The following is a 71,430-nucleotide window of genomic DNA, read 5'->3' on the forward strand; positions in this document are numbered from 1 at the left end:
AAGAGTCTAAGACCTTAACCATTAGGCAAGAGTAAGAGTTAATACCTTAAACAGTAGGCCAGAGTAAGAGTCTCAGACCTTAACCATTAGACCAGAGTAAGAGTCTAAGACCTTAACCATTAGGCTAGAGTAAGAGTCTAAGACCTTAACCATTAGACAAGAGTAAGAGTTAAGACCTTACCCATTAGGCCAGAGTAAGGGTCTAGATCTTACCATTAGGCCAGAGTAAGAGTTAATACCTTAACCATTAGGCCAGAGTAAAAGTCTAAGACCTTAACCATTAGGTCAGAGTAAGAGTTAAGACCTTAACCATTAGGCCAGAGTAAGATTCTAAGACCTTGACCATTAGGCTAGAGTAAGAGTCTAAGACATTAACCATTAGGCCAGAGTAAGAGTCAATACCTTAACCAATTGGCCAGAGTAAGAGCAAATACCTTAACTATTAGGCCAGAGTAAGATTTAAGACCTTAACCAGTAGGCCAGAGTAAGAGTTAAGACCTTAACCAGTAGCCCAGAGTAAGAGTCTAATACCTTAACCATTAGGCCAGAGTAAGAGTCTAAGACCTTAACCATTAGGCCCGAGTAAGAGTCAAGACCTTAACCATTAGGTCAGAGTAAGAGTCTAAGACCTTAACCAGTAGGCCAGAGTAAGAGTTAAGACCTTAACCAATTGGCCAGAGTAAGAGCAAAGACCTTAACCATTAGGCCAGAGTAAGATTTAAGACCTTAACCAGTAGGCCAGAGTAAGAGTTAAGACCTTAACCAGTAGCCCAGAGTAAGAGTCTAAGACCTTAACCATTAGGCCAGAGTAAGAGTCAAGACCTTAACCATTAGGTCAGAGTAAGAGTCTAAGACCTTAACCGTTAGGCCAGTGTAAGAATTAAGACCTTAACCATTAGGCCAGAGTAAGAGTCTAAGACAGTAACCATTAGGCCAGAGTAAGAGTCAATACCTTAACCATTAGGCCAGAGTAAGAGTCTAGACCTTAACCATTAGGCCAGAGTAAGAATCTAATACCTTAACCATTAGGCTAGAGTAAGAGTCTTAGACCTTAACCATTAGGCCAGTGTAAGAATTAAGACCTTAACCATTAGGCCAGAGTAAGAGTCTAAGACATTAACCATTAGGCCAGAGTAAGAGTCAATACCTTAACCATTAGGCCAAAGTAAGAGTCTAGACCTTAACCATTAGGCCAGAGTTAGAGTCTTAGACCTTAGCCATTAGGCCAGAGTTAGAGTCTAAGACCTTAACCATTAGGCTAGAGTAAGAGTCTAAGACCTTAACCATTAGGCAAGAGTAAGAGTTAAGACCCTAACCATTAGGCCAGAGTAAGAGTCTAAGACCTTAAGCATTAGGCTAGAGTAAGAGTCTAAGACCTTAACCATTAGGCCAGAGTAAGAGTCTAGACCTTAACCATTAGGCCAGAGTTAGAGTCTAAGACCTTAAGCATTAGGCCAGAGTAAGAGTTAAGACCTTAACCATTAGGCCAGAGTAAGAGTTAAAACCTTAACCATTAGGCCAGTGTAAGAGTAAAGACCTTAATCAGTAGGCCATAGTAAGAGTTAAGACCTTAACCATTAGGCCAGAGTAAGAGTCTAAGACCTTAACCATTAGGTCAGAGTAAGAGTTAAGACCTTAACCATTAGGCCAGAATAAGAGTCTAAGACCTTAACCATTAGGCAAGAGTAAGAGTTAATACCTTAAACAGTAGGCCAGAGTAAGAGTCTCAGACCTTAACCATTAGACCAGAGTAAGAGTCTAAGACCTTAACCATTAGGCTAGAGTAAGAGTCTAAGACCTTAACCATTAGACAAGAGTAAGAGTTAAGACCTTACCCATTAGGCCAGAGTAAGGGTCTAGATCTTACCATTAGGCCAGAGTAAGAGTTAATACCTTAACCATTAGGCCAGAGTAAAAGTCTAAGACCTTAACCATTAGGTCAGAGTAAGAGTTAAGACCTTAACCATTAGGCCAGAGTAAGATTCTAAGACCTTGACCATTAGGCTAGAGTAAGAGTCTAAGACATTAACCATTAGGCCAGAGTAAGAGTCAATACCTTAACCAATTGGCCAGAGTAAGAGCAAATACCTTAACTATTAGGCCAGAGTAAGATTTAAGACCTTAACCAGTAGGCCAGAGTAAGAGTTAAGACCTTAACCAGTAGCCCAGAGTAAGAGTCTAATACCTTAACCATTAGGCCAGAGTAAGAGTCTAAGACCTTAACCATTAGGCCCGAGTAAGAGTCAAGACCTTAACCATTAGGTCAGAGTAAGAGTCTAAGACCTTAACCGTTAGGCCAGTGTAAGAATTAAGACCTTAACCATTAGGCCAGAGTAAGAGTCTAAGACAGTAACCATTAGGCCAGAGTAAGAGTCAATACCTTAACCATTAGGCCAGAGTAAGAGTCTAGACCTTAACCATTAGGCCAGAGCAAGAATCTAAGACCTTAACCATTAGGCTAGAGTAAGAGTCTTAGACCTTAACCATTAGGCAAGAGTAAGAGTTAAGACCTTAACCCTTAGGCCAGAGTAAGAGTCTAAGACCTTAACCATTAGGGCAGAGTAAGAGTCAATACCTTAACCATTAGGCCAGAGTAAGAGTCAATACCTTAACCATTAGGCCAAAGTAAGAGTCTAGACCTTAACCATTAGGCCAGAGTTAGAGTCTTAGACCTTAGCCATTAGGCCAGAGTTAGAGTCTAAGACCTTAACTATTAGGCTAGAGTAAGAGTCTAAGACCTTAACCATTAGGCAAGAGTAAGAGTTAAGACCTTAACCATTAGGCCAGAGTAAGAGTCTAAGACCTTAAGTATTAGGCTAGAGTAAGAGTCTAAGACCTTAACCATTAGGCCAGAGTAAGAGTCTAGACCTTAACCATTAGGCCAGAGTTAGAGTTTAAGACCTTAAGCATTAGGCCAGAGTAAGAGTTAAGACCTTAACCATTAGGCCAGCGTAAGAGTCTAGACCTTAACCATTAGGCCAGAGTTAGAGTCTAAGACCTTAACCATTAGGCTAGAGTAAGAGTCTAAGACCTTAACCATTAGGCTAGAGTAAGAGTCTAGACCTTAACCATTAGGCCAGAGTAAGAGTCTAACACCTTAACCATTATTCCAGAGTAAAAGTCAAGACCTTAACCATTAGGCCAGAGTAAGAATCTAAGACTTCAATGATTAGGCAAGAGTAAGAGTCTAAGACCTTAACCATTAGGCCAGAGTAAGAGTTAAGACCTTCACCATTAGGCCAGAGTAAGAGTTAAGACCTTAATCATCAGGCCAGAGTAAGAGTCTAAGACCTTAACCAAGAGGCAAGAGTAAGAGTCTAAGACCTTAACCAGTAGGCCAGAGTAAGAGTTAAGCCCTTCACCATTAGGCCAGAGTAAGAGTTAATACCTTAATCATTAGGCAAGAGTAAGAGTCTAAGACCTTAACCATTAGGCTTGAGTAAGAGTCTAAGACCTTAACCATTAGGCTAGAGTAAGAGTTAAGACCTTAACCATTAGGCCAGAGTAAGAGTCTAGACCTTACCATTAGGCCAGACTTAGAGTATAAGACCTTAACCATTAGGCTAGAGTAAGAGTCTAAGCTTAACCATTAGGCCAGAGTAAGAGTCAAGACCTTAACCATTAGGCCAGAGTAAGAGTCTAAGACCTTAACCATTAGGCCTGAGTAAGATCTAAGACCTTAACCAGTAGGCCAGAGTAAGATTTAAGACCTTAACCAGTAGGCCAGAGTAAGAGTTAAGACCTTAACCAGTAGCCCAGAGTAAGAGTCTAATACCTTAACCATTAGGCCAGAGTAAGAGTCTAAGAACTTAATCATTAGGTCAGAGTAAGAGTCTAAGACCTTAACCGTTAGGCTAGTGTAAGAATTAAGACCTTAACCATTAGGCCAGAGTAAGAGTCTAAGACATTAACCATTAGGCCAGAGTAAGAGTCAATACCTTAACCATTAGGCCAGAGTAAGAGTCTAGACCTTAACCATTAGGCCAGAGTAAGAATCTAAGACTTTAACGATTAGGCCAGAGTAAGAGTTAATACCTTAACCATTAGGCCAGAGTAAGAGTCAAGACCTTAACCATTAGGCCAGAGTAAGAGATAAGACCTTAACCTTTAGGCCAGAGTAAGAGTTAAGACCTTAACCACTGGGCCAGAGTAAGAGTTAAGACCTTAACCATTGTGCCAGAGTAAGAGTCTAAGAACTTAACCATTAGGCCAGAGTAAGAGTTAAGACCTTAACCTTTAGGCCAGAGTAAGAGTCTAAGACATTAACCATTAGGCCAGAGTAAGAGTCAAGACCTTAACCATTAGGCCAGAGTAAGAGTCTAAGAACTTAACCATTAGGTCAGAGTAAGAGTCTAAGACCCTAACCATTAGGTCAAAGTAAGACTTAAGACCTTATCCAGTAGGCCAGAGTAAGAGTTTGAGACCTTAACCATTAGGCCAGAGTAAGAGTCTAAGACCTTAACCATTAGGCCAGAGTAAGAGTCTAAGACCTTAACCATTAGGCTAGAGTAGGAGTCTAAGACTTTAACGATTAGGCCAGAGTAAGAGTTAATACCTTAACCATTAGGCCAGAGTAAGAGTCAAGACCTTAACCATTAGGCCAGAGTAAGAGATAAGACCTTAACCTTTAGGCCAGAGTAAGAGTTAAGACCTTAACCACTGGGCCAGAGTAAGAGTTAAGACCTTAACCATTGTGCCAGAGTAAGAGTCTAAGAACTTAACCATTAGGCCAGAGTAAGAGTTAAGACCTTAACCTTTAGGCCAGAGTAAGAGTCTAAGACATTAACCATTAGGCCAGAGTAAGAGTCAAGACCTTAACCATTAGGCCAGAGTAAGAGTCTAAGACCTTAACCATTAGGCCTGAGTAAGATCTAAGACCTTAACCAGTAGGCCAGAGTAAGATTTAAGACCTTAACCAGTAGGCCAGAGTAAGAGTTAAGACCTTAACCAGTAGCCCAGAGTAAGAGTCTAATACCTTAACCATTAGGCCAGAGTAAGAGTCTAAGAACTTAATCATTAGGTCAGAGTAAGAGTCTAAGACCTTAACCGTTAGGCTAGTGTAAGAATTAAGACCTTAACCATTAGGCCAGAGTAAGAGTCTAAGACATTAACCATTAGGCCAGAGTAAGAGTCAATACCTTAACCATTAGGCCAGAGTAAGAGTCTAGACCTTAACCATTAGGCCAGAGTAAGAATCTAAGACTTTAACGATTAGGCCAGAGTAAGAGTTAATACCTTAACCATTAGGCCAGAGTAAGAGTCAAGACCTTAACCATTAGGCCAGAGTAAGAGATAAGACCTTAACCTTTAGGCCAGAGTAAGAGTTAAGACCTTAACCACTGGGCCAGAGTAAGAGTTAAGACCTTAACCATTGTGCCAGAGTAAGAGTCTAAGAACTTAACCATTAGGCCAGAGTAAGAGTTAAGACCTTAACCTTTAGGCCAGAGTAAGAGTCTAAGACATTAACCATTAGGCCAGAGTAAGAGTCAAGACCTTAACCATTAGGCCAGAGTAAGAGTCTAAGAACTTAACCATTAGGTCAGAGTAAGAGTCTAAGACCCTAACCATTAGGTCAAAGTAAGACTTAAGACCTTATCCAGTAGGCCAGAGTAAGAGTTTGAGACCTTAACCATTAGGCCAGAGTAAGAGTCTAAGACCTTAACCATTAGGCCAGAGTAAGAGTCTAAGACCTTAACCATTAGGCTAGAGTAGGAGTCTAAGACCTTAACCAGTAGGCCAGAGTAAGAGTCTAAGACCTTAACCATTAGGCCAGAGTAAGAGTTAAGACCTTAGCCATTAGGCTAGAGTAAGAGTCTAAAACCTTAACCATTAGGCCAGAGTAAGCGTTAAGACCTTAACCTTTAGGCAAGAGTAAGAGTTTAAGACCTTAACCATTAGGCCAAAATAAGAGTTAAGACCTCAACCATTGGGCCAGAGCAAGAGTCTAAAACCTTAACCATTAGGCCACAGTAAGAGTCAAACACCTTAACCAATAGGCCAGAGTAAGAACAAAGACCTTAACCAGTAGGCCAGAGTAAGTGTCTAAGACCTTAAAATTAGGCCACAGTAAGAGCCTAAGACCTTAACCATTAGGCCAGAGTAAGAGTCAATACCTTAACCAGTAGGCCAGAGTAAGAGTCTAAGACCTTAACCATTAGGTCAGAGTAAGAGTTAAGACCCAGAGTTAAGACCTTAACCATTAGGCCAGAGTAAGAGTCTCAGACCTTAAGCATTAGGCCAGAGTAAGAGTTACGACCTTAAACATTAGGCCGGAGTAAGAGTCTAGACCTTACCATTAGGCCAGAGTAAGAGTTAAGACCTTAACCATTAGGCCAGTGTAAGAGTAAAGACCTTAATTAGTAGGCCAGAGTAAGAGTTAAGACCTTAACCATTAGGACAGAGTAAGAGTCTAAGATCTTAACCATTAGGCCAGAGTACGAGTTAAGACCTTAACCATTAGGCCAGAGTAAAACTCTAAGACCTTAACCAGTAGGCCAGAGTAAGAGCTAAGACCTTAACCAGTAGACCAGAGTAAGTGTCTAAGACCTTAACTATTAGGCCAGAGTAAGAGTTAAGACATTAACCATTAGGCCAGAGTAAGAGTTAAGACCTTAACTATTAGGCAAGAGTAAGTGTCTAAGACCTTAACCATTAGGCAAGAGTAAGAGTTAAGACCTTAACCATTAGGCCAGAGTAAGAGTCTAAGACCTTAACCATTAGGCCAGAGTAAGAGTCAATACCTTAACCACTAGGCCAGTGTAAGAGTCTAGACCTTAACCATTACGCCAGAGTTAGAGTCTAAGACCTTAGCCATTAGGCCAGAGTAAGAGTCAATACCTTAACCATTAGGCAAGAGTAAGAGTTAAGACCTTAACAGATTAGGCCAGAGTAAGAGTCTAAGACCTTAGCCGTTAGGCCAGAGTAAGAGTTAAGACCTTAACCATTAGGCCAGAGTAAGAGTCAAGACCTTAACCATTAAGCAAGAGTAAGAGTCTAAGACCTTAACCATTAGGCTAGATTAAGAGTCTAAGACCTTAACCATTCACCTTAACCATTAGGCCAGAGTAAGAGTCTAAGACCTTAACCATTAGGCCAGAGTAAGAGTCAATACCTTAACCATTAGGCAAGAGTAAGAGTTAAGACCTTAACAGATTAGGCCAGAGTAAGAGTCTAAGACCTTAGCCGTTAGGCCAGAGTAAGAGTTAAGACCTTAACCATTAGGCCAGAGTAAGAGTCAAGACCTTAACCATTATGCAAGAGTAAGAGTCTAAGACCTTAACCATTAGGCTAGAGTAAGAGTCTAAGACCTTAACCATTAGGCTAGAGTAAGAGTCTAGACCTTAACCATTAGGCCAGAGTAAGAGTCTAAGACCTTAACCATTAGGCCAAAGTAAAAGTCAAGACCTTAACCATTAGGCCAGAGTAAGAGTTAAGACCTTAACCATTTGGCCAGAGTACGAGTTAGGACCTTAACCATTAGGCCAGAGTAAGAGTCTAAGACCTTAACCAGTAGGCCAGAGTAAGAGCTAAGACCTTAACCATTAGGCCAGAGTAAGAGTCTAAGACCTTAACCATTAGGCCAGAGTAAGAGTTAAGACCTTAACCATTAGGCCAGAGAAAGAGTCTAAGACCTTAAGCATTAGGCCAGAGTAAGAGTTAAAACCTTAACCATTGGGGCCAGTGTAAGAGTAAAGACCTTAATCACTAGGCGATAGTAAGAGTTAAGACCTTAACCATTAGGCCAGAGTAAGAGTCTAAGACCTTAACCATTAGGTCAGAGTAAGAGTTAAGACCTTAACCAATCGGCCAGAATAAGAGTCTAAGACCTTAACCATTAGGCAAGAGTAAGAGTTAATACCTTAAACAGTAGGCCAGAGTAAGAGTCTAAGACCTTAACCATTAGACCAGAGTAAGAGTCTAAGACCTTAACCATTAGGCCAGAGTAAGAGTCTAAGACCTTACCCATTAGGCCAGAGTCAGAGTCTAAGACCTTAACCATTAGGTCAGAGTAAGAGTTAAGACCTTACCCATTAGGCAAGAGTAAGAGTTAAGAACTTAACAGATTAGGCCAGAGTAAGAGTCTAAGACCTTAACCATTAGGCCAGAGTAAGAGTCAAGTCCTTAACCATTAGGCGAGAGTAAGAGTCTAAGACCTTAACCATTAGGCCAGAGTAAGAGTCAAGACCTTAACCATTAGGCCAGAGTAAGAGTTAAGACCTTAACCATTAGGCCGGAGTAAGGGTCTAGATCTTACCATTAGGCCAGAGTAAGAATTAAGACCTTAACCATTAGGCCAGAGTAAGAGTCTAAGACCTTAACCAGTAGGCCAGAGTAAGAGCTAAGACCTTAACCATTAGGCCAGAGTAAGAGTCTAAGACCTTAACCATTAGGCCAGAGTAAGAGTTAAGACCTTAACCATTAGGCCAGAGAAAGAGTCTAAGACCTTAAGCATTAGGCCAGAGTAAGAGTTAAAACCTTAACCATTGGGGCCAGTGTAAGAGTAAAGACCTTAATCACTAGGCGATAGTAAGAGTTAAGACCTTAACCATTAGGCCAGAGTAAGAGTCTAAGACCTTAACCATTAGGTCAGAGTAAGAGTTAAGACCTTAACCAATCGGCCAGAATAAGAGTCTAAGACCTTAACCATTAGGCAAGAGTAAGAGTTAATACCTTAAACAGTAGGCCAGAGTAAGAGTCTAAGACCTTAACCATTAGACCAGAGTAAGAGTCTAAGACCTTAACCATTAGGCCAGAGTAAGAGTCTAAGACCTTACCCATTAGGCCAGAGTCAGAGTCTAAGACCTTAACCATTAGGTCAGAGTAAGAGTTAAGACCTTACCCATTAGGCAAGAGTAAGAGTTAAGACCTTAACAGATTAGGCCAGAGTAAGAGTCTAAGACCTTAACCATTAGGCCAGAGTAAGAGTCAAGTCCTTAACCATTAGGCGAGAGTAAGAGTCTAAGACCTTAACCATTAGGCCAGAGTAAGAGTCAAGACCTTAACCATTAGGCCAGAGTAAGAGTTAAGACCTTAACCATTAGGCCGGAGTAAGGGTCTAGATCTTACCATTAGGCCAGAGTAAGAATTAAGACCTTAACCATTAGGCCAGAGTAAGAGTCTAAGACCTTAACCATTAGGTCAGTGTAAGAGTTAAGACCTTAACCATTAGGCCAGAGTAAGAGTCTAAGACCTTAACCATTAGACCAGAAGAAGAGTCTAAGACATTAACCATTAGGCCAGAGTAAGAGTCAATACCTTAACCATTAGGCCAGAGTAAGAGTCTAGACCTTAACCATTAGGCCAGAGTAAGAATCTAAGACCTTAACCATTAGGCTAGAGTAAGAGTCTAAGACCTTAACCATTAGGCAAGAGTAAGAGTTAAGATCTTAACCATTAGGCCAGAGTAAGAGTCTAAGACATTAACCATTAGGCCAGAGTAAGAGTCAAGACCTTAACCATAAGGCCAGAGTAAGAGTTAAGACCTTAACCATTAGGCCGGAGTAAGGGTCTAGATCTTACCATTAGGCCAGAGTAAGAGTTAAGACCTTAACCATTAGGCCAGAGTAAGAGTCTAAGACCTTAACCATTAGGTCAGAGTAAGAGTTAAGACCTTAACCATTAGGCCAGAGTAAGATTCTAAGACCTTAACCATTAGGCCAGAGTAAGAGTCTAAGACATTAACCATTAGGCCAGAGTAAGAGTCTAGACCTTAACCATTAGGCCAGAGTAAGAATCTAAGACCTTAACCATTAGGCTAGAGTAAGAGTCTAAGACCTTAACCATTAGGCAAGAGTAAGAGTTAAGACCTTAACTATTAGGCCAGAGTAAGAGTCTAGACCTTAACCATTAGGCCAGAGTTAGAGTCTAAGACCTTATCCATTAGGCCAGAGTTAGAGTCTAAGACCTTAACCATTAGGCTAGAGTAAGAGTCTAAGACCTTAACCATTAGGCTAGAGTAAGAGTCTAGACCTTAACCATTAGGCCAGAGGAAGAGTCTAACATCTTAACCATTATTCCAGAGTAAAAGTCAAGACTTTAACCATTAGGCCAGAGTAAGAATCTAAGACTTTAATGATTAAGGCAAGAGGAAGAGTCTAAGACCTTAACCATTAGGCCAGAGTAAGAGTTAAGCCCTTCACCATTAGGCCAGAGTAAGAGTTAAGACCTTAATCATTAGGCCAGAGTAAGAGTCTAAGACCTTAACCAATAGGCAAGAGTAAGAGTCTAAGACCTTAACCAGTAGGCCAGAGTAAGTGTTAAGCCCTTCACCATTAGGCCAGGGTAAGAGTTAAGACCTTAATCATTAGGCCAGAGTAAGAGTATAAGACCTTAACCATTAGGCTAGAGTAAGAGTCTAAGACCTTAACCATTAGGCCAGAGTAAGAGTCTAGACCTTAACCATTAGGCCAGAGATAGAGTCTAAGACCTTAAGCATTAGGCCAGAGTAAGAGTTAAGACCTTAACCATTATTCCAGAGAAAGAGTCTAAGACCTTAAGCATTAGGCCAGAGTAAGAGTTAAAACCTTAACCATTAGGCCAGTGTAAGAGTCTAGACCTTAACCATTAGGCCAGTGTAAGAGTTAAGACCTTAACCAGTAGGCCAGAGTAGGAGTTAAGACCTTAACCAGTAGCCCAGAGTAAGAGTCTAAGACCTTAACCATTAGGCCAGAGTAAGAGTCAAGACCTTAACCATTAGGTCAGAGTAAGAGTCTAAGACCTTAACCGTTAGGCCAGTGTAAGAATTAAGACCTTAACCATTAGGCCAGAGTAAGAGTCTAAGACAGTAACCATTAGGCCAGAGTAAGAGTCAATACCTTAACCATTAGGCCAGAGTAAGAGTCTAGACCTTAACCATTAGGCCAGAGTAAGAATCTAATACCTTAACCATTAGGCTAGAGTAAGAGTCTTAGACCTTAACCATTAGGCCAGTGTAAGAATTAAGACCTTAACCATTAGGCCAGAGTAAGAGTCTAAGACATTAACCATTAGGCCAGAGTAAGAGTCAATACCTTAACCATTAGGCCAAAGTAAGAGTCTAGACCTTAACCATTAGGCCAGAGTTAGAGTCTTAGACCTTAGCCATTAGGCCAGAGTTAGAGTCTAAGACCTTAACCATTAGGCTAGAGTAAGAGTCTAAGACCTTAACCATTAGGCAAGAGTAAGAGTTAAGACCCTAACCATTAGGCCAGAGTAAGAGTCTAAGACCTTAAGCATTAGGCTAGAGTAAGAGTCTAAGACCTTAACCATTAGGCCAGAGTAAGAGTCTAGACCTTAACCATTAGGCCAGAGTTAGAGTCTAAGACCTTAAGCATTAGGCCAGAGTAAGAGTTAAGACCTTAACCATTAGGCCAGAGAAAGAGTCTAAGACCTTAAGCATTAGGCCAGAGTAAGTGTTAAAACCTTAACCATTAGGCCAGTGTAAGAGTAAAGACCTTAATCAGTAGGCCATAGTAAGAGTTAAGACCTTAACCATTAGGCCAGAGTAAGAGTCTAAGACCTTAACCATTAGGTCAGAGTAAGAGCTAAGACCTTAACCATTAGGCCAGAATAAGAGTCTAAGACCTTAACCATTAGGCAAGAGTAAGAGTTAATACCTTAAACAGTAGGCCAGAGTAAGAGTCTCAGACCTTAACCATTAGACCAGAGTAAGAGTCTAAGACCTTAACCATTAGGCTAGAGTAAGAGTCTAAGACCTTAACCATTAGACAAGAGTAAGAGTTAAGACCTTAACCATTAGGCCAGAGTAAGGGTCTAGATCTTACCATTTGGCCAGAGTAAGAGTTAATACCTTAACCATTAGGCCAGAGTAAAAGTCTAAGACCTTAACCATTAGGTCAGAGTAAGAGTTAAGACCTTAACCATTAGGCCAGAGTAAGATTCTAAGACCTTGACCATTAGGCTAGAGTAAGAGTCTAAGACATTAACCATTAGGCCAGAGTAAGAGTCAATACCTTAACCAATTGGCCAGAGTAAGAGCAAATACCTTAACTATTAGGCCAGAGTAAGATTTAAGACCTTAACCAGTAGGCCAGAGTAAGAGTTAAGACCTTAACCAGTAGCCCAGAGTAAGAGTCTAATACCTTAACCATTAGGCCAGAGTAAGAGTCTAAGACCTTAACCATTAGGCCCGAGTAAGAGTCAAGACCTTAACCATTAGGTCAGAGTAAGAGTCTAAGACCTTAACCGTTAGGCCAGTGTTAGAATTAAGACCTTAACCATTAGGCCAGAGTAAGAGTCTAAGACAGTAACCATTAGGCCAGAGTAAGAGTCAATACCTTAACCATTAGGCCAGAGTAAGAGTCTAGACCTTAACCATTAGGCCAGAGTAATAATCTAAGACCTTAACCATTAGGCTAGAGTAAGAGTCTTAGACCTTAACCATTAGGCAAGAGTAAGAGTTAAGACCTTAACCCTTAGGCCAGAGTAAGAGTCTAGACCTTAACCATTAGGCCAGAGTAAGAATCTAATACCTTAACCATTAGGCTAGAGTAAGAGTCTTAGACCTTAACCATTAGGTCAGTGTAAGAATTAAGACCTTAACCATTAGGCCAGAGTAAGAGTCTAAGACATTAACCATTAGGCCAGAGTAAGAGTCAATACCTTAACCATTAGGCCAAAGTAAGAGTCTAGACCTTAACCATTAGGCCAGAGTTAGAGTCTTAGACCTTAGCCATTAGGCCAGAGTTAGAGTCTAAGACCTTAACCATTAGGCTAGAGTAAGAGTCTAAGACCTTAACCATTAGGCAAGAGTAAGAGTTAAGACCCTAACCATTAGGCCAGAGTAAGAGTCTAAGACCTTAAGCATTAGGCTAGAGTAAGAGTCTAAGACCTTAACCATTAGGCCAGAGTAAGAGTCTAGACCTTAACCATTAGGCCAGAGTTAGAGTCTAAGACCTTAAGCATTAGGCCAGAGTAAGAGTTAAGACCTTAACCATTAGGCTAGAGTAAGAGTCTAAGACCTTAACCATTAGGCCAGAGTAAGAGTCTAAGACCTTAACCATTAGGCTAGAGTAAGAGTCTAAGACCTTAACCATTAGGCTAGAGTAAGAGTTAAGACCTTAACCATTAGGCCAGAGTAAGAGTCTAGACCTTACCATTAGGCCAGACTTAGAGTATAAGACCTTAACCATTAGGCCAGAGTAAGAGTTAAGACCTTAACCATTAGGCCAGAGTAAGAGTTAAGACCTTAACCATTAGGCCAGAGTAAGAGTCTAAGACCTTAACCATTAGGCCAGAGTAAGAGTCTAAGACCTTAACCATTAGGCCAGAGTAAGAGTCAAGACCTTAACCATTAGGACAGAGTAAGAGTCTAAGACCTTAACCATTAGGACAGTGTAAAGATCTAAGACCTTAACCAGTAGGCCAGAGTAAGATTTAAGACCTTAACCAGTAGCCCAGAGTAAGAGTCTAAGAACTTAACCATTAGGCCAGAGTAAGAGTCTAAGAACTTAACCATTAGGTCAGAGTAAGAGTCTAAGACCTTAACCGTTAGGCTAGTGTAAGAATCAAGACCTTAACCATTAGGCCAGAGTAAGAGTCTAAGACATTAACCATTAGGCCAGAGTAAGAGTAAGAGTCAATACCTTAACCATTAGGCCAGAGTAAGAGTCTAGACCTTAACCATCAGGCCAGAGAAAGAATCTAAGACTTTAACGATTAGGCCAGAGTAAGAGTTAATACCTTAACCATTAGGCCAGAGTAAGAGTCAAGACCTTAACCATTAGGCCAGAGTAAGAGATAAGACCTTAACCTTTAGGCCAGAGTAAGAGTTAAGACCTTAACCATTGGGCCAGAGTAAGAGTTAAGACCTTAACCATTGGGCCAGAGTAAGAGTCTAAGACCTTAGCCATTAGGCCAGAGTAAAAGTCAAGACCTTAACCATTAGGCCAGAGTACGAGTCTAAGACTTTAACGATTAGGCCAGAGTAAGAGTCTTAACCATTAGGCCAGATTAAGAGTTAAGACCTTAACCATTGGGCCAGAGTAAGAGTTAAGACCTTAACCATTGGGCCAGAGTAAGAGTCTAAGACCTTAACCATTAGGCCAGAGTAAGAGTTAAGAACTTAACCATTAGGCAAGAGTAAGAGTCTAAGACATTACCCATTAGGCCAGAGTAAGAGTCAAGACCTTAACCATTAGGCCAGAGTAAGAGTCTAAGAACATAACCATTAGGTCAGAGTAAGAGTCTAAGACCTTAACCATTAGGTCAAAATAAGACTTAAGACCTTATCCAGTAGGCCAGAGTAAGAGTTTGAGACCTTAACCATTAGGCCAGAGTAAGAGTCTAAGCCCTTAACCATTAGGCCAGAGTAAGAGTCTAAGACCTTAACCATTAGGCTAGAGTAAGAGTCTAAGACCTTAACCAGTAGGCCAGAGTAAGAGTCTAAGACCTTAACCATTAGGCCAGAGAAAGAGTTAAGACCTTAACCATTAGGCCAGAGTAAGAGTCAAGACCTTAACCATTAGGCCAGAGTAAGAGTTAAGACCTTAGCCATTAGGCTAGAGTAAGAGTCTAAAACCTTAACCATTAGGCCAGAGTAAGAGTTAAGACCTTAACCATTAGGCAAGAGTAAGAGTTTAAGACCTTAACCATTAGGCCAAAATAAGAGTTAAGACCTCAACCATTGGGCCAGAGCAAGAGTCTAAAACCTTAACCATTAGGCCACAGTAAGAGTCAAACACCTTAACCAATAGGCCAGAGTAAGAACAAAGACCTTAACCAGTAGGCCAGAGTAAGTGTCTAAGACCTTAACCATTAGGCCAGAGTAAGAGCCTAAGACCTTAACCATTAGGCCAGAGTAAGAGTCAATACCTTAACCAGTAGGCCAGAGTAAGAGTCTAAGACCTTAACCATTAGGTCAGAGTAAGAGTTAAGACCCAGAGTTAAGACCTTAACCATGAGGCCAGAGTAAGAGTCTAAGACCTTAAGCATTAGGCCAGAGTAAGAGTTAGGACCTTAACCATTAGGCCGGAGTAAGAGTCTAGACCTTACCATTAGGCCAGAGTAAGAGTTAAGACCTTAACCATTAGGCCAGTGTAAGAGTAAAGACCTTAATTAGTAGGCCAGAGTAAGAGTTAAGACCTTAACCATTAGGCCAGAGTAAGAGTCTAAGACCTTAACCAGTAGGCCAGAGTAAGAGCTAAGACCTTAACCATTAGGCCAGAGTAAGAGTCTAAGACCTTAACCATTAGGCCAGAGTAAGAGTTAAGACCTTAACCATTAGGCCAGAGAAAGAGTCTAAGACCTTAAGCATTAGGCCAGAGTAAGAGTCTAAGACCTTAACCATTAGGTCAGAGTAAGAGTTAAGACCTTAACCATTAGGCCAGAATAAGAGTCTAAGACCTTAACCATTAGGCAAGAGTAAGAGTTAATACCTTAAACAGTAGGCCGGAGTAAGAGTCTAAGACCTTAACCATTAGACCAGAGTAAGAGTCTAAGACCTTAACCATTAGGCCAGAGTAAGAGTCTAAGACCTTACCCATTAGGCCAGAGTAAGAGTCTAAGATCTTAACCATTAGGCCAGAGTACGAGTTAAGACCTTAACCATTAGGCCAAAGTAAGAGTCTAAGACCTTAACCAGTAGGCCAGAGTAAGAGCTAAGACCTTAACCATTAGGCCAGAGTAAGAGTCTAAGACCTTAACCATTAGGCCAGAGTAAGAGTTAAGACCTTAACCATTAGGCCAGAGAAAGAGTCTAAGACCTTAAGCATTAGGCCAGAGTAAGAGTCTAAGACCTTAACCATTAGGTCAGAGTAAGAGTTAAGACCTTAACCATTAGGCCAGAATAAGAGTCTAAGACCTTAACCATTAGGCAAGAGTAAGAGTTAATACCTTAAACAGTAGGCCGGAGTAAGAGTCTAAGACCTTAACCATTAGACCAGAGTAAGAGTCTAAGACCTTAACCATTAGGCCAGAGTAAGAGTCTAAGACCTTAACCATTAGGTCAGAGTAAGAGTTAAGACCTTAACCATTAGGCCAGAATAAGAGTCTAAGACCTTAACCATTAGGCTAGAGTAAGAGTCTAAGACCTTAACCAGTAGGCCAGAGTAAGAGTCTAAGACCTTAACCATTAGGCCAGAGAAAGAGTTAAGACCTTAACCATTAGGCCGGAGTAAGAGTCAAGACCTTAACCATTAGGCCAGAGTAAGAGTTAAGACCTTAGCCATTAGGCTAGAGTAAGAGTCTAAAACCTTAACCATTAGGCCAGAGTAAGAGTTAAGACCTTAACCATTAGGCAAGAGTAAGAGTTTAAGACCTTAACCATTAGGCCAAAATAAGAGTTAAGACCTCAACCATTGGGCCAGAGCAAGAGTCTAAAACCTTAACCATTAGGCCACAGTAAGAGTCAAACACCTTAACCAATAGGCCAGAGTAAGATCAAAGACCTTAACCAGTAGGCCAGAGTAAGTGTCTAAGACCTTAACCATTAGGCCAGAGTAAGAGCCTAAGACCTTAACCATTAGGCCAGAGTAAGAGTCAATACCTTAACCAGTAGGCCAGAGTAAGAGTCTAAGACCTTAACCATTAGGTCAGAGTAAGAGTTAAGACCCAGAGTTAAGACCTTAACCATGAGGCCAGAGTAAGAGTCTAAGACCTTAAGCATTAGGCCAGAGTAAGAGTCAATACCTTAACCATTAGGCCAGAGTAAGAGTCTAGACCTTAACCATTAGGCCAGAGTAAGAATCTAAGACCTTAACCATTAGGCTAGAGTAAGAGTCTAAGACCTTAACCATTAGGCCAGAGTAAGAGTTAAGACCTTAACCATTAGGCCAGAGTAAGAGTCTAAGACCTTAACCAGTAGGCCAGAGTAAGAGCTAAGACCTTAATCATTAGGCCAGAGTAAGAGTCTAAGACCTTAACCATTAGGCCAAGGTAAGAGTTAAGACCTTACCATTAGGCCAGAGTAAGAGTTTAAGACCTTAACCATTAGGCCAGCGTTAGAGTCTAAGACCTTAACCAATTGGCCAGAGTAAGAGCAAAGACCTTAACCATTAGGCCAGAGTAAGATTTAAGACCTTAACCAGTAGGCCAGAGTAAGAGTTAAGACCTTAACCAATTGGCCAGAGTAAGAGCAAAGACCTTAACCATTAGGCCAGAGTAAGATTTAAGACCTTAACCAGTAGGCCAGAGTAAGAGTTAAGACCTTAACCAGTAGCCCAGAGTAAGAGTCTAAGACCTTAACCATTAGGCCAGAGTAAGAGTCAAGACCTTAACCATTAGGTCAGAGTAAGAGTCTAAGACCTTAACCGTTAGACCAGTGTAAGAATTAAGACCTTAACCATTAGGCCAGAGTAAGAGTCTAAGACAGTAACCATTAGGCCAGAGTAAGAGTCAATACCTTAACCATTAGGCCAGAGTAAGAGTCTAGACCTTAACCATTAGGCCAGAGTAAGAATCTAATACCTTAACCATTAGGCTAGAGTAAGAGTCTTAGACCTTAACCATTAGGCCAGTGTAAGAATTAAGACCTTAACCATTAGGCCAGAGTAAGAGTCTAAGACATTAACCATTAGGCCAGAGTAAGAGTCAATACCTTAACCATTAGGCCAAAGTAAGAGTCTAGACCTTAACCATTAGGCCAGAGTTAGAGTCTTAGACCTTAGCCATTAGGCCAGAGTTAGAGTCTAAGACCTTAACCATTAGGCTAGAGTAAGAGTCTAAGACCTTAACCATTAGGCAAGAGTAAGAGTTAAGACCCTAACCATTAGGCCAGAGTAAGAGTCTAAGACCTTAAGCATTAGGCTAGAGTAAGAGTCTAAGACCTTAACCATTAGGCCAGAGTAAGAGTCTAGACCTTAACCATTAGGCCAGAGTTAGAGTCTAAGACCTTAAGCATTAGGCCAGAGTAAGAGTTCAGACCTTAACCATTAGGCCAGAGTAAGAGTTAAAACCTTAACCATTAGGCCAGTGTAAGAGTAAAGACCTTAATCAGTAGGCCATAGTAAGAGTTAAGACCTTAACCATTAGGCCAGAGTAAGAGTCTAAGACCTTAACCATTAGGTCAGAGTAAGAGTTAAGACCTTAACCATTAGGCCAGAATAAGAGTCTAAGACCTTAACCATTAGGCAAGAGTAAGAGTTAATACCTTAAACAGTAGGCCAGAGTAAGAGTCTCAGACCTTAACCATTAGACCAGAGTAAGAGTCTAAGACCTTAACCATTAGGCTAGAGTAAGAGTCTAAGACCTTAACCATTAGACAAGAGTAAGAGTTAAGACCTTACCCATTAGGCCAGAGTAAGGGTCTAGATCTTACCATTAGGCCAGAGTAAGAGTTAATACCTTAACCATTAGGCCAGAGTAAAAGTCTAAGACCTTAACCATTAGGTCAGAGTAAGAGTTAAGACCTTAACCATTAGGCCAGAGTAAGATTCTAAGACCTTGACCATTAGGCTAGAGTAAGAGTCTAAGACATTAACCATTAGGCCAGAGTAAGAGTCAATACCTTAACCAATTGGCCAGAGTAAGAGCAAATACCTTAACTATTAGGCCAGAGTAAGATTTAAGACCTTAACCAGTAGGCCAGAGTAAGAGTTAAGACCTTAACCAGTAGCCCAGAGTAAGAGTCTAATACCTTAACCATTAGGCCAGAGTAAGAGTCTAAGACCTTAACCATTAGGCCCGAGTAAGAGTCAAGACCTTAACCATTAGGTCAGAGTAAGAGTCTAAGACCTTAACCGTTAGGCCAGTGTAAGAATTAAGACCTTAACCATTAGGCCAGAGTAAGAGTCTAAGACAGTAACCATTAGGCCAGAGTAAGAGTCAATACCTTAACCATTAGGCCAGAGTAAGAGTCTAGACCTTAACCATTAGGCCAGAGCAAGAATCTAAGACCTTAACCATTAGGCTAGAGTAAGAGTCTTAGACCTTAACCATTAGGCAAGAGTAAGAGTTAAGACCTTAACCCTTAGGCCAGAGTAAGAGTCTAAGACCTTAACCATTAGGGCAGAGTAAGAGTCAATACCTTAACCATTAGGCCAGAGTAAGAGTCAATACCTTAACCATTAGGCCAAAGTAAGAGTCTAGACCTTAACCATTAGGCCAGAGTTAGAGTCTTAGACCTTAGCCATTAGGCCAGAGTTAGAGTCTAAGACCTTAACTATTAGGCTAGAGTAAGAGTCTAAGACCTTAACCATTAGGCAAGAGTAAGAGTTAAGACCTTAACCATTAGGCCAGAGTAAGAGTCTAAGACCTTAAGTATTAGGCTAGAGTAAGAGTCTAAGACCTTAACCATTAGGCCAGAGTAAGAGTCTAGACCTTAACCATTAGGCCAGAGTTAGAGTTTAAGACCTTAAGCATTAGGCCAGAGTAAGAGTTAAGACCTTAACCATTAGGCCAGCGTAAGAGTCTAGACCTTAACCATTAGGCCAGAGTTAGAGTCTAAGACCTTAGCCATTAGGCCAGAGTTAGAGTCTAAGACCTTAACCATTAGGCTAGAGTAAGAGTCTAAGACCTTAACCATTAGGCTAGAGTAAGAGTCTAGACCTTAACCATTAGGCCAGAGTAAGAGTCTAACACCTTAACCATTATTCCAGAGTAAAAGTCAAGACCTTAACCATTAGGCCAGAGTAAGAATCTAAGACTTTAATGATTAGGCAAGAGTAGTAGTCTAAGACCTTAACCATTAGGCCAGAGTAAGAGTTAAGACCTTCACCATTAGGCCAGAGTAAGAGTTAAGACCTTAATCATCAGGCCAGAGTAAGAGTCTAAGACCTTAACCAATAGGCAAGAGTAAGAGTCTAAGACCTTAACCAGTAGGCCAGAGTAAGAGTTAAGCCCTTCACCATTAGGCCAGAGTAAGAGTTAATACCTTAATCATTAGGCAAGAGTAAGAGTCTAAGACCTTAACCATTAGGCTTGAGTAAGAGTCTAAGACCTTAACCATTAGGCTAGAGTAAGAGTTAAGACCTTAACCATTAGGCCAGAGTAAGAGTCTAGACATTACCATTAGGCCAGACTTAGAGTATAAGACCTTAACCATTAGGCTAGAGTAAGAGTCTAAGCTTAACCATTAGGCCAGAGTAAGAGTCAAGACCTTAACCATTAGGCCAGAGTAAGAGTCTAAGACCTTAACCATTAGGCCAGAGTAAGATCTAAGACCTTAACCAGTAGGCCAGAGTAAGATTTAAGACCTTAACCAGTAGGCCAGAGTAAGAGTTAAGACCTTAACCAGTAGCCCAGAGTAAGAGTCTAATACCTTAACCATTAGGCCAGAGTAAGAGTCTAAGAACTTAATCATTAGGTCAGAGTAAGAGTCTAAGACCTTAACCGTTAGGCTAGTGTAAGAATTAAGACCTTAACCATTAGGCCAGAGTAAGAGTCTAAGACATTAACCATTAGGCCAGAGTAAGAGTCAATACCTTAACCATTAGGCCAGAGTAAGAGTCTAGACCTTAACCATTAGGCCAGAGTAAGAATCTAAGACTTTAACGATTAGGCCAGAGTAAGAGTTAATACCTTAACCATTAGGCCAGAGTAAGAGTCAAGACCTTAACCATTAGGCCAGAGTACGAGATAAGACCTTAACCTTTAGGCCAGAGTAAGAGTTAAGACCTTAACCACTGGGCCAGAGTAAGAGTTAAGACCTTAACCATTGTGCCAGAGTAAGAGTCTAAGAACTTAACCATTAGGCCAGAGTAAGAGTTAAGACCTTAACCTTTAGGCCAGAGTAAGAGTCTAAGACATTAACCATTAGGCCAGAGTAAGAGTCAAGACCTTAACCATTAGGCCAGAGTAAGAGTCTAAGAACTTAACCATTAGGTCAGAGTAAGAGTCTAAGACCCTAACCATTAGGTCAAAGTAAGACTTAAGACCTTATCCAGTAGGCCAGAGTAAGAGTTTGAGACCTTAACCATTAGGCCAGAGTAAGAGTCTAAGACCTTAACCATTAGGCCAGAGTAAGGATCTAAGACCTTAACCATTAGGCTAGAGTAAGAGTCTAAGACCTTAACCAGTAGGCCAGAGTAAGAGTCTAAGACCTTAACCATTAGGCCAGAGTAAGAGTTAAGACCTTAGCCATTAGGCTAGAGTAAGAGTCTAAAACCTTAACCATTAGGCCAGAGTAAGCGTTAAGACCTTAACCTTTAGGCAAGAGTAAGAGTTTAAGACCTTAACCATTAGGCCAAAATAAGAGTTAAGACCTCAACCATTGGGCCAGAGCAAGAGTCTAAAACCTTAACCATTAGGCCACAGTAAGAGTCAAACACCTTAACCAATAGGCCAGAGTAAGAACAAAGACCTTAACCAGTAGGCCAGAGTAAGTGTCTAAGACCTTAAAATTAGGCCACAGTAAGAGCCTAAGACCTTAACCATTAGGCCAGAGTAAGAGTCAATACCTTAACCAGTAGGCCAGAGTAAGAGTCTAAGACCTTAACCATTAGGTCAGAGTAAGAGTTAAGACCCAGAGTTAAGACCTTAACCATTAGGCCAGAGTAAGAGTCTCAGACCTTAAGCATTAGGCCAGAGTAAGAGTTACGACCTTAAACATTAGGCCGGAGTAAGAGTCTAGACCTTACCATTAGGCCAGAGTAAGAGTCAAGACCTTAACCATTAGGCCAGTGTAAGAGTAAAGACCTTAATTAGTAGGCCAGAGTAAGAGTTAAGACCTTAACCATTAGGACAGAGTAAGAGTCTAAGATCTTAACCATTAGGCCAGAGTACGAGTTAAGACCTTAACCATTAGGCCAGAGTAAAACTCTAAGACCTTAACCAGTAGGCCAGAGTAAGAGCTAAGACCTTAACCAGTAGACCAGAGTAAGTGTCTAAGACCTTAACTATTAGGCCAGAGTAAGAGTTAAGACATTAACCATTAGGCCAGAGTAAGAGTTAAGACCTTAACTATTAGGCAAGAGTAAGTGTCTAAGACCTTAACCATTAGGCAAGAGTAAGAGTTAAGACCTTAACCATTAGGCCAGAGTAAGAGTCTAAGACCTTAACCATTAGGCCAGAGTAAGAGTCAATACCTTAACCACTAGGCCAGTGTAAGAGTCTAGACCTTAACCATTACGCCAGAGTTAGAGTCTAAGACCTTAGCCATTAGGCCAGAGTAAGAGTCAATACCTTAACCATTAGGCAAGAGTAAGAGTTAAGACCTTAACAGATTAGGCCAGAGTAAGAGTCTAAGACCTTAGCCGTTAGGCCAGAGTAAGAGTTAAGACCTTAACCATTAGGCCAGAGTAAGAGTCAAGACCTTAACCATTAAGCAAGAGTAAGAGTCTAAGACCTTAACCATTAGGCTAGATTAAGAGTCTAAGACCTTAACCATTCACCTTAACCATTAGGCCAGAGTAAGAGTCTAAGACCTTAACCATTAGGCCAGAGTAAGAGTCAATACCTTAACCATTAGGCAAGAGTAAGAGTTAAGACCTTAACAGATTAGGCCAGAGTAAGAGTCTAAGACCTTAGCCGTTAGGCCAGAGTAAGAGTTAAGACCTTAACCATTAGGCCAGAGTAAGAGTCAAGACCTTAACCATTAAGCAAGAGTAAGAGTCTAAGACCTTAACCATTAGGCTAGAGTAAGAGTCTAAGACCTTAACCATTAGGCTAGAGTAAGAGTCTAGACCTTAACCATTAGGCCAGAGTAAGAGTCTAAGACCTTAACCATTAGGCCAAAGTAAAAGTCAAGACCTTAACCATTAGGCCAGAGTAAGAGTTAAGACCTTAACCATTTGGCCAGAGTACGAGTTAGGACCTTAACCATTAGGCCAGAGTAAGAGTCTAAGACCTTAACCAGTAGGCCAGAGTAAGAGCTAAGACCTTAACCATTAGGCCAGAGTAAGAGTCTAAGACCTTAACCATTAGGCCAGAGTAAGAGTTAAGACCTTAACCATTAGGCCAGAGAAAGAGTCTAAGACCTTAAGCATTAGGCAAGAGTAAGAGTTAAAACCTTAACCATTGGGGCCAGTGTAAGAGTAAAGACCTTAATCACTAGGCGATAGTAAGAGTTAAGACCTTAACCATTAGGCCAGAGTAAGAGTCTAAGACCTTAACCATTAGGTCAGAGTAAGAGTTAAGACCTTAACCAATCGGCCAGAATAAGAGTCTAAGACCTTAACCATTAGGCAAGAGTAAGAGTTAATACCTTAAACAGTAGGCCAGAGTAAGAGTCTAAGACCTTAACCATTAGACCAGAGTAAGAGTCTAAGACCTTAACCATTAGGCCAGAGTAAGAGTCTAAGACCTTACCCATTAGGCCAGAGTCAGAGTCTAAGACCTTAACCATTAGGTCAGCGTAAGAGTTAAGACCTTACCCATTAGGCAAGAGTAAGAGTTAAGACCTTAACAGATTAGGCCAGAGTAAGAGTCTAAGACCTTAACCATTAGGCCAGAGTAAGAGTCAAGTCCTTAACCATTAGGCGAGAGTAAGAGTCTAGAACCTTAACCATTAGGCCAGAGTAAGAGTCAAGACCTTAACCATTAGGCCAGAGTAAGAGTTAAGACCTTAACCATTAGGCCGGAGTAAGGGTCTAGATCTTACCATTAGGCCAGAGTAAGAATTAAGACCTTAACCATTAGGCCAGAGTAAGAGTCTAAGACCTTAACCATTAGGTCAGAGTAAGAGTTAAGACCTTAACCATTAGGCCAGAGTAAGAGTCTAAGACCTTAACCATTAGACCAGAAGAAGAGTCTAAGACATTAACCATTAGGCCAGAGTAAGAGTCAATACCTTAACCATTAGGCCAGAGTTAGAGTCTAGACCTTAACCATTAGGCCAGAGTAAGAATCTAAGACCTTAACCATTAGGCTAGAGTAAGAGTCTAAGACCTTAACCATTAGGCAAGAGTAAGAGTTAAGATCTTAACCATTAGGCCAGAGTAAGAGTCTAAGACATTAACCATTAGGCCAGAGTAAGAGTCAAGACCTTAACCATAAGGCCAGAGTAAGAGTTAAGACCTTAACCATTAGGCCGGAGTAAGGGTCTAGATCTTACCATTAGGCCAGAGTAAGAGTTAAGACCTTAACCATTAGGCCAGAGTAAGAGTCTAAGACCTTAACCATTAGGTCAGAGTAAGAGTTAAGACCTTAACCATTAGGCCAGAGTAAGATTCTAAGACCTTAACCATTAGGCCAGAGTAAGAGTCTAAGACATTAACCATTAGGCCAGAGTAAGAGTCTAGATCTTAACCATTAGGCCAGAGTAAGAATCTAAGACCTTAACCATTAGGCTAGAGTAAGAGTCTAAGACCTTAACCATTAGGCAAGAGTAAGAGTTAAGACCTTAACTATTAGGCCAGAGTAAGAGTCTAGACCTTAACCATTAGGCCAGAGTTAGAGTCTAAGACCTTAGCCATTAGGCCAGAGTTAGAGTCTAAGACCTTAACCATTAGGCTAGAGTAAGAGTCTAAGACCTTAACCATTAGGCTAGAGTAAGAGTCTAGACCTTAACCATTAGGCCAGAGGAAGAGTCTAACATCTTAACCATTATTCCAGAGTAAAAGTCAAGACTTTAACCATTAGGCCAGAGTAAGAATCTAAGACTTTAATGATTAAGGCAAGAGGAAGAGTCTAAGACCTTAACCATTAGGCCAGAGTAAGAGTTAAGCCCTTCACCATTAGGCCAGAGTAAGAGTTAAGACCTTAATCATTAGGCCAGAGTAAGAGTCTAAGACCTTAACCAATAGGCAAGAGTAAGAGTCTAAGACCTTAACCAGTAGGCCAGAGTAAGTGTTAAGCCCTTCACCATTAGGCCAGGGTAAGAGTTAAGACCTTAATCATTAGGCCAGAGTAAGAGTATAAGACCTTAACCATTAGGCTAGAGTAAGAGTCTAAGACCTTAACCATTAGGCCAGAGTAAGAGTCTAGACCTTAACCATTAGGCCAGAGATAGAGTCTAAGACCTTAAGCATTAGGCCAGAGTAAGAGTTAAGACCTTAACCATTATTCCAGAGAAAGAGTCTAAGACCTTAAGCATTAGGCCAGAGTAAGAGTTAAAACCTTAACCATTAGGCCAGTGTAAGAGTCTAGACCTTAACCATTAGGCCAGTGTAAGAGTTAAGACCTTAACCAGTAGGCCAGAGTAGGAGTTAAGACCTTAACCAGTAGCCCAGAGTAAGAGTCTAAGACCTTAACCATTAGGCCAGAGTAAGAGTCAATACCTTAACCATTAGGCAAGAGTAAGAGTTAAGACCTTAACAGATTAGGCCAGAGTAAGAGTCTAAGACCTTAGCCGTTAGGCCAGAGTAAGAGTTAAGACCTTAACCATTAGGCCAGAGTAAGAGTCAAGACCTTAACCATTAAGCAAGAGTAAGAGTCTAAGACCTTAACCATTAGGCTAGAGTAAGAGTCTAAGACCTTAACCATTAGGCTAGAGTAAGAGTCTAGACCTTAACCATTAGGCCAGAGTAAGAGTCTAAGACCTTAACCATTAGGCCAAAGTAAAAGTCAAGACCTTAACCATTAGGCCAGAGTAAGAGTTAAGACCTTAACCATTTGGCCAGAGTACGAGTTAGGACCTTAACCATTAGGCCAGAGTAAGAGTCTAAGACCTTAACCAGTAGGCCAGAGTAAGAGCTAAGACCTTAACCATTAGGCCAGAGTAAGAGTCTAAGACCTTAACCATTAGGCCAGAGTAAGAGTTAAGACCTTAACCATTAGGCCAGAGAAAGAGTCTAAGACCTTAAGCATTAGGCAAGAGTAAGAGTTAAAACCTTAACCATTGGGGCCAGTGTAAGAGTAAAGACCTTAATCACTAGGCGATAGTAAGAGTTAAGACCTTAACCATTAGGCCAGAGTAAGAGTCTAAGACCTTAACCATTAGGTCAGAGTAAGAGTTAAGACCTTAACCAATCGGCCAGAATAAGAGTCTAAGACCTTAACCATTAGGCAAGAGTAAGAGTTAATACCTTAAACAGTAGGCCAGAGTAAGAGTCTAAGACCTTAACCATTAGACCAGAGTAAGAGTCTAAGACCTTAACCATTAGGCCAGAGTAAGAGTCTAAGACCTTACCCATTAGGCCAGAGTCAGAGTCTAAGACCTTAACCATTAGGTCAGCGTAAGAGTTAAGACCTTACCCATTAGGCAAGAGTAAGAGTTAAGACCTTAACAGATTAGGCCAGAGTAAGAGTCTAAGACCTTAACCATTAGGCCAGAGTAAGAGTCAAGTCCTTAACCATTAGGCGAGAGTAAGAGTCTAGAACCTTAACCATTAGGCCAGAGTAAGAGTCAAGACCTTAACCATTAGGCCAGAGTAAGAGTTAAGACCTTAACCATTAGGCCGGAGTAAGGGTCTAGATCTTACCATTAGGCCAGAGTAAGAATTAAGACCTTAACCATTAGGCCAGAGTAAGAGTCTAAGACCTTAACCATTAGGTCAGAGTAAGAGTTAAGACCTTAACCATTAGGCCAGAGTAAGAGTCTAAGACCTTAACCATTAGACCAGAAGAAGAGTCTAAGACATTAACCATTAGGCCAGAGTAAGAGTCAATACCTTAACCATTAGGCCAGAGTTAGAGTCTAGACCTTAACCATTAGGCCAGAGTAAGAATCTAAGACCTTAACCATTAGGCTAGAGTAAGAGTCTAAGACCTTAACCATTAGGCAAGAGTAAGAGTTAAGATCTTAACCATTAGGCCAGAGTAAGAGTCTAAGACATTAACCATTAGGCCAGAGTAAGAGTCAAGACCTTAACCATAAGGCCAGAGTAAGAGTTAAGACCTTAACCATTAGGCCGGAGTAAGGGTCTAGATCTTACCATTAGGCCAGAGTAAGAGTTAAGACCTTAACCATTAGGCCAGAGTAAGAGTCTAAGACCTTAACCATTAGGTCAGAGTAAGAGTTAAGACCTTAACCATTAGGCCAGAGTAAGATTCTAAGACCTTAACCATTAGGCCAGAGTAAGAGTCTAAGACATTAACCATTAGGCCAGAGTAAGAGTCTAGATCTTAACCATTAGGCCAGAGTAAGAATCTAAGACCTTAACCATTAGGCTAGAGTAAGAGTCTAAGACCTTAACCATTAGGCAAGAGTAAGAGTTAAGACCTTAACTATTAGGCCAGAGTAAGAGTCTAGACCTTAACCATTAGGCCAGAGTTAGAGTCTAAGACCTTAGCCATTAGGCCAGAGTTAGAGTCTAAGACCTTAACCATTAGGCTAGAGTAAGAGTCTAAGACCTTAACCATTAGGCTAGAGTAAGAGTCTAGACCTTAACCATTAGGCCAGAGGAAGAGTCTAACATCTTAACCATTATTCCAGAGTAAAAGTCAAGACTTTAACCATTAGGCCAGAGTAAGAATCTAAGACTTTAATGATTAAGGCAAGAGGAAGAGTCTAAGACCTTAACCATTAGGCCAGAGTAAGAGTTAAGCCCTTCACCATTAGGCCAGAGTAAGAGTTAAGACCTTAATCATTAGGCCAGAGTAAGAGTCTAAGACCTTAACCAATAGGCAAGAGTAAGAGTCTAAGACCTTAACCAGTAGGCCAGAGTAAGTGTTAAGCCCTTCACCATTAGGCCAGGGTAAGAGTTAAGACCTTAATCATTAGGCCAGAGTAAGAGTATAAGACCTTAACCATTAGGCTAGAGTAAGAGTCTAAGACCTTAACCATTAGGCCAGAGTAAGAGTCTAGACCTTAACCATTAGGCCAGAGATAGAGTCTAAGACCTTAAGCATTAGGCCAGAGTAAGAGTTAAGACCTTAACCATTATTCCAGAGAAAGAGTCTAAGACCTTAAGCATTAGGCCAGAGTAAGAGTTAAAACCTTAACCATTAGGCCAGTGTAAGAGTCTAGACCTTAACCATTAGGCCAGTGTAAGAGTTAAGACCTTAACCAGTAGGCCAGAGTAGGAGTTAAGACCTTAACCAGTAGCCCAGAGTAAGAGTCTAAGACCTTAACCATTAGGCCAGAGTAAGAGTCAAGACCTTAACCATTAGGTCAGAGTAAGAGTCTAAGACCTTAACCGTTAGGCCAGTGTAAGAATTAAGACCTTAACCATTAGGCCAGAGTAAGAGTCTAAGACAGTAACCATTAGGCCAGAGTAAGAGTCAATACCTTAACCATTAGGCCAGAGTAAGAGTCTAGACCTTAACCATTAGGCCAGAGTAAGAATCTAATACCTTAACCATTAGGCTAGAGTAAGAGTCTTAGACCTTAACCATTAGGCCAGTGTAAGAATTAAGACCTTAACCATTAGGCCAGAGTAAGAGTCTAAGACATTAACCATTAGGCCAGAGTAAGAGTCAATACCTTAACCATTAGGCCAAAGTAAGAGTCTAGACCTTAACCATTAGGCCAGAGTTAGAGTCTTAGACCTTAGCCATTAGGCCAGAGTTAGAGTCTAAGACCTTAACCATTAGGCTAGAGTAAGAGTCTAAGACCTTAACCATTAGGCAAGAGTAAGAGTTAAGACCCTAACCATTAGGCCAGAGTAAGAGTCTAAGACCTTAAGCATTAGGCTAGAGTAAGAGTCTAAGACCTTAACCATTAGGCCAGAGTAAGAGTCTAGACCTTAACCATTAGGCCAGAGTTAGAGTCTAAGACCTTAAGCATTAGGCCAGAGTAAGAGTTAAGACCTTAACCATTAGGCCAGAGAAAGAGTCTAAGACCTTAAGCATTAGGCCAGAGTAAGAGTTAAAACCTTAACCATTAGGCCAGTGTAAGAGTAAAGACCTTAATCAGTAGGCCATAGTAAGAGTTAAGACCTTAACCATTAGGCCAGAGTAAGAGTCTAAGACCTTAACCATTAGGTCAGAGTAAGAGCTAAGACCTTAACCATTAGGCCAGAATAAGAGTCTAAGACCTTAACCATTAGGCAAGAGTAAGAGTTAATACCTTAAACAGTAGGCCAGAGTAAGAGTCTCAGACCTTAACCATTAGACCAGAGTAAGAGTCTAAGACCTTAACCATTAGGCTAGAGTAAGAGTCTAAGACCTTAACCATTAGACAAGAGTAAGAGTTAAGACCTTAACCATTAGGCCAGAGTAAGGGTCTAGATCTTACCATTTGGCCAGAGTAAGAGTTAATACCTTAACCATTAGGCCAGAGTAAAAGTCTAAGACCTTAACCATTAGGTCAGAGTAAGAGTTAAGACCTTAACCATTAGGCCAGAGTAAGATTCTAAGACCTTGACCATTAGGCTAGAGTAAGAGTCTAAGACATTAACCATTAGGCCAGAGTAAGAGTCAATACCTTAACCAATTGGCCAGAGTAAGAGCAAATACCTTAACTATTAGGCCAGAGTAAGATTTAAGACCTTAACCAGTAGGCCAGAGTAAGAGTTAAGACCTTAACCAGTAGCCCAGAGTAAGAGTCTAATACCTTAACCATTAGGCCAGAGTAAGAGTCTAAGACCTTAACCATTAGGCCCGAGTAAGAGTCAAGACCTTAACCATTAGGTCAGAGTAAGAGTCTAAGACCTTAACCGTTAGGCCAGTGTTAGAATTAAGACCTTAACCATTAGGCCAGAGTAAGAGTCTAAGACAGTAACCATTAGGCCAGAGTAAGAGTCAATACCTTAACCATTAGGCCAGAGTAAGAGTCTAGACCTTAACCATTAGGCCAGAGTAATAATCTAAGACCTTAACCATTAGGCTAGAGTAAGAGTCTTAGACCTTAACCATTAGGCAAGAGTAAGAGTTAAGACCTTAACCCTTAGGCCAGAGTAAGAGTCTAGACCTTAACCATTAGGCCAGAGTAAGAATCTAATACCTTAACCATTAGGCTAGAGTAAGAGTCTTAGACCTTAACCATTAGGTCAGTGTAAGAATCTAATACCTTAACCATTAGGCTAGAGTAAGAGTCTTAGACCTTAACCATTAGGTCAGTGTAAGAATTAAGACCTTAACCATTAGGCCAGAGTAAGAGTCAATACCTTAACCATTAGGCCAAAGTAAGAGTCTCGACCTTAACCATTAGGCCAGAGTTAGAGTCTTAGACCTTAGCCATTAAGCCAGAGTTAGAGTCTAAGACCTTAACCATTAGGCTAGAGTAAGAGTCTAAGACCTTAACCATTAGGCAAGAGTAAGAGTTAAGACCCTAACCATTAGGCCAGAGTAAGAGTCTAAGACCTTAAGCATTAGGCTAGAGTAAGAGTCTAAGACCTTAACCATTAGGCCAGAGTAAGAGTCTAGACCTTAACCATTAGGCCAGAGTTAGAGTCTAAGACCTTAAGCATTAGGCCAGAGTAAGAGTTAAGACCTTAACCATTAGGCCAGAGAAAGAGTCTAAGACATTAAGCATTAGGCCAGAGTAAGAGTTAAAACCTTAACCATTAGGCCAGTGTAAGAGTAAAGACCTTAATCAGTAGGCCATAGTAAGAGTTAAGACCTTAACCATTAGGCCAGAGTAAGAGTCTAAGACCTTAACCATTAGGTCAGAGTAAGAGTTAAGACCTTAACCATTAGGCCAGAATAAGAGTCTAAGACCTTAACCATTAGGCAAGAGTAAGAGTTAATACCTTAAACAGTAGGCCAGAGTAAGAGTCTCAGACCTTAACCATTAGACCAGAGTAAGAGTCTAAGACCTTAACCATTAGGCTAGAGTAAGAGTCTAAGACCTTAACCATTAGACAAGAGTAAGTGTTAAGACCTTAACCATTAGGCCAGAGTAAGGGTCTAGATCTTACCATTAGGCCAGAGTAAGAGTTAATACCTTAACCATTAGGCCAGAGTAAAAGTCTAAGACCTTAACCATTAGGTCAGAGTAAGAGTTAAGACCTTAACCATTAGGCCAGAGTAAGATTCTAAGACCTTGACCATTAGGCTAGAGTAAGAGTCTAAGACATTAACCATTAGGCCAGAGTAAGAGTCAATACCTTAACCAATTGGCCAGAGTAAGAGCAAATACCTTAACTATTAGGCCAGAGTAAGATTTAAGACCTTAACCAGTAGGCCAGAGTAAGAGTTAAGACCTTAACCAGTAGCCCAGAGTAAGAGTCTAATACCTTAACCATTAGGCCAGAGTAAGAGTCTAAGACCTTAACCATTAGGCCCGAGTAAGAGTCAAGACCTTAACCATTAGGTCAGAGTAAGAGTCTAAGACCTTAACCGTTAGGCCAGTGTAAGAATTAAGACCTTAACCATTAGGCCAGAGTAAGAGTCTAAGACAGTAACCATTAGGCCAGAGTAAGAGTCAATACCTTAACCATTAGGCCAGAGTAAGAGTCTAGACCTTAACCATTAGGCCAGAGTAAGAATCTAAGACCTTAACCATTAGGCTAGAGTAAGAGTCTTAGACCTTAACCATTAGGCAAGAGTAAGAGTTAAGACCTTAACCCTTAGGCCAGAGTAAGAGTCTAAGACCTTAACCATTAGGCCAGAGTAAGAGCTAAGACCTTAACCAGTAGACCAGAGTAAGTGTCTAAGACCTTAACTATTATGCCAGAGTAAGAGTTAAGACATTAACCATTAGGCCAGAGTAAGAGTTAAGACCGTATCCATTAGGCCAGAGTAAGAGTTAAGACCTTAACTATTAGGCTAGAGTAAGAGTCTAAGACCTTAACCATTAGGCAAGAGTAAGAGTTAAGACCCTAACCATTAGGCCAGAGTAAGAGTCTAAGACCTTAAGCATTAGGCTAGAGTAAGAGTCTAAGACCTTAACCATTAGGCCAGAGTAAGAGTCTAGACCTTAACCATTAGGCCAGAGTTAGAGTCTAAGACCTTAAGCATTAGGCCAGAGTAAGAGTTAAGACCTTAACCATTAGGCCAGAGAAAGAGTCTAAGACCTTAAGCATTAGGCCAGAGTAAGAGTTAAAACCTTAACCATTAGGCCAGTGTAAGAGTAAAGACCTTAATCAGTAGGCCATAGTAAGAGTTAAGACCTTAACCATTAGGCCAGAGTAAGAGTCTAAGACCTTAACCATTAGGTCAGAGTAAGAGCTAAGACCTTAACCATTAGGCCAGAATAAGAGTCTAAGACCTTAACCATTAGGCAAGAGTAAGAGTTAATACCTTAAACAGTAGGCCAGAGTAAGAGTCTCAGACCTTAACCATTAGACCAGAGTAAGAGTCTAAGACCTTAACTATTAGGCTAGAGTAAGAGTCTAAGACCTTAACCATTAGACAAGAGTAAGAGTTAAGACCTTAACCATTAGGCCAGAGTAAGGGTCTAGATCTTACCATTAGGCCAGAGTAAGAGTTAATACCTTAACCATTAGGCCAGAGTAAAAGTCTAAGACCTTAACCATTAGGTCAGAGTAAGAGTTAAGACCTTAACCATTAGGCCAGAGTAAGATTCTAAGACCTTGACCATTAGGCTAGAGTAAGAGTCTAAGACATTAACCATTAGGCCAGAGTAAGAGTCAATACCTTAACCAATTGGCCAGAGTAAGAGCAAATACCTTAACTATTAGGCCAGAGTAAGATTTAAGACCTTAACCAGTAGGCCAGAGTAAGAGTTAAGACCTTAACCAGTAGCCCAGAGTAAGAGTCTAATACCTTAACCATTAGGCCAGAGTAAGAGTCTAAGACCTTAACCATTAGGCCCGAGTAAGAGTCAAGACCTTAACCATTAGGTCAGAGTAAGAGTCTAAGACCTTAACCGTTAGGCCAGTGTTAGAATTAAGACCTTAACCATTAGGCCAGAGTAAGAGTCTAAGACAGTAACCATTAGGCCAGAGTAAGAGTCAATACCTTAACCATTAGGCCAGAGTAAGAGTCTAGACCTTAACCATTAGGCCAGAGTAATATTCTAAGACCTTAACCATTAGGCTAGAGTAAGAGTCTTAGACCTTAACCATTAGGCAAGAGTAAGAGTTAAGACCTTAACCCTTAGGCCAGAGGAAGAGTCTAGACCTTAACCATTAGGCCAGAGTAAGAATCTAATACCTTAACCATTAGGCTAGAGTAAGAGTCTTAGACCTTAACCATTAGGTCAGTGTAAGAATTAAGACCTTAACCATTAGGCCAGAGTAAGAGTCTAAGACATTAACCATTAGGCCAGAGTAAGAGTCAATACCTTAACCATTAGGCCAAAGTAAGAGTCTAGACCTTAACCATTAGGCCAGAGTTAGAGTCTTAGACCTTAGCCATTAGGCCAGAGTTAGAGTCTAAGACCTTAACCATTAGGCTAGAGTAAGAGTCTAAGACCTTAACCATTAGGCAAGAGTAAGAGTTAAGACCCTAACCATTAGGCCAGAGTAAGAGTCTAAGACCTTAAGCATTAGGCTAGAGTAAGAGTCTAAGACCTTAACCATTAGGCCAGAGTAAGAGTCTAGACCTTAACCATTAGGCCAGAGTTAGAGTCTAAGACCTTAAGCATTAGGCCAGAGTAAGAGTTAAGACCTTAACCATTAGGCCAGAGAAAGAGTCTAAGACCTTAAGCATTAGGCCAGAGTAAGAGTTAAAACCTTAACCATTAGGCCAGTGTAAGAGTAAAGACCTTAATCAGTAGGCCATAGTAAGAGTTAAGACCTTAACCATTAGGCCAGAGTAAGAGTCTAAGACCTTAACCATTAGGTCAGAGTAAGAGTTAAGACCTTAACCATTAGGCCAGAATAAGAGTCTAAGACCTTAACCATTAGGCAAGAGTAAGAGTTAATACCTTAAACAGTAGGCCAGAGTAAGAGTCTCAGACCTTAACCATTAGACCAGAGTAAGAGTCTAAGACCTTAACCATTAGACAAGAGTAAGAGTTAAGACCTTAACCATTAGGCCAGAGTAAGGGTCTAGATCTTACCATTAGGCCAGAGTAAGAGTTAATACCTTAACCATTAGGCCAGAGTAAAAGTCTAAGACCTTAACCATTAGGTCAGAGTAAGAGTTAAGACCTTAACCATTAGGCCAGAGTAAGATTCTAAGACCTTGACCATTAGGCTAGAGTAAGAGTCTAAGACATTAACCACTAGGCCAGAGTAAGAGTCAATACCTTAACCAATTGGCCAGAGTAAGAGCAAATACCTTAACTATTAGGCCAGAGTAAGATTTAAGACCTTAACCAGTAGGCCAGAGTAAGAGTTAAGACCTTAACCAGTAGCCCAGAGTAAGAGTCTAATACCTTAACCATTAGGCCAGAGTAAGAGTCTAAGACTTTAACCATTAGGCCCGAGTAAGAGTCAAGACCTTAACCATTAGGTCAGAGTAAGAGTCTAAGACCTTAACCGTTAGGCCAGTGTAAGAATTAAGACCTTAACCATCAGGCCAGAGTAAGAGTCTAAGACAGTAACCATTAGGCCAGAGTAAGAGTCAATACCTTAACCATTAGGCCAGAGTAAGAGTCTAGACCTTAACCATTAGGCCAGAGTAAGAATCTAAGACCTTAACCATTAGGCTAGAGTAAGAGTCTTAGACCTTAACCATTAGGCAAGAGTAAGAGTTAAGACCTTAACCCTTAGGCCAGAGTAAGAGTCTAAGACCTTAACCATTAGGCCAGAGTAAGAGTCAATACCTTAACCATTAGGCCAGAGTAAGAGTCAATACCTTAACCATTAGGCCAAAGTAAGAGTCTAGACCTTAACCATTAGGCCAGAGTTAGAGTCTTAGACCTTAGCCATTAGGCCAGAGTTAGAGTCTAAGACCTTAACTATTAGGCTAGAGTAAGAGTCTAAGACCTTAACCATTAGGCAAGAGTAAGAGTTAAGACCTTAACCATTAGGCCAGAGTAAGAGTCTAAGACCTTAAGCATTAGGCTAGAGTAAGAGTCTAAGACCTTAACCATTAGGCCAGAGTAAGAGTCTAGACCGTAACCATTAGGCCAGAGTTAGAGTTTAAGACCTTAAGCATTAGGCCAGAGTAAGAGTTAAGACCTTCACCATTAGGCCAGCGTAAGAGTCTAGACCTTAACCATTTGGCCAGAGTTAGAGTCTAAGACCTTAGCCATTAGGCCAGAGTTAGAGTCTAAGACCTTAACCATTAGGCTAGAGTAAGAGTCTAAGACCTTAACCATTAGGCCAGAGTAAGAGTCTAACACCTTAACCATTATTCCAGAGTAAAAGTCAAGACCTTAACCATTAGGCCAGAGTAAGAATCTAAGACTTTAATGATTAGGCAAGAGTAAGAGTCTAAGACCTTAACCATTAGGCCAGAGTAAGAGTTAAGCCCTTCACCATTAGGCCAGAGTAAGAGTTAAGACCTTAATCATCAGGCCAGAGTAAGAGTCTAAGACCTTAACCAATAGGCAAGAGTAAGAGTCTAAGACCTTAACCAGTAGGCCAGAGTAAGAGTTAAGCCCTTCACCATTAGGCCAGAGTAAGAGTTAATACCTTAATCATTAGGCCAGAGTAAGAGTCTAAGACCTTAACCATTAGGCTTGAGTAAGAGTCTAAGACCTTAACCATTAGGCTAGAGTAAGAGTTAAGACCTTAACCATTAGGCCAGAGTAAGAGTCTAGACCTTACCATTAGGCCAGACTTAGAGTATAAGACCTTAACCATTAGGCTAGAGTAAGAGTCTTAGACCTTAACCATTAGGCAAGAGTAAGAGTTAAGACCTTAACCCTTAGGCCAGAGTAAGAGTCTAAGACCTTAACCATTAGGCCAGAGTAAGAGTCAATACCTTAACCATTAGGCCAGAGTAAGAGTCAATACCTTAACCATTAGGCCAAAGTAAGAGTCTAGACCTTAACCATTAGGCCAGAGTTAGAGTCTAAGACCTTAACTATTAGGCTAGAGTAAGAGTCTAAGACCTTAACCATTAGGCAAGAGTAAGAGTTAAGACCTTAACCATTAGGCCAGAGTAAGAGTCTAAGACCTTAAGCATTAGGCTAGAGTAAGAGTCTAAGACCTTAACCATTAGGCCAGAGTAAGAGTCTAGACCTTAACCATTAGGCCAGAGTTAGAGTTTAAGACCTTAAGCATTAGGCCAGAGTAAGAGTTAAGACCTTCACCATTAGGCCAGCGTAAGAGTCTAGACCTTAACCATTAGGCCAGAGTTAGAGTCTAAGACCTTAGCCATTAGGCCAGAGTTAGAGTCTAAGACCTTAACCATCAGGCTAGAGTAAGAGTCTAAGACCTTAACCATTAGGCTAGAGTAAGAGTCTAGACCTTAACCATTAGGCCAGAGTAAGAGTCTAACACCTTAACCATTATTCCAGAGTAAAAGTCAAGACCTTAACCATTAGGCCAGAGTAAGAATCTAAGACTTTAATGATTAGGCAAGAGTAAGAGTCTAAGACCTTAACCATTAGGCCAGAGTAAGAGTTAAGCCCTTCACCATTAGGCCAGAGTAAGAGTTAAGACCTTAATCATCAGGCCAGAGTAAGAGTCTAAGACCTTAACCAATAGGCAAGAGTAAGAGTCTAAGACCTTAACCAGTAGGCCAGAGTAAGAGTTAAGCCCTTCACCATTAGGCCAGAGTAAGAGTTAATACCTTAATCATTAGGCCAGAGTAAGAGTCTAAGACCTTAACCATTAGGCTTGAGTAAGAGTCTAAGACCGTAACCATTAGGCTAGAGTAAGAGTTAAGACCTTAACCATTAGGCCAGAGTAAGAGTCTAGACCTTACCATTAGGCCAGACTTAGAGTATAAGACCTTAACCATTAGGCCAGAGTAAGAGTTAAGACCTTAACCATTAGGCCAGAGTAAGTTTTAAGACCTTAACCATTAGGCCAGAGTAAGAGTCTAAGACCTTAACCATTAGGCTAGAGTAAGAGTCTAAGCTTAACCATTAGGCCCGAGTAAGAGTCAAGACCTTAACCATTAGGCCAGAGTAAGAGTCTAAGACCTTAACCATTAGGCCAGAGTAAGATCTAAGACCTTAACCAGTAGGCCAGAGTAAGATTTAAGACCTTAACCAGTAGGCCAGAGTAAGAGTTAAGACCTTAACCAGTAGCCCAGAGTAAGAGTCTAATACCTTAACCATTAGGCCAGAGTAAGAGTCTAAGAACTTAATCATTAGGTCAGAGTAAGAGTCTAAGACCTTAACCGTTAGGCTAGTGTAAGAATTAAGACCTTAACCATTAGGCCAGAGGAAGAGTCTAAGACATTAACCATTAGGCCAGAGTAAGAGTCAATACCTTAACCATTAGGTCAGAGTAAGAGTCTAGACCTTAACCATTAGGCCAGAGTAAGAATCTAAGACTTTAACGATTAGGCCAGAGTAAGAGTTAATACCTTAACCATTAGGCCAGAGTAAGAGTCAAGACCTTAACCATTAGGCCAGAGTAAGAGATAAGACCTTAACCTTTAGGCCAGAGTAAGAGTTAAGACCTTAACCACTGGGCCAGAGTAAGAGTTAAGACCTTAACCATTGTGCCAGAGTAAGAGTCTAAGAACTTAACCATTAGGCCAGAGTAAGAGTTAAGACCTTAACCTTTAGGCCAGAGTAAGAGTCTAAGACATTAACCATTAGGCCAGAGTAAGAGTCAAGACCTTAACCATTAGGCCAGAGTAAGAGTCTAAGAACTTAACCATTAGGTCAGAGTAAGAGTCTAAGACCCTAACCATTAGGTCAAAGTAAGACTTAAGACCTTATCCAGTAGGCCAGAGTAAGAGTTTGAGACCTTAACCATTAGGCCAGAGTAAGAGTCTAAGACCTTAACCATTAGGCCAGAGTAAGAGTCTAAGATCTTAACCATTAGGCTAGAGTAAGAGTCTAAGACCTTAACCAGTAGGCCAGATTAAGAGTCTAAGACCTTAACCATTAGGCCAGAGTAAGAGTTAAAACCTTAGCCATTAGGCTAGAGTAAGAGTCTAAAACCTTAACCATTAGGCCAGAGTAAGCGTTAAGACCTTAACCTTTAGGCAAGAGTAAGAGTTTAAGACCTTAACCATTAGGCCAAAATAAGAGTTAAGACCTCAACCATTGGGCCAGAGCAAGAGTCTAAAACCTTAATCATTAGGCCACAGTAAGAGTCAAACACCTTAACCAATAGGCCAGAGTAAGAACAAAGACCTTAACCAGTAGGCCAGAGTAAGTGTCTAAGACCTTAACCATTAGGCCAGAGTAAGAGCCTAAGACCTTAACCATTAGGCCAGAGTAAGAGTCAATACCTTAACCAGTAGGCCAGAGTAAGAGTCTAAGACCTTAACCATTAGGTCAGAGTAAGAGTTAAGACCCAGAGTTAAGACCTTAACCATTAGGCCAGAGTAAGAGTCTCAGACCTTAAGCATTAGGCCAGAGTAAGAGTTAGGACCTTAAACATTAGGCCGGAGTAAGAGTCTAGACCTTACCATTAGGCCAGAGTAAGAGTTAAGACCTTAACCATTAGGCCAGTGTAAGAGTAAAGACCTTAATTAGTAGGCCAGAGTAAGAGTTAAGACCTTAACCATTAGGACAGAGTAAGAGTCTAAGATCTTAACCATTAGGCCAGAGTACGAGTTAAGACCTTAACCATTAGGCCAGAGTAAAACTCTAAGACCTTAACCAGTAGGCCAGAGTAAGAGCTAAGACCTTAACCAGTAGACCAGAGTAAGTGTCTAAGACCTTAACTATTAGGCCAGAGTAAGAGTTAAGACATTAACCATTAGGCCAGAGTAAGAGTTAAAGACTGTATCCATTAGGCCAGAGTAAGAGTTAAGACCTTAACTATTAGGCTAGAGTAAGTGTCTAAGACCTTAACCATTAGGCAAGAGTAAGAGTTAAGACCTTAACCATTAGGCCAGAGTAAGAGTCTAAGACCTTAACCATTAGGCCAGAGTAAGAGTCAATACCTTAACCACTAGGCCAGTGTAAGAGTCTAGACCTTAACCATTACGCCAGAGTTAGAGTCTAAGACCTTAGCCATTAGGCCAGAGTAAGAGTCAATACCTTAACCATTAGGCAAGAGTAAGAGTTAAGACCTTAACAGATTAGGCCAGAGTAAGAGTCTAAGACCTTAGCCGTTAGGCCAGAGTAAGAGTTAAGACCTTAACCATTAGGCCAGAGTAAGAGTCAAGACCTTAACCATTAAGCAAGAGTAAGAGTCTAAGACCTTAACCATTAGGCTAGAGTAAGAGTCTAAGACCTTAACCATTCACCTTAACCATTAGGCCAGAGTAAGAGTCTAAGACCTTAACCATTAGGCCAGAGTAAGAGTCAATACCTTAACCATTAGGCAAGAGTAAGAGTTAAGACCTTAACAGATTAGGCCAGAGTAAGAGTCTAAGACCTTAGCCGTTAGGCCAGAGTAAGAGTTAAGACCTTAACCATTAGGCCAGAGTAAGAGTCAAGACCTTAACCATTAAGCAAGAGTAAGAGTCTAAGACCTTAACCATTAGGCTAGAGTAAGAGTCTAAGACCTTAACCATTAGGCTAGAGTAAGAGTCTAGACCTTAACCATTAGGCCAGAGTAAGAGTCTAAGACCTTAACCAGTAGGCCAGAGTAAGAGTCTAAGACCTTAACCATTAGGCCAGAGTAAGAGTTAAGACCTTAGCCATTAGGCTAGAGTAAGAGTCTAAAACCTTAACCATTAGGCCAGAGTAAGCGTTAAGACCTTAACCTTTAGGCAAGAGTAAGAGTTTAAGACCTTAACCATTAGGCCAAAATAAGAGTTAAGACCTCAACCATTGGGCCAGAGCAAGAGTCTAAAACCTTAACCATTAGGCCACAGTAAGAGTCAAACACCTTAACCAATAGGCCAGAGTAAGAACAAAGACCTTAACCAGTAGGCCAGAGTAAGTGTCTAAGACCTTAACCATTAGGCCAGAGTAAGAGCCTAAGACCTTAACCATTAGGCCAGAGTAAGAGTCAATACCTTAACCAGTAGGCCAGAGTAAGAGTCTAAGACCTTAACCATTAGGTCAGAGTAAGAGTTAAGACCCAGAGTTAAGACCTTAACCATTAGGCCAGAGTAAGAGTCTCAGACCTTAAGCATTAGGCCAGGGTAAGAGTTAGGACTTTAAACATTAGGCCGGAGTAAGAGTCTAGACCTTACCATTAGGCCAGAGTAAGAGTTAAGACCTTAACCATTAGGCCAGTGTAAGAGTAAAGACCTTAATTAGTAGGCCAGAGTAAGAGTTAAGACCTTAACCATTAGGACAGAGTAAGAGTCTAAGATCTTAACCATTAGGCCAGAGTACGAGTTAAGACCTTAACCATTAGGCCAGAGTAAAACTCTAAGACCTTAACCAGTAGGCCAGAGTAAGAGCTAAGACCTTAACCAGTAGACCAGAGTAAGTGTCTAAGACCTTAACTATTAGGCCAGAGTAAGAGTTAAGACATTAACCATTAGGCCAGAGTAAGAGTTAAAGACCGTATCCATTAGGCCAGAGTAAGAGTTAAGACCTTAACTATTAGGCTAGAGTAAGTGTCTAAGACCTTAACCATTAGGCAAGAGTAAGAGTTAAGACCTTAACCATTAGGCCAGAGTAAGAGTCTAAGACCTTAACCATTAGGCCAGAGTAAGAGTCAATACCTTAACCACTAGGCCAGTGTAAGAGTCTAGACCTTAACCATTACGCCAGAGTTAGAGTCTAAGACCTTAGCCATTAGGCCAGAGTAAGAGTCAATACCTTAACCATTAGGCAAGAGTAAGAGTTAAGACCTTAACAGATTAGGCCAGAGTAAGAGTCTAAGACCTTAGCCGTTAGGCCAGAGTAAGAGTTAAGACCTTAACCATTAGGCCAGAGTAAGAGTCAAGACCTTAACCATTAAGCAAGAGTAAGAGTCTAAGACCTTAACCATTAGGCTAGAGTAAGAGTCTAAGACCTTAACCATTCACCTTAACCATTAGGCCAGAGTAAGAGTCTAAGACCTTAACCATTAGGCCAGAGTAAGAGTCAATACCTTAACCATTAGGCAAGAGTAAGAGTTAAGACCTTAACAGATTAGGCCAGAGTAAGAGTCTAAGACCTTAGCCGTTAGGCCAGAGTAAGAGTTAAGACCTTAACCATTAGGCCAGAGTAAGAGTCAAGACCTTAACCATTAAGCAAGAGTAAGAGTCTAAGACCTTAACCATTAGGCTAGAGTAAGAGTCTAAGACCTTAACCATTAGGCTAGAGTAAGAGTCTAGACCTTAACCATTAGGCCAGAGTAAGAGTCTAAGACCTTAACCATTAGGCCAAAGTAAAAGTCAAGACCTTAACCATTAGGCCAGAGTAAGAGTTAAGACCTTAACCATTTGGCCAGAGTACGAGTTAGGACCTTAACCATTAGGCCAGAGTAAGAGTCTAAGACCTTAACCAGTAGGCCAGAGTAAGAGCTAAGACCTTAACCATTAGGCCAGAGTAAGAGTCTAAGACCTTAACCATTAGGCCAGAGTAAGAGTTAAGACCTTAACCATTAGGCCAGAGAAAGAGTCTAAGACCTTAAGCATTAGGCCAGAGTAAGAGTTAAAACCTTAACCATTGGGGCCAGTGTAAGAGTAAAGACCTTAATCACTAGGCGATAGTAAGAGTTAAGACCTTAACCATTAGGCCAGAGTAAGAGTCTAAGACCTTAACCATTAGGTCAGAGTAAGAGTTAAGACCTTAACCAATCGGCCAGAATAAGAGTCTAAGACCTTAACCATTAGGCAAGAGTAAGAGTTAATACCTTAAACAGTAGGCCAGAGTAAGAGTCTAAGACCTTAACCATTAGACCAGAGTAAGAGTCTAAGACCTTAACCATTAGGCCAGAGTAAGAGTCTAAGACCTTACCCATTAGGCCAGAGTCAGAGTCTAAGACCTTAACCATTAGGTCAGAGTAAGAGTTAAGACCTTACCCATTAGGCAAGAGTAAGAGTTAAGACCTTAACAGATTAGGCCAGAGTAAGAGTCTAAGACCTTAACCATTAGGCCAGAGTAAGAGTCAAGACCTTAACTATTAGGCGAGAGTAAGAGTCTAAGACCTTAACCATTAGGCCAGAGTAAGAGTCAAGACCTTAACCATTAGGCCAGAGTAACAGTTAAGACCTTAACCATTAGGCCGGAGTAAGGGTCTAGATCTTACCATTAGGCCAGAGTAAGAGTTAAGACCTTAACCATTAGGCCAGAGTAAGAGTCTAAGACCTTAACCATTAGGTCAGAGTAAGAGTTAAGACCTTAACCATTAGGCCAGAGTAAGAGTCTAAGACCTTAACCATTAGACCAGAAGAAGAGTCTAAGACATTAACCATTAGGCCAGAGTAAGAGTCAATACCTTAACCATTAGGCCAGAGTAAGAGTATAGACCTTAACCATTAGGCCAGAGTAAGAATCTAAGACCTTAACCATTAGGCTAGAGTAAGAGTCTAAGACCTTAACCATTAGGCAAGAGTAAGAGTTAAGATCTTAACCATTAGGCCAGAGTAAGAGTCTAAGACATTAACCATTAGGCCAGAGTAAGAGTCAAGACCTTAACCATAAGGCCAGAGTAAGAGTTAAGACCTTAACCATTAGGCCGGAGTAAGGGTCTAGATCTTACCATTAGGCCAGAGTAAGAGTTAAGACCTTAACCATTAGGCCAGAGTAAGAGTCTAAGACCTTAACCATTAGGTCAGAGTAAGAGTTAAGACCTTAACCATTAGGCCAGAGTAAGATTCTAAGACCTTAACCATTAGGCCAGAGTAAGAGTCTAAGACATTAACCATTAGGCCAGAGTAAGAGTCAATACCTTAACCATTAGGCCAGAGTAAGAGTCTAGACCTTAACCATTAGGCCAGAGTAAGAATCTAAGACCTTAACCATTAGGCTAGAGTAAGAGTCTAAGACCTTAACCATTAGGCAAGAGTAAGAGTTAAGACCTTAACCATTAGGCCAGAGTAAGAGTCTAGACCTTAACCATTAGGCCAGAGTTAGAGTCTAAGACCTTAGCCATTAGGCCAGAGTTAGAGTCTAAGACCTTAACCATTAGGCTAGAGTAAGAGTCTAAGACCTTAACCATTAGGCAAGAGTAAGAGTCAATACCTTAACCAGTAGGCCAGAGTAAGAGTCTAAGACCTTAACCATTAGGTCAGAGTAAGAGTTAAGACCCAGAGTTAAGACCTTAACCATTAGGCCAGAGTAAGAGTCTCAGACCTTAAGCATTAGGCCAGAGTAAGAGTTAGGACCTTAAACATTAGGCCGGAGTAAGAGTCTAGACCTTACCATTAGGCCAGAGTAAGAGTTAAGACCTTAACCATTAGGCCAGTGTAAGAGTAAAGACCTTAATTAGTAGGCCAGAGTAAGAGTTAAGACCTTAACCATTAGGACAGAGTAAGAGTCTAAGACCTTAACCATTAGGCCAGAGTACGAGTTAAGACCTTAACCATTAGGCCAGAGTAAAACTCTAAGACCTTAACCAGTAGGCCAGAGTAAGAGCTAAGACCTTAACCAGTAGATCAGAGTAAGTGTCTAAGACCTTAACTATTAGGCCAGAGTAAGAGTTAAGACATTAACCATTAGGCCAGAGTAAGAGTTAAAGACCGTATCCATTAGGCCAGAGTAAGAGTTAAGACCTTAACTATTAGGCTAGAGTAAGTGTCTAAGACCTTAACCATTAGGCAAGAGTAAGAGTTAAGACCTTAACCATTAGGCCAGAGTAAGAGTCTAAGACCTTAACCATTAGGCCAGAGTAAGAGTCAATACCTTAACCACTAGGCCAGTGTAAGAGTCTAGACCTTAACCATTACGCCAGAGTTAGAGTCTAAGACCTTAGCCATTAGGCCAGAGTAAGAGTCAATACCTTAACCATTAGGCAAGAGTAAGAGTTAAGACCTTAACAGATTAGGCCAGAGTAAGAGTCTAAGACCTTAGCCGTTAGGCCAGAGTAAGAGTTAAGACCTTAACCATTAGGCCAGAGTAAGAGTCAAGACCTTAACCATTAAGCAAGAGTAAGAGTCTAAGACCTTAACCATTAGGCTAGAGTAAGAGTCTAAGACCTTAACCATTCACCTTAACCATTAGGCCAGAGTAAGAGTCTAAGACCTTAACCATTAGGCCAGAGTAAGAGTCAATACCTTAACCATTAGGCAAGAGTAAGAGTTAAGACCTTAACAGATTAGGCCAGAGTAAGAGTCTAAGACCTTAGCCGTTAGGCCAGAGTAAGAGTTAAGACCTTAACCATTAGGCCAGAGTAATAGTCAAGACCTTAACCATTAAGCAAGAGTAAGAGTCTAAGACCTTAACCATTAGGCTAGAGTAAGAGTCTAAGACCTTAACCATTAGGCTAGAGTAAGAGTCTAGACCTTAACCATTAGGCCAGAGTAAGAGTCTAAGACCTTAACCAGTAGGCCAGAGTAAGAGTCTAAGACCTTAACCATTAGGCCAGAGTAAGAGTTAAGACCTTAGCCATTAGGCTAGAGTAAGAGTCTAAAACCTTAACCATTAGGCCAGAGTAAGCATTAAGACCTTAACCTTTAGGCAAGAGTAAGAGTTTAAGACCTTAACCATTAGGCCAAAATAAGAGTTAAGACCTCAACCATTGGGCCAGAGCAAGAGTCTAAAACCTTAACCATTAGGCCACAGTAAGAGTCAAACACCTTAACCAATAGGCCAGAGTAAGAACAAAGACCTTAACCAGTAGGCCAGAGTAAGTGTCTAAGACCTTAACCATTAGGCCAGAGTAAGAGCCTAAGACCTTAACCATTAGGCCAGAGTAAGAGTCAATACCTTAACCAGTAGGCCGGAGTAAGAGTCTAAGACCTTAACCATTAGGTCAGAGTAAGAGTTAAGACCCAGAGTTAAGACCTTAACCATTAGGCCAGAGTAAGAGTCTCAGACCTTAAGCATTAGGCCAGAGTAAGAGTTAGGACCTTAAACATTAGGCCGGAGTAAGAGTTAAGACCTTAACCATTAGGCCAGTGTAAGAGTAAAGACCTTAATTAGTAGGCCAGAGTAAGAGTTAAGACCTTAACCATTAGGACAGAGTAAGAGTCTAAGATCTTAACCATTAGGCCAGAGTACGAGTTAAGACCTTAACCATTAGGCCAGAGTAAAACTCTAAGACCTTAACCAGTAGGCCAGAGTAAGAGCTAAGACCTTAACCAGTAGACCAGAGTAAGTGTCTAAGACCTTAACTATTAGGCCAGAGTAAGAGTTAAGACATTAACCATTAGGCCAGAGTAAGAGTTAAAGACCGTATCCATTAGGCCAGAGTAAGAGTTAAGACCTTAACTATTAGGCTAGAGTAAGTGTCTAAGACCTTAACCATTAGGCAAGAGTAAGAGTTAAGACCTTAACCATTAGGCCAGAGTAAGAGTCTAAGACCTTAACCATTAGGCCAGAGTAAGAGTCAATACCTTAACCACTAGGCCAGTGTAAGAGTCTAGACCTTAACCATTACGCCAGAGTTAGAGTCTAAGACCTTAGCCATTAGGCCAGAGTAAGAGTCAATACCTTAACCATTAGGCAAGAGTAAGAGTTAAGACCTTAACAGATTAGGCCAGAGTAAGAGTCTAAGACCTTAGCCGTTAGGCCAGAGTAAGAGTTAAGACCTTAACCATTAGGCCAGAGTAAGAGTCAAGACCTTAACCATTAAGCAAGAGTAAGAGTCTAAGACCTTAACCATTAGGCTAGAGTAAGAGTCTAAGACCTTAACCATTCACCTTAACCATTAGGCCAGAGTAAGAGTCTAAGACCTTAACCATTAGGCCAGAGTAAGAGTCAATACCTTAACCATTAGGCAAGAGTAAGAGTTAAGACCTTAACAGATTAGGCCAGAGTAAGAGTCTAAGACATTAGCCGTTAGGCCAGAGTAAGAGTTAAGACCTTAACCATTAGGCCAGAGTAAGAGTCAAGACCTTAACCATTAAGCAAGAGTAAGAGTCTAAGACCTTAACCATTAGGCTAGAGTAAGAGTCTAAGACCTTAACCATTAGGCTAGAGTAAGAGTCTAGACCTTAACCATTAGGCCAGAGTAAGAGTCTAAGACCTTAACCATTAGGCCAAAGTAAAAGTCAAGACCTTAACCATTAGGCCAAAGTAAGAGTTAAGACCTTAACCATTTGGCCAGAGTACGAGTTAGGACCTTAACCATTAGGCCAGAGTAAGAGTCTAAGACCTTAACCAGTAGGCCAGAGTAAGAGCTAAGACCTTAACCATTAGGCCAGAGTAAGAGTCTAAGACCTTAACCATTAGGCCAGAGTAAGAGTTAAGACCTTAACCATTAGGCCAGAGAAAGAGTCTAAGACCTTAAGCATTAGGCCAGAGTAAGAGTTAAAACCTTAACCATTGGGGCCAGTGTAAGAGTAAAGACCTTAATCACTAGGCGATAGTAAGAGTTAAGACCTTAACCATTAGGCCAGAGTAAGAGTCTAAGACCTTAACCATTAGGTCAGAGTAAGAGTTAAGACCTTAACCAATCGGCCAGAATAAGAGTCTAAGACCTTAACCATTAGGCAAGAGTAAGAGTTAATACCTTAAACAGTAGGCCAGAGTAAGAGTCTAAGACCTTAACCATTAGACCAGAGTAAGAGTCTAAGACCTTAACCATTAGGCCAGAGTAAGAGTCTAAGACCTTACCCATTAGGCCAGAGTCAGAGTCTAAGACCTTAACCATTAGGTCAGAGTAAGAGTTAAGACCTTACCCATTAGGCAAGAGTAAGAGTTAAGACCTTAACAGATTAGGCCAGAGTAAGAGTCTAAGACCTTAACCATTAGGCCAGAGTAAGAGTCAAGACCTTAACTATTAGGCGAGAGTAAGAGTCTAAGACCTTAACCATTAGGCCAGAGTAAGAGTCAAGACCTTAACCATTAGGCCAGAGTAACAGTTAAGACCTTAACCATTAGGCCGGAGTAAGGGTCTAGATCTTACCATTAGGCCAGAGTAAGAGTTAAGACCTTAACCATTAGGCCAGAGTAAGAGTCTAAGACCTTAACCATTAGGTCAGAGTAAGAGTTAAGACCTTAACCATTAGGCCAGAGTAAGAGTCTAAGACCTTAACCATTAGACCAGAAGAAGAGTCTAAGACATTAACCATTAGGCCAGAGTAAGAGTCAATACCTTAACCATTAGGCCAGAGTAAGAGTCTAGACCTTAACCATTAGGCCAGAGTAAGAATCTAAGACCTTAACCATTAGGCTAGAGTAAGAGTCTAAGACCTTAACCATTAGGCAAGAGTAAGAGTTAAGATCTTAACCATTAGGCCAGAGTAAGAGTCTAAGACATTAACCATTAGGCCAGAGTAAGAGTCAAGACCTTAACCATAAGGCCAGAGTAAGAGTTAAGACCTTAACCATTAGGCCGGAGTAAGGGTCTAGATCTTACCATTAGGCCAGAGTAAGAGTTAAGACCTTAACCATTAGGCCAGAGTAAGAGTCTAAGACCTTAACCATTAGGTCAGAGTAAGAGTTAAGACCTTATCCATTAGGCCAGAGTAAGATTCTAAGACCTTAACCATTAGGCCAGAGTAAGAGTCTAAGACATTAACCATTAGGCCAGAGTAAGAGTCAATACCTTAACCATTAGGCCAGAGTAAGAGTCTAGACCTTAACCATTAGGCCAGAGTAAGAATCTAAGACCTTAACCATTAGGCTAGAGTAAGAGTCTAAGACCTTAACCATTAGGCAAGAGTAAGAGTTAAGACCTTAACCATTAGGCCAGAGTAAGAGTCTAGACCTTAACCATTAGGCCAGAGTTAGAGTCTAAGACCTTAGCCATTAGGCCAGAGTTAGAGTCTAAGACCTTAACATTAGGCTAGAGTAAGAGTCTAAGACCTTAACCATTAGGCTAGAGTAAGAGTCTAGACCTTAACCATTAGGCCAGAGGAAGAGTCTAACACCTTAACCATTATTCCAGAGTAAAAGTCAAGACTTTAACCATTAGGCCAGAGTAAGAATCTAAGACTTTAATGATTAAGGCAAGAGGAAGAGTCTAAGACCTTAACCATTAGGCCAGAGTAAGAGTTAAGCCCTTCACCATTAGGCCAGAGTAAGAGTTAAGACCTTAATCATTAGGCCAGAGTAAGAGTCTAAGACCTTAACCAATAGGCAAGAGTAAGAGTCTAAGACCTTAACCAGTAGGCCAGAGTAAGTGTTAAGCCCTTCACCATTAGGCCAGGGTAAGAGTTAAGACCTTAATCATTAGGCCAGAGTAAGAGTCTAAGACCTTAACCATTAGGCTAGAGTAAGAGTCTAAGACCTTAACCATTAGGCTAGAGTAAGAGTTAAGACCTTAACCATTAGGCCAGAGTAAGAGTCTAGACCTTACCATTAGGACAGACTTAGAGTATAAGACCTTAACCATTAGGCCAGAGTAAGAGTCAAGACCTTAACCATTAGGACAGAGTAAGAGTCTAAGACCTTAACCATTAGGCCAGAGTAAGATCTAAGACCTTAACCAGTAGGCCAGAGTAAGATTTAAGACCTTAACCAGTAGCCCAGAGTAAGAGTCTAATACCTTAACCATTAGGCCAGAGTAAGAGTCTAAGAACTTAACCATTAGGTCAGAGTAAGAGTCTAAGACCTTAACCGTTAGGCTAGTGTAAGAATCAAGACCTTAACCATTAGGCCAGAGTAAGAGTCTAGACCTTAACCATCAGGCCAGAGTAAGAATCTAAGACTTTCACGATTAGGCCAGAGTAAGAGTTAATACCTTAACCATTAGGCCAGAGTAAGAGTCAAGACCTTAACCATTAGGCCAGAGTAAGAGATAAGACCTTAACCTTTAGGCCAGAGTAAGAGTTAAGACCTTAACCATTGGGCCAGAGTAAGAGTTAAGACCTTAACCATTGGGCCAGAGTAAGAGTCTAAGACCTTAGCCATTAGGCCAGAGTAAAAGTCAAGACCTTAACCATTAGGCCAGAGTAAGAGTCTAAGACTTTAACGATTAGGCCAGAGTAAGAGTCTTAACCATTAGGCCAGAGTAAGAGTTAAGACCTTAACCATTGGGCCAGAGTAAGAGTTAAGACCTTAACCATTGGGCCAGAGTAAGAGTCTTAGACCTTAGCCATTAGGCCAGAGTTAGAGTCTAAGACCTTAACCATTAGGCTAGAGTAAGAGTCTAAGACCTTAACCATTAGGCAAGAGTAAGAGTTAAGACCCTAACCATTAGGCCAGAGTAAGAGTCTAAGACCTTAAGCATTAGGCTAGAGTAAGAGTCTAAGACCTTAACCATTAGGCCAGAGTAAGAGTCTAGACCTTAACCATTAGGCCAGAGTTAGAGTCTAAGACCTTAAGCATTAGGCCAGAGTAAGAGTTCAGACCTTAACCATTAGGCCAGAGTAAGAGTTAAAACCTTAACCATTAGGCCAGTGTAAGAGTAAAGACCTTAATCAGTAGGCCATAGTAAGAGTTAAGACCTTAACCATTAGGCCAGAGTAAGAGTCTAAGACCTTAACCATTAGGTCAGAGTAAGAGTTAAGACCTTAACCATTAGGCCAGAATAAGAGTCTAAGACCTTAACCATTAGGCAAGAGTAAGAGTTAATACCTTAAACAGTAGGCCAGAGTAAGAGTCTCAGACCTTAACCATTAGACCAGAGTAAGAGTCTAAGACCTTAACCATTAGGCTAGAGTAAGAGTCTAAGACCTTAACCATTAGACAAGAGTAAGAGTTAAGACCTTACCCATTAGGCCAGAGTAAGGGTCTAGATCTTACCATTAGGCCAGAGTAAGAGTTAATACCTTAACCATTAGGCCAGAGTAAAAGTCTAAGACCTTAACCATTAGGTCAGAGTAAGAGTTAAGACCTTAACCATTAGGCCAGAGTAAGATTCTAAGACCTTGACCATTAGGCTAGAGTAAGAGTCTAAGACATTAACCATTAGGCCAGAGTAAGAGTCAATACCTTAACCAATTGGCCAGAGTAAGAGCAAATACCTTAACTATTAGGCCAGAGTAAGATTTAAGACCTTAACCAGTAGGCCAGAGTAAGAGTTAAGACCTTAACCAGTAGCCCAGAGTAAGAGTCTAATACCTTAACCATTAGGCCAGAGTAAGAGTCTAAGACCTTAACCATTAGGCCCGAGTAAGAGTCAAGACCTTAACCATTAGGTCAGAGTAAGAGTCTAAGACCTTAACCGTTAGGCCAGTGTAAGAATTAAGACCTTAACCATTAGGCCAGAGTAAGAGTCTAAGACAGTAACCATTAGGCCAGAGTAAGAGTCAATACCTTAACCATTAGGCCAGAGTAAGAGTCTAGACCTTAACCATTAGGCCAGAGCAAGAATCTAAGACCTTAACCATTAGGCTAGAGTAAGAGTCTTAGACCTTAACCATTAGGCAAGAGTAAGAGTTAAGACCTTAACCCTTAGGCCAGAGTAAGAGTCTAAGACCTTAACCATTAGGGCAGAGTAAGAGTCAATACCTTAACCATTAGGCCAGAGTAAGAGTCAATACCTTAACCATTAGGCCAAAGTAAGAGTCTAGACCTTAACCATTAGGCCAGAGTTAGAGTCTTAGACCTTAGCCATTAGGCCAGAGTTAGAGTCTAAGACCTTAACTATTAGGCTAGAGTAAGAGTCTAAGACCTTAACCATTAGGCAAGAGTAAGAGTTAAGACCTTAACCATTAGGCCAGAGTAAGAGTCTAAGACCTTAAGTATTAGGCTAGAGTAAGAGTCTAAGACCTTAACCATTAGGCCAGAGTAAGAGTCTAGACCTTAACCATTAGGCCAGAGTTAGAGTTTAAGACCTTAAGCATTAGGCCAGAGTAAGAGTTAAGACCTTAACCATTAGGCCAGCGTAAGAGTCTAGACCTTAACCATTAGGCCAGAGTTAGAGTCTAAGACCTTAGCCATTAGGCCAGAGTTAGAGTCTAAGACCTTAACCATTAGGCTAGAGTAAGAGTCTAAGACCTTAACCATTAGGCTAGAGTAAGAGTCTAGACCTTAACCATTAGGCCAGAGTAAGAGTCTAACACCTTAACCATTATTCCAGAGTAAAAGTCAAGACCTTAACCATTAGGCCAGAGTAAGAATCTAAGACTTTAATGATTAGGCAAGAGTAGTAGTCTAAGACCTTAACCATTAGGCCAGAGTAAGAGTTAAGACCTTCACCATTAGGCCAGAGTAAGAGTTAAGACCTTAATCATCAGGCCAGAGTAAGAGTCTAAGACCTTAACCAATAGGCAAGAGTAAGAGTCTAAGACCTTAACCAGTAGGCCAGAGTAAGAGTTAAGCCCTTCACCATTAGGCCAGAGTAAGAGTTAATACCTTAATCATTAGGCAAGAGTAAGAGTCTAAGACCTTAACCATTAGGCTTGAGTAAGAGTCTAAGACCTTAACCATTAGGCTAGAGTAAGAGTTAAGACCTTAACCATTAGGCCAGAGTAAGAGTCTAGACCTTACCATTAGGCCAGACTTAGAGTATAAGACCTTAACCATTAGGCTAGAGTAAGAGTCTAAGCTTAACCATTAGGCCAGAGTAAGAGTCAAGACCTTAACCATTAGGCCAGAGTAAGAGTCTAAGACCTTAACCATTAGGCCAGAGTAAGATCTAAGACCTTAACCAGTAGGCCAGAGTAAGATTTAAGACCTTAACCAGTAGGCCAGAGTAAGAGTTAAGACCTTAACCAGTAGCCCAGAGTAAGAGTCTAATACCTTAACCATTAGGCCAGAGTAAGAGTCTAAGAACTTAATCATTAGGTCAGAGTAAGAGTCTAAGACCTTAACCGTTAGGCTAGTGTAAGAATTAAGACCTTAACCATTAGGCCAGAGTAAGAGTCTAAGACATTAACCATTAGGCCAGAGTAAGAGTCAATACCTTAACCATTAGGCCAGAGTAAGAGTCTAGACCTTAACCATTAGGCCAGAGTAAGAATCTAAGACTTTAACGATTAGGCCAGAGTAAGAGTTAATACCTTAACCATTAGGCCAGAGTAAGAGTCAAGACCTTAACCATTAGGCCAGAGTACGAGATAAGACCTTAACCTTTAGGCCAGAGTAAGAGTTAAGACCTTAACCACTGGGCCAGAGTAAGAGTTAAGACCTTAACCATTGTGCCAGAGTAAGAGTCTAAGAACTTAACCATTAGGCCAGAGTAAGAGTTAAGACCTTAACCTTTAGGCCAGAGTAAGAGTCTAAGACATTAACCATTAGGCCAGAGTAAGAGTCAAGACCTTAACCATTAGGCCAGAGTAAGAGTCTAAGAACTTAACCATTAGGTCAGAGTAAGAGTCTAAGACCCTAACCATTAGGTCAAAGTAAGACTTAAGACCTTATCCAGTAGGCCAGAGTAAGAGTTTGAGACCTTAACCATTAGGCCAGAGTAAGAGTCTAAGACCTTAACCATTAGGCCAGAGTAAGGATCTAAGACCTTAACCATTAGGCTAGAGTAAGAGTCTAAGACCTTAACCAGTAGGCCAGAGTAAGAGTCTAAGACCTTAACCATTAGGCCAGAGTAAGAGTTAAGACCTTAGCCATTAGGCTAGAGTAAGAGTCTAAAACCTTAACCATTAGGCCAGAGTAAGCGTTAAGACCTTAACCTTTAGGCAAGAGTAAGAGTTTAAGACCTTAACCATTAGGCCAAAATAAGAGTTAAGACCTCAACCATTGGGCCAGAGCAAGAGTCTAAAACCTTAACCATTAGGCCACAGTAAGAGTCAAACACCTTAACCAATAGGCCAGAGTAAGAACAAAGACCTTAACCAGTAGGCCAGAGTAAGTGTCTAAGACCTTAAAATTAGGCCACAGTAAGAGCCTAAGACCTTAACCATTAGGCCAGAGTAAGAGTCAATACCTTAACCAGTAGGCCAGAGTAAGAGTCTAAGACCTTAACCATTAGGTCAGAGTAAGAGTTAAGACCCAGAGTTAAGACCTTAACCATTAGGCCAGAGTAAGAGTCTCAGACCTTAAGCATTAGGCCAGAGTAAGAGTTACGACCTTAAACATTAGGCCGGAGTAAGAGTCTAGACCTTACCATTAGGCCAGAGTAAGAGTCAAGACCTTAACCATTAGGCCAGTGTAAGAGTAAAGACCTTAATTAGTAGGCCAGAGTAAGAGTTAAGACCTTAACCATTAGGACAGAGTAAGAGTCTAAGATCTTAACCATTAGGCCAGAGTACGAGTTAAGACCTTAACCATTAGGCCAGAGTAAAACTCTAAGACCTTAACCAGTAGGCCAGAGTAAGAGCTAAGACCTTAACCAGTAGACCAGAGTAAGTGTCTAAGACCTTAACTATTAGGCCAGAGTAAGAGTTAAGACATTAACCATTAGGCCAGAGTAAGAGTTAAGACCTTAACTATTAGGCAAGAGTAAGTGTCTAAGACCTTAACCATTAGGCAAGAGTAAGAGTTAAGACCTTAACCATTAGGCCAGAGTAAGAGTCTAAGACCTTAACCATTAGGCCAGAGTAAGAGTCAATACCTTAACCACTAGGCCAGTGTAAGAGTCTAGACCTTAACCATTACGCCAGAGTTAGAGTCTAAGACCTTAGCCATTAGGCCAGAGTAAGAGTCAATACCTTAACCATTAGGCAAGAGTAAGAGTTAAGACCTTAACAGATTAGGCCAGAGTAAGAGTCTAAGACCTTAGCCGTTAGGCCAGAGTAAGAGTTAAGACCTTAACCATTAGGCCAGAGTAAGAGTCAAGACCTTAACCATTAAGCAAGAGTAAGAGTCTAAGACCTTAACCATTAGGCTAGATTAAGAGTCTAAGACCTTAACCATTCACCTTAACCATTAGGCCAGAGTAAGAGTCTAAGACCTTAACCATTAGGCCAGAGTAAGAGTCAATACCTTAACCATTAGGCAAGAGTAAGAGTTAAGACCTTAACAGATTAGGCCAGAGTAAGAGTCTAAGACCTTAGCCGTTAGGCCAGAGTAAGAGTTAAGACCTTAACCATTAGGCCAGAGTAAGAGTCAAGACCTTAACCATTAAGCAAGAGTAAGAGTCTAAGACCTTAACCATTAGGCTAGAGTAAGAGTCTAAGACCTTAACCATTAGGCTAGAGTAAGAGTCTAGACCTTAACCATTAGGCCAGAGTAAGAGTCTAAGACCTTAACCATTAGGCCAAAGTAAAAGTCAAGACCTTAACCATTAGGCCAGAGTAAGAGTTAAGACCTTAACCATTTGGCCAGAGTACGAGTTAGGACCTTAACCATTAGGCCAGAGTAAGAGTCTAAGACCTTAACCAGTAGGCCAGAGTAAGAGCTAAGACCTTAACCATTAGGCCAGAGTAAGAGTCTAAGACCTTAACCATTAGGCCAGAGTAAGAGTTAAGACCTTAACCATTAGGCCAGAGAAAGAGTCTAAGACCTTAAGCATTAGGCAAGAGTAAGAGTTAAAACCTTAACCATTGGGGCCAGTGTAAGAGTAAAGACCTTAATCACTAGGCGATAGTAAGAGTTAAGACCTTAACCATTAGGCCAGAGTAAGAGTCTAAGACCTTAACCATTAGGTCAGAGTAAGAGTTAAGACCTTAACCAATCGGCCAGAATAAGAGTCTAAGACCTTAACCATTAGGCAAGAGTAAGAGTTAATACCTTAAACAGTAGGCCAGAGTAAGAGTCTAAGACCTTAACCATTAGACCAGAGTAAGAGTCTAAGACCTTAACCATTAGGCCAGAGTAAGAGTCTAAGACCTTACCCATTAGGCCAGAGTCAGAGTCTAAGACCTTAACCATTAGGTCAGCGTAAGAGTTAAGACCTTACCCATTAGGCAAGAGTAAGAGTTAAGACCTTAACAGATTAGGCCAGAGTAAGAGTCTAAGACCTTAACCATTAGGCCAGAGTAAGAGTCAAGTCCTTAACCATTAGGCGAGAGTAAGAGTCTAGAACCTTAACCATTAGGCCAGAGTAAGAGTCAAGACCTTAACCATTAGGCCAGAGTAAGAGTTAAGACCTTAACCATTAGGCCGGAGTAAGGGTCTAGATCTTACCATTAGGCCAGAGTAAGAATTAAGACCTTAACCATTAGGCCAGAGTAAGAGTCTAAGACCTTAACCATTAGGTCAGAGTAAGAGTTAAGACCTTAACCATTAGGCCAGAGTAAGAGTCTAAGACCTTAACCATTAGACCAGAAGAAGAGTCTAAGACATTAACCATTAGGCCAGAGTAAGAGTCAATACCTTAACCATTAGGCCAGAGTTAGAGTCTAGACCTTAACCATTAGGCCAGAGTAAGAATCTAAGACCTTAACCATTAGGCTAGAGTAAGAGTCTAAGACCTTAACCATTAGGCAAGAGTAAGAGTTAAGATCTTAACCATTAGGCCAGAGTAAGAGTCTAAGACATTAACCATTAGGCCAGAGTAAGAGTCAAGACCTTAACCATAAGGCCAGAGTAAGAGTTAAGACCTTAACCATTAGGCCGGAGTAAGGGTCTAGATCTTACCATTAGGCCAGAGTAAGAGTTAAGACCTTAACCATTAGGCCAGAGTAAGAGTCTAAGACCTTAACCATTAGGTCAGAGTAAGAGTTAAGACCTTAACCATTAGGCCAGAGTAAGATTCTAAGACCTTAACCATTAGGCCAGAGTAAGAGTCTAAGACATTAACCATTAGGCCAGAGTAAGAGTCTAGATCTTAACCATTAGGCCAGAGTAAGAATCTAAGACCTTAACCATTAGGCTAGAGTAAGAGTCTAAGACCTTAACCATTAGGCAAGAGTAAGAGTTAAGACCTTAACTATTAGGCCAGAGTAAGAGTCTAGACCTTAACCATTAGGCCAGAGTTAGAGTCTAAGACCTTAGCCATTAGGCCAGAGTTAGAGTCTAAGACCTTAACCATTAGGCTAGAGTAAGAGTCTAAGACCTTAACCATTAGGCTAGAGTAAGAGTCTAGACCTTAACCATTAGGCCAGAGGAAGAGTCTAACATCTTAACCATTATTCCAGAGTAAAAGTCAAGACTTTAACCATTAGGCCAGAGTAAGAATCTAAGACTTTAATGATTAAGGCAAGAGGAAGAGTCTAAGACCTTAACCATTAGGCCAGAGTAAGAGTTAAGCCCTTCACCATTAGGCCAGAGTAAGAGTTAAGACCTTAATCATTAGGCCAGAGTAAGAGTCTAAGACCTTAACCAATAGGCAAGAGTAAGAGTCTAAGACCTTAACCAGTAGGCCAGAGTAAGTGTTAAGCCCTTCACCATTAGGCCAGGGTAAGAGTTAAGACCTTAATCATTAGGCCAGAGTAAGAGTATAAGACCTTAACCATTAGGCTAGAGTAAGAGTCTAAGACCTTAACCATTAGGCCAGAGTAAGAGTCTAGACCTTAACCATTAGGCCAGAGATAGAGTCTAAGACCTTAAGCATTAGGCCAGAGTAAGAGTTAAGACCTTAACCATTATTCCAGAGAAAGAGTCTAAGACCTTAAGCATTAGGCCAGAGTAAGAGTTAAAACCTTAACCATTAGGCCAGTGTAAGAGTCTAGACCTTAACCATTAGGCCAGTGTAAGAGTTAAGACCTTAACCAGTAGGCCAGAGTAGGAGTTAAGACCTTAACCAGTAGCCCAGAGTAAGAGTCTAAGACCTTAACCATTAGGCCAGAGTAAGAGTCAAGACCTTAACCATTAGGTCAGAGTAAGAGTCTAAGACCTTAACCGTTAGGCCAGTGTAAGAATTAAGACCTTAACCATTAGGCCAGAGTAAGAGTCTAAGACAGTAACCATTAGGCCAGAGTAAGAGTCAATACCTTAACCATTAGGCCAGAGTAAGAGTCTAGACCTTAACCATTAGGCCAGAGTAAGAATCTAATACCTTAACCATTAGGCTAGAGTAAGAGTCTTAGACCTTAACCATTAGGCCAGTGTAAGAATTAAGACCTTAACCATTAGGCCAGAGTAAGAGTCTAAGACATTAACCATTAGGCCAGAGTAAGAGTCAATACCTTAACCATTAGGCCAAAGTAAGAGTCTAGACCTTAACCATTAGGCCAGAGTTAGAGTCTTAGACCTTAGCCATTAGGCCAGAGTTAGAGTCTAAGACCTTAACCATTAGGCTAGAGTAAGAGTCTAAGACCTTAACCATTAGGCAAGAGTAAGAGTTAAGACCCTAACCATTAGGCCAGAGTAAGAGTCTAAGACCTTAAGCATTAGGCTAGAGTAAGAGTCTAAGACCTTAACCATTAGGCCAGAGTAAGAGTCTAGACCTTAACCATTAGGCCAGAGTTAGAGTCTAAGACCTTAAGCATTAGGCCAGAGTAAGAGTTAAGACCTTAACCATTAGGCCAGAGAAAGAGTCTAAGACCTTAAGCATTAGGCCAGAGTAAGAGTTAAAACCTTAACCATTAGGCCAGTGTAAGAGTAAAGACCTTAATCAGTAGGCCATAGTAAGAGTTAAGACCTTAACCATTAGGCCAGAGTAAGAGTCTAAGACCTTAACCATTAGGTCAGAGTAAGAGCTAAGACCTTAACCATTAGGCCAGAATAAGAGTCTAAGACCTTAACCATTAGGCAAGAGTAAGAGTTAATACCTTAAACAGTAGGCCAGAGTAAGAGTCTCAGACCTTAACCATTAGACCAGAGTAAGAGTCTAAGACCTTAACCATTAGGCTAGAGTAAGAGTCTAAGACCTTAACCATTAGACAAGAGTAAGAGTTAAGACCTTAACCATTAGGCCAGAGTAAGGGTCTAGATCTTACCATTTGGCCAGAGTAAGAGTTAATACCTTAACCATTAGGCCAGAGTAAAAGTCTAAGACCTTAACCATTAGGTCAGAGTAAGAGTTAAGACCTTAACCATTAGGCCAGAGTAAGATTCTAAGACCTTGACCATTAGGCTAGAGTAAGAGTCTAAGACATTAACCATTAGGCCAGAGTAAGAGTCAATACCTTAACCAATTGGCCAGAGTAAGAGCAAATACCTTAACTATTAGGCCAGAGTAAGATTTAAGACCTTAACCAGTAGGCCAGAGTAAGAGTTAAGACCTTAACCAGTAGCCCAGAGTAAGAGTCTAATACCTTAACCATTAGGCCAGAGTAAGAGTCTAAGACCTTAACCATTAGGCCCGAGTAAGAGTCAAGACCTTAACCATTAGGTCAGAGTAAGAGTCTAAGACCTTAACCGTTAGGCCAGTGTTAGAATTAAGACCTTAACCATTAGGCCAGAGTAAGAGTCTAAGACAGTAACCATTAGGCCAGAGTAAGAGTCAATACCTTAACCATTAGGCCAGAGTAAGAGTCTAGACCTTAACCATTAGGCCAGAGTAATAATCTAAGACCTTAACCATTAGGCTAGAGTAAGAGTCTTAGACCTTAACCATTAGGCAAGAGTAAGAGTTAAGACCTTAACCCTTAGGCCAGAGTAAGAGTCTAGACCTTAACCATTAGGCCAGAGTAAGAATCTAATACCTTAACCATTAGGCTAGAGTAAGAGTCTTAGACCTTAACCATTAGGTCAGTGTAAGAATCTAATACCTTAACCATTAGGCTAGAGTAAGAGTCTTAGACCTTAACCATTAGGTCAGTGTAAGAATTAAGACCTTAACCATTAGGCCAGAGTAAGAGTCAATACCTTAACCATTAGGCCAAAGTAAGAGTCTCGACCTTAACCATTAGGCCAGAGTTAGAGTCTTAGACCTTAGCCATTAAGCCAGAGTTAGAGTCTAAGACCTTAACCATTAGGCTAGAGTAAGAGTCTAAGACCTTAACCATTAGGCAAGAGTAAGAGTTAAGACCCTAACCATTAGGCCAGAGTAAGAGTCTAAGACCTTAAGCATTAGGCTAGAGTAAGAGTCTAAGACCTTAACCATTAGGCCAGAGTAAGAGTCTAGACCTTAACCATTAGGCCAGAGTTAGAGTCTAAGACCTTAAGCATTAGGCCAGAGTAAGAGTTAAGACCTTAACCATTAGGCCAGAGAAAGAGTCTAAGACATTAAGCATTAGGCCAGAGTAAGAGTTAAAACCTTAACCATTAGGCCAGTGTAAGAGTAAAGACCTTAATCAGTAGGCCATAGTAAGAGTTAAGACCTTAACCATTAGGCCAGAGTAAGAGTCTAAGACCTTAACCATTAGGTCAGAGTAAGAGTTAAGACCTTAACCATTAGGCCAGAATAAGAGTCTAAGACCTTAACCATTAGGCAAGAGTAAGAGTTAATACCTTAAACAGTAGGCCAGAGTAAGAGTCTCAGACCTTAACCATTAGACCAGAGTAAGAGTCTAAGACCTTAACCATTAGGCTAGAGTAAGAGTCTAAGACCTTAACCATTAGACAAGAGTAAGTGTTAAGACCTTAACCATTAGGCCAGAGTAAGGGTCTAGATCTTACCATTAGGCCAGAGTAAGAGTTAATACCTTAACCATTAGGCCAGAGTAAAAGTCTAAGACCTTAACCATTAGGTCAGAGTAAGAGTTAAGACCTTAACCATTAGGCCAGAGTAAGATTCTAAGACCTTGACCATTAGGCTAGAGTAAGAGTCTAAGACATTAACCATTAGGCCAGAGTAAGAGTCAATACCTTAACCAATTGGCCAGAGCAAGAGCAAATACCTTAACTATTAGGCCAGAGTAAGATTTAAGACCTTAACCAGTAGGCCAGAGTAAGAGTTAAGACCTTAACCAGTAGCCCAGAGTAAGAGTCTAATACCTTAACCATTAGGCCAGAGTAAGAGTCTAAGACCTTAACCATTAGGCCCGAGTAAGAGTCAAGACCTTAACCATTAGGTCAGAGTAAGAGTCTAAGACCTTAACCGTTAGGCCAGTGTAAGAATTAAGACCTTAACCATTAGGCCAGAGTAAGAGTCTAAGACAGTAACCATTAGGCCAGAGTAAGAGTCAATACCTTAACCATTAGGCCAGAGTAAGAGTCTAGACCTTAACCATTAGGCCAGAGTAAGAATCTAAGACCTTAACCATTAGGCTAGAGTAAGAGTCTTAGACCTTAACCATTAGGCAAGAGTAAGAGTTAAGACCTTAACCCTTAGGCCAGAGTAAGAGTCTAAGACCTTAACCATTAGGCCAGAGTAAGAGCTAAGACCTTAACCAGTAGACCAGAGTAAGTGTCTAAGACCTTAACTATTATGCCAGAGTAAGAGTTAAGACATTAACCATTAGGCCAGAGTAAGAGTTAAGACCGTATCCATTAGGCCAGAGTAAGAGTTAAGACCTTAACTATTAGGCTAGAGTAAGAGTCTAAGACCTTAACCATTAGGCAAGAGTAAGAGTTAAGACCCTAACCATTAGGCCAGAGTAAGAGTCTAAGACCTTAAGCATTAGGCTAGAGTAAGAGTCTAAGACCTTAACCATTAGGCCAGAGTAAGAGTCTAGACCTTAACCATTAGGCCAGAGTTAGAGTCTAAGACCTTAAGCATTAGGCCAGAGTAAGAGTTAAGACCTTAACCATTAGGCCAGAGAAAGAGTCTAAGACCTTAAGCATTAGGCCAGAGTAAGAGTTAAAACCTTAACCATTAGGCCAGTGTAAGAGTAAAGACCTTAATCAGTAGGCCATAGTAAGAGTTAAGACCTTAACCATTAGGCCAGAGTAAGAGTCTAAGACCTTAACCATTAGGTCAGAGTAAGAGCTAAGACCTTAACCATTAGGCCAGAATAAGAGTCTAAGACCTTAACCATTAGGCAAGAGTAAGAGTTAATACCTTAAACAGTAGGCCAGAGTAAGAGTCTCAGACCTTAACCATTAGACCAGAGTAAGAGTCTAAGACCTTAACTATTAGGCTAGAGTAAGAGTCTAAGACCTTAACCATTAGACAAGAGTAAGAGTTAAGACCTTAACCATTAGGCCAGAGTAAGGGTCTAGATCTTACCATTAGGCCAGAGTAAGAGTTAATACCTTAACCATTAGGCCAGAGTAAAAGTCTAAGACCTTAACCATTAGGTCAGAGTAAGAGTTAAGACCTTAACCATTAGGCCAGAGTAAGATTCTAAGACCTTGACCATTAGGCTAGAGTAAGAGTCTAAGACATTAACCATTAGGCCAGAGTAAGAGTCAATACCTTAACCAATTGGCCAGAGTAAGAGCAAATACCTTAACTATTAGGCCAGAGTAAGATTTAAGACCTTAACCAGTAGGCCAGAGTAAGAGTTAAGACCTTAACCAGTAGCCCAGAGTAAGAGTCTAATACCTTAACCATTAGGCCAGAGTAAGAGTCTAAGACCTTAACCATTAGGCCCGAGTAAGAGTCAAGACCTTAACCATTAGGTCAGAGTAAGAGTCTAAGACCTTAACCGTTAGGCCAGTGTTAGAATTAAGACCTTAACCATTAGGCCAGAGTAAGAGTCTAAGACAGTAACCATTAGGCCAGAGTAAGAGTCAATACCTTAACCATTAGGCCAGAGTAAGAGTCTAGACCTTAACCATTAGGCCAGAGTAATATTCTAAGACCTTAACCATTAGGCTAGAGTAAGAGTCTTAGACCTTAACCATTAGGCAAGAGTAAGAGTTAAGACCTTAACCCTTAGGCCAGAGGAAGAGTCTAGACCTTAACCATTAGGCCAGAGTAAGAATCTAATACCTTAACCATTAGGCTAGAGTAAGAGTCTTAGACCTTAACCATTAGGTCAGTGTAAGAATTAAGACCTTAACCATTAGGCCAGAGTAAGAGTCTAAGACATTAACCATTAGGCCAGAGTAAGAGTCAATACCTTAACCATTAGGCCAAAGTAAGAGTCTAGACCTTAACCATTAGGCCAGAGTTAGAGTCTTAGACCTTAGCCATTAGGCCAGAGTTAGAGTCTAAGACCTTAACCATTAGGCTAGAGTAAGAGTCTAAGACCTTAACCATTAGGCAAGAGTAAGAGTTAAGACCCTAACCATTAGGCCAGAGTAAGAGTCTAAGACCTTAAGCATTAGGCTAGAGTAAGAGTCTAAGACCTTAACCATTAGGCCAGAGTAAGAGTCTAGACCTTAACCATTAGGCCAGAGTTAGAGTCTAAGACCTTAAGCATTAGGCCAGAGTAAGAGTTAAGACCTTAACCATTAGGCCAGAGAAAGAGTCTAAGACCTTAAGCATTAGGCCAGAGTAAGAGTTAAAACCTTAACCATTAGGCCAGTGTAAGAGTAAAGACCTTAATCAGTAGGCCATAGTAAGAGTTAAGACCTTAACCATTAGGCCAGAGTAAGAGTCTAAGACCTTAACCATTAGGTCAGAGTAAGAGTTAAGACCTTAACCATTAGGCCAGAATAAGAGTCTAAGACCTTAACCATTAGGCAAGAGTAAGAGTTAATACCTTAAACAGTAGGCCAGAGTAAGAGTCTCAGACCTTAACCATTAGACCAGAGTAAGAGTCTAAGACCTTAACCATTAGGCTAGAGTAAGAGTCTAAGACCTTAACCATTAGACAAGAGTAAGAGTTAAGACCTTAACCATTAGGCCAGAGTAAGGGTCTAGATCTTACCATTAGGCCAGAGTAAGAGTTAATACCTTAACCATTAGGCCAGAGTAAAAGTCTAAGACCTTAACCATTAGGTCAGAGTAAGAGTTAAGACTTTAACCATTAGGCCAGAGTAAGATTCTAAGACCTTGACCATTAGGCTAGAGTAAGAGTCTAAGACATTAACCATTAGGCCAGAGTAAGAGTCAATACCTTAACCAATTGGCCAGAGTAAGAGCAAATACCTTAACTATTAGGCCAGAGTAAGATTTAAGACCTTAACCAGTAGGCCAGAGTAAGAGTTAAGACCTTAACCAGTAGCCCAGAGTAAGAGTCTAATACCTTAACCATTAGGCCAGAGTAAGAGTCTAAGACTTTAACCATTAGGCCCGAGTAAGAGTCAAGACCTTAACCATTAGGTCAGAGTAAGAGTCTAAGACCTTAACCGTTAGGCCAGTGTAAGAATTAAGACCTTAACCATCAGGCCAGAGTAAGAGTCTAAGACAGTAACCATTAGGCCAGAGTAAGAGTCAATACCTTAACCATTAGGCCAGAGTAAGAGTCTAGACCTTAACCATTAGGCCAGAGTAAGAATCTAAGACCTTAACCATTAGGCTAGAGTAAGAGTCTTAGACCTTAACCATTAGGCAAGAGTAAGAGTTAAGACCTTAACCCTTAGGCCAGAGTAAGAGTCTAAGACCTTAACCATTAGGCCAGAGTAAGAGTCAATACCTTAACCATTAGGCCAGAGTAAGAGTCAATACCTTAACCATTAGGCCAAAGTAAGAGTCTAGACCTTAACCATTAGGCCAGAGTTAGAGTCTTAGACCTTAGCCATTAGGCCAGAGTTAGAGTCTAAGACCTTAACTATTAGGCTAGAGTAAGAGTCTAAGACCTTAACCATTAGGCAAGAGTAAGAGTTAAGACCTTAACCATTAGGCCAGAGTAAGAGTCTAAGACCTTAAGCATTAGGCTAGAGTAAGAGTCTAAGACCTTAACCATTAGGCCAGAGTAAGAGTCTAGACCGTAACCATTAGGCCAGAGTTAGAGTTTAAGACCTTAAGCATTAGGCCAGAGTAAGAGTTAAGACCTTCACCATTAGGCCAGCGTAAGAGTCTAGACCTTAACCATTTGGCCAGAGTTAGAGTCTAAGACCTTAGCCATTAGGCCAGAGTTAGAGTCTAAGACCTTAACCATTAGGCTAGAGTAAGAGTCTAAGACCTTAACCATTAGGCCAGAGTAAGAGTCTAACACCTTAACCATTATTCCAGAGTAAAAGTCAAGACCTTAACCATTAGGCCAGAGTAAGAATCTAAGACTTTAATGATTAGGCAAGAGTAAGAGTCTAAGACCTTAACCATTAGGCCAGAGTAAGAGTTAAGCCCTTCACCATTAGGCCAGAGTAAGAGTTAAGACCTTAATCATCAGGCCAGAGTAAGAGTCTAAGACCTTAACCAATAGGCAAGAGTAAGAGTCTAAGACCTTAACCAGTAGGCCAGAGTAAGAGTTAAGCCCTTCACCATTAGGCCAGAGTAAGAGTTAATACCTTAATCATTAGGCCAGAGTAAGAGTCTAAGACCTTAACCATTAGGCTTGAGTAAGAGTCTAAGACCTTAACCATTAGGCTAGAGTAAGAGTTAAGACCTTAACCATTAGGCCAGAGTAAGAGTCTAGACCTTACCATTAGGCCAGACTTAGAGTATAAGACCTTAACCATTAGGCTAGAGTAAGAGTCTTAGACCTTAACCATTAGGCAAGAGTAAGAGTTAAGACCTTAACCCTTAGGCCAGAGTAAGAGTCTAAGACCTTAACCATTAGGCCAGAGTAAGAGTCAATACCTTAACCATTAGGCCAGAGTAAGAGTCAATACCTTAACCATTAGGCCAAAGTAAGAGTCTAGACCTTAACCATTAGGCCAGAGTTAGAGTCTAAGACCTTAACTATTAGGCTAGAGTAAGAGTCTAAGACCTTAACCATTAGGCAAGAGTAAGAGTTAAGACCTTAACCATTAGGCCAGAGTAAGAGTCTAAGACCTTAAGCATTAGGCTAGAGTAAGAGTCTAAGACCTTAACCATTAGGCCAGAGTAAGAGTCTAGACCTTAACCATTAGGCCAGAGTTAGAGTTTAAGACCTTAAGCATTAGGCCAGAGTAAGAGTTAAGACCTTCACCATTAGGCCAGCGTAAGAGTCTAGACCTTAACCATTAGGCCAGAGTTAGAGTCTAAGACCTTAGCCATTAGGCCAGAGTTAGAGTCTAAGACCTTAACCATCAGGCTAGAGTAAGAGTCTAAGACCTTAACCATTAGGCTAGAGTAAGAGTCTAGACCTTAACCATTAGGCCAGAGTAAGAGTCTAACACCTTAACCATTATTCCAGAGTAAAAGTCAAGACCTTAACCATTAGGCCAGAGTAAGAATCTAAGACTTTAATGATTAGGCAAGAGTAAGAGTCTAAGACCTTAACCATTAGGCCAGAGTAAGAGTTAAGCCCTTCACCATTAGGCCAGAGTAAGAGTTAAGACCTTAATCATCAGGCCAGAGTAAGAGTCTAAGACCTTAACCAATAGGCAAGAGTAAGAGTCTAAGACCTTAACCAGTAGGCCAGAGTAAGAGTTAAGCCCTTCACCATTAGGCCAGAGTAAGAGTTAATACCTTAATCATTAGGCCAGAGTAAGAGTCTAAGACCTTAACCATTAGGCTTGAGTAAGAGTCTAAGACCGTAACCATTAGGCTAGAGTAAGAGTTAAGACCTTAACCATTAGGCCAGAGTAAGAGTCTAGACCTTACCATTAGGCCAGACTTAGAGTATAAGACCTTAACCATTAGGCCAGAGTAAGAGTTAAGACCTTAACCATTAGGCCAGAGTAAGTTTTAAGACCTTAACCATTAGGCCAGAGTAAGAGTCTAAGACCTTAACCATTAGGCTAGAGTAAGAGTCTAAGCTTAACCATTAGGCCCGAGTAAGAGTCAAGACCTTAACCATTAGGCCAGAGTAAGAGTCTAAGACCTTAACCATTAGGCCAGAGTAAGATCTAAGACCTTAACCAGTAGGCCAGAGTAAGATTTAAGACCTTAACCAGTAGGCCAGAGTAAGAGTTAAGACCTTAACCAGTAGCCCAGAGTAAGAGTCTAATACCTTAACCATTAGGCCAGAGTAAGAGTCTAAGAACTTAATCATTAGGTCAGAGTAAGAGTCTAAGACCTTAACCGTTAGGCTAGTGTAAGAATTAAGACCTTAACCATTAGGCCAGAGGAAGAGTCTAAGACATTAACCATTAGGCCAGAGTAAGAGTCAATACCTTAACCATTAGGTCAGAGTAAGAGTCTAGACCTTAACCATTAGGCCAGAGTAAGAATCTAAGACTTTAACGATTAGGCCAGAGTAAGAGTTAATACCTTAACCATTAGGCCAGAGTAAGAGTCAAGACCTTAACCATTAGGCCAGAGTAAGAGATAAGACCTTAACCTTTAGGCCAGAGTAAGAGTTAAGACCTTAACCACTGGGCCAGAGTAAGAGTTAAGACCTTAACCATTGTGCCAGAGTAAGAGTCTAAGAACTTAACCATTAGGCCAGAGTAAGAGTTAAGACCTTAACCTTTAGGCCAGAGTAAGAGTCTAAGACATTAACCATTAGGCCAGAGTAAGAGTCAAGACCTTAACCATTAGGCCAGAGTAAGAGTCTAAGAACTTAACCATTAGGTCAGAGTAAGAGTCTAAGACCCTAACCATTAGGTCAAAGTAAGACTTAAGACCTTATCCAGTAGGCCAGAGTAAGAGTTTGAGACCTTAACCATTAGGCCAGAGTAAGAGTCTAAGACCTTAACCATTAGGCCAGAGTAAGAGTCTAAGATCTTAACCATTAGGCTAGAGTAAGAGTCTAAGACCTTAACCAGTAGGCCAGATTAAGAGTCTAAGACCTTAACCATTAGGCCAGAGTAAGAGTTAAAACCTTAGCCATTAGGCTAGAGTAAGAGTCTAAAACCTTAACCATTAGGCCAGAGTAAGCGTTAAGACCTTAACCTTTAGGCAAGAGTAAGAGTTTAAGACCTTAACCATTAGGCCAAAATAAGAGTTAAGACCTCAACCATTGGGCCAGAGCAAGAGTCTAAAACCTTAATCATTAGGCCACAGTAAGAGTCAAACACCTTAACCAATAGGCCAGAGTAAGAACAAAGACCTTAACCAGTAGGCCAGAGTAAGTGTCTAAGACCTTAACCATTAGGCCAGAGTAAGAGCCTAAGACCTTAACCATTAGGCCAGAGTAAGAGTCAATACCTTAACCAGTAGGCCAGAGTAAGAGTCTAAGACCTTAACCATTAGGTCAGAGTAAGAGTTAAGACCCAGAGTTAAGACCTTAACCATTAGGCCAGAGTAAGAGTCTCAGACCTTAAGCATTAGGCCAGAGTAAGAGTTAGGACCTTAAACATTAGGCCGGAGTAAGAGTCTAGACCTTACCATTAGGCCAGAGTAAGAGTTAAGACCTTAACCATTAGGCCAGTGTAAGAGTAAAGACCTTAATTAGTAGGCCAGAGTAAGAGTTAAGACCTTAACCATTAGGACAGAGTAAGAGTCTAAGATCTTAACCATTAGGCCAGAGTACGAGTTAAGACCTTAACCATTAGGCCAGAGTAAAACTCTAAGACCTTAACCAGTAGGCCAGAGTAAGAGCTAAGACCTTAACCAGTAGACCAGAGTAAGTGTCTAAGACCTTAACTATTAGGCCAGAGTAAGAGTTAAGACATTAACCATTAGGCCAGAGTAAGAGTTAAAGACTGTATCCATTAGGCCAGAGTAAGAGTTAAGACCTTAACTATTAGGCTAGAGTAAGTGTCTAAGACCTTAACCATTAGGCAAGAGTAAGAGTTAAGACCTTAACCATTAGGCCAGAGTAAGAGTCTAAGACCTTAACCATTAGGCCAGAGTAAGAGTCAATACCTTAACCACTAGGCCAGTGTAAGAGTCTAGACCTTAACCATTACGCCAGAGTTAGAGTCTAAGACCTTAGCCATTAGGCCAGAGTAAGAGTCAATACCTTAACCATTAGGCAAGAGTAAGAGTTAAGACCTTAACAGATTAGGCCAGAGTAAGAGTCTAAGACCTTAGCCGTTAGGCCAGAGTAAGAGTTAAGACCTTAACCATTAGGCCAGAGTAAGAGTCAAGACCTTAACCATTAAGCAAGAGTAAGAGTCTAAGACCTTAACCATTAGGCTAGAGTAAGAGTCTAAGACCTTAACCATTCACCTTAACCATTAGGCCAGAGTAAGAGTCTAAGACCTTAACCATTAGGCCAGAGTAAGAGTCAATACCTTAACCATTAGGCAAGAGTAAGAGTTAAGACCTTAACAGATTAGGCCAGAGTAAGAGTCTAAGACCTTAGCCGTTAGGCCAGAGTAAGAGTTAAGACCTTAACCATTAGGCCAGAGTAAGAGTCAAGACCTTAACCATTAAGCAAGAGTAAGAGTCTAAGACCTTAACCATTAGGCTAGAGTAAGAGTCTAAGACCTTAACCATTAGGCTAGAGTAAGAGTCTAGACCTTAACCATTAGGCCAGAGTAAGAGTCTAAGACCTTAACCAGTAGGCCAGAGTAAGAGTCTAAGACCTTAACCATTAGGCCAGAGTAAGAGTTAAGACCTTAGCCATTAGGCTAGAGTAAGAGTCTAAAACCTTAACCATTAGGCCAGAGTAAGCGTTAAGACCTTAACCTTTAGGCAAGAGTAAGAGTTTAAGACCTTAACCATTAGGCCAAAATAAGAGTTAAGACCTCAACCATTGGGCCAGAGCAAGAGTCTAAAACCTTAACCATTAGGCCACAGTAAGAGTCAAACACCTTAACCAATAGGCCAGAGTAAGAACAAAGACCTTAACCAGTAGGCCAGAGTAAGTGTCTAAGACCTTAACCATTAGGCCAGAGTAAGAGCCTAAGACCTTAACCATTAGGCCAGAGTAAGAGTCAATACCTTAACCAGTAGGCCAGAGTAAGAGTCTAAGACCTTAACCATTAGGTCAGAGTAAGAGTTAAGACCCAGAGTTAAGACCTTAACCATTAGGCCAGAGTAAGAGTCTCAGACCTTAAGCATTAGGCCAGAGTAAGAGTTAGGACCTTAAACATTAGGCCGGAGTAAGAGTCTAGACCTTACCATTAGGCCAGAGTAAGAGTTAAGACCTTAACCATTAGGCCAGTGTAAGAGTAAAGACCTTAATTAGTAGGCCAGAGTAAGAGTTAAGACCTTAACCATTAGGACAGAGTAAGAGTCTAAGATCTTAACCATTAGGCCAGAGTACGAGTTAAGACCTTAACCATTAGGCCAGAGTAAAACTCTAAGACCTTAACCAGTAGGCCAGAGTAAGAGCTAAGACCTTAACCAGTAGACCAGAGTAAGTGTCTAAGACCTTAACTATTAGGCCAGAGTAAGAGTTAAGACATTAACCATTAGGCCAGAGTAAGAGTTAAAGACTGTATCCATTAGGCCAGAGTAAGAGTTAAGACCTTAACTATTAGGCTAGAGTAAGTGTCTAAGACCTTAACCATTAGGCAAGAGTAAGAGTTAAGACCTTAACCATTAGGCCAGAGTAAGAGTCTAAGACCTTAACCATTAGGCCAGAGTAAGAGTCAATACCTTAACCACTAGGCCAGTGTAAGAGTCTAGACCTTAACCATTACGCCAGAGTTAGAGTCTAAGACCTTAGCCATTAGGCCAGAGTAAGAGTCAATACCTTAACCATTAGGCAAGAGTAAGAGTTAAGACCTTAACAGATTAGGCCAGAGTAAGAGTCTAAGACCTTAGCCGTTAGGCCAGAGTAAGAGTTAAGACCTTAACCATTAGGCCAGAGTAAGAGTCAAGACCTTAACCATTAAGCAAGAGTAAGAGTCTAAGACCTTAACCATTAGGCTAGAGTAAGAGTCTAAGACCTTAACCATTCACCTTAACCATTAGGCCAGAGTAAGAGTCTAAGACCTTAACCATTAGGCCAGAGTAAGAGTCAATACCTTAACCATTAGGCAAGAGTAAGAGTTAAGACCTTAACAGATTAGGCCAGAGTAAGAGTCTAAGACCTTAGCCGTTAGGCCAGAGTAAGAGTTAAGACCTTAACCATTAGGCCAGAGTAAGAGTCAAGACCTTAACCATTAAGCAAGAGTAAGAGTCTAAGACCTTAACCATTAGGCTAGAGTAAGAGTCTAAGACCTTAACCATTAGGCTAGAGTAAGAGTCTAGACCTTAACCATTAGGCCAGAGTAAGAGTCTAAGACCTTAACCAGTAGGCCAGAGTAAGAGTCTAAGACCTTAACCATTAGGCCAGAGTAAGAGTTAAGACCTTAGCCATTAGGCTAGAGTAAGAGTCTAAAACCTTAACCATTAGGCCAGAGTAAGCGTTAAGACCTTAACCTTTAGGCAAGAGTAAGAGTTTAAGACCTTAACCATTAGGCCAAAATAAGAGTTAAGACCTCAACCATTGGGCCAGAGCAAGAGTCTAAAACCTTAACCATTAGGCCACAGTAAGAGTCAAACACCTTAACCAATAGGCCAGAGTAAGAACAAAGACCTTAACCAGTAGGCCAGAGTAAGTGTCTAAGACCTTAACCATTAGGCCAGAGTAAGAGCCTAAGACCTTAACCATTAGGCCAGAGTAAGAGTCAATACCTTAACCAGTAGGCCAGAGTAAGAGTCTAAGACCTTAACCATTAGGTCAGAGTAAGAGTTAAGACCCAGAGTTAAGACCTTAACCATTAGGCCAGAGTAAGAGTCTCAGACCTTAAGCATTAGGCCAGGGTAAGAGTTAGGACTTTAAACATTAGGCCGGAGTAAGAGTCTAGACCTTACCATTAGGCCAGAGTAAGAGTTAAGACCTTAACCATTAGGCCAGTGTAAGAGTAAAGACCTTAATTAGTAGGCCAGAGTAAGAGTTAAGACCTTAACCATTAGGACAGAGTAAGAGTCTAAGATCTTAACCATTAGGCCAGAGTACGAGTTAAGACCTTAACCATTAGGCCAGAGTAAAACTCTAAGACCTTAACCAGTAGGCCAGAGTAAGAGCTAAGACCTTAACCAGTAGACCAGAGTAAGTGTCTAAGACCTTAACTATTAGGCCAGAGTAAGAGTTAAGACATTAACCATTAGGCCAGAGTAAGAGTTAAAGACCGTATCCATTAGGCCAGAGTAAGAGTTAAGACCTTAACTATTAGGCTAGAGTAAGTGTCTAAGACCTTAACCATTAGGCAAGAGTAAGAGTTAAGACCTTAACCATTAGGCCAGAGTAAGAGTCTAAGACCTTAACCATTAGGCCAGAGTAAGAGTCAATACCTTAACCACTAGGCCAGTGTAAGAGTCTAGACCTTAACCATTACGCCAGAGTTAGAGTCTAAGACCTTAGCCATTAGGCCAGAGTAAGAGTCAATACCTTAACCATTAGGCAAGAGTAAGAGTTAAGACCTTAACAGATTAGGCCAGAGTAAGAGTCTAAGACCTTAGCCGTTAGGCCAGAGTAAGAGTTAAGACCTTAACCATTAGGCCAGAGTAAGAGTCAAGACCTTAACCATTAAGCAAGAGTAAGAGTCTAAGACCTTAACCATTAGGCTAGAGTAAGAGTCTAAGACCTTAACCATTCACCTTAACCATTAGGCCAGAGTAAGAGTCTAAGACCTTAACCATTAGGCCAGAGTAAGAGTCAATACCTTAACCATTAGGCAAGAGTAAGAGTTAAGACCTTAACAGATTAGGCCAGAGTAAGAGTCTAAGACCTTAGCCGTTAGGCCAGAGTAAGAGTTAAGACCTTAACCATTAGGCCAGAGTAAGAGTCAAGACCTTAACCATTAAGCAAGAGTAAGAGTCTAAGACCTTAACCATTAGGCTAGAGTAAGAGTCTAAGACCTTAACCATTAGGCTAGAGTAAGAGTCTAGACCTTAACCATTAGGCCAGAGTAAGAGTCTAAGACCTTAACCATTAGGCCAAAGTAAAAGTCAAGACCTTAACCATTAGGCCAGAGTAAGAGTTAAGACCTTAACCATTTGGCCAGAGTACGAGTTAGGACCTTAACCATTAGGCCAGAGTAAGAGTCTAAGACCTTAACCAGTAGGCCAGAGTAAGAGCTAAGACCTTAACCATTAGGCCAGAGTAAGAGTCTAAGACCTTAACCATTAGGCCAGAGTAAGAGTTAAGACCTTAACCATTAGGCCAGAGAAAGAGTCTAAGACCTTAAGCATTAGGCCAGAGTAAGAGTTAAAACCTTAACCATTGGGGCCAGTGTAAGAGTAAAGACCTTAATCACTAGGCGATAGTAAGAGTTAAGACCTTAACCATTAGGCCAGAGTAAGAGTCTAAGACCTTAACCATTAGGTCAGAGTAAGAGTTAAGACCTTAACCAATCGGCCAGAATAAGAGTCTAAGACCTTAACCATTAGGCAAGAGTAAGAGTTAATACCTTAAACAGTAGGCCAGAGTAAGAGTCTAAGACCTTAACCATTAGACCAGAGTAAGAGTCTAAGACCTTAACCATTAGGCCAGAGTAAGAGTCTAAGACCTTACCCATTAGGCCAGAGTCAGAGTCTAAGACCTTAACCATTAGGTCAGAGTAAGAGT

This window comes from Triturus cristatus, chromosome 7 (genome assembly GCF_964204655.1).
Source record: "Triturus cristatus chromosome 7, aTriCri1.1, whole genome shotgun sequence".
NCBI lineage: Eukaryota > Metazoa > Chordata > Amphibia > Caudata > Salamandridae > Triturus > Triturus cristatus.